The following is a 72,089-nucleotide window of genomic DNA, read 5'->3' on the forward strand; positions in this document are numbered from 1 at the left end:
ACAGCAGAAAAGGGAACCGAATTAAAAGGGAAAAGACTATTTAGACCTCGATGGATCACTATAGAGTCATTAGCGAATGTAAAGGGCATGAGTGTAATTTTACATGGGCTGCGTCCCGTTCCTATAAATAGATGAATAGTGCTCCCGTACTGTTCACGCTGACTTGGTATTTTCTTTTGTGTCACGCTCGTGTCTTTACCTACTCTCAAGTCGAAGGTACATTTGTAATTTGATATCATTTCTATTTTTCTATGATAATAAAATAGAAATGAGCTAATAAAACTATATACTTGTTCATGTTATCTCTTACATTCCATATAGTTCTCCTTTTGTTATTGAATGCTGCCATCATGAAGGTATGTCCTTCATGACCTTCGCATGAAGATCATTGTATCCTATGGGAAATAATGCTTCGAAGGACGAAGGGCATTAACCTTTAACATTCTGTGTTGCCTTGTTCTTAACTCATAGCATTTGAGAACAAGTCCCCAACACCGCCGGACTTCAACCGGCCGCCGTTGCACGTAGACCGCACTGCACGGTAAGCCACTCGTCGATTCCTTGCGCCTACATCATCCCTGACATCTAGTGAAGCTCCCTGTGTGATTTAATTGAACCCTACCGCCATGAGCAGGCTGGAGCACGCGTCGCAGACGAGCCCGAACGCCTACGCACTCGGCCAGCCCTATTCCGGTCATCATCGCCGGCGATCCGCCCCTCGACATGACTGCCATGATTTCCCGGACCTCACCCAGCCCTCCACCGGACCTCTCCTGCCGCCGGTAAGCCGTGCCGCCGTTTTCCCCTCTATGGCTATTGTTCCGGCGAGGAGGGAGCTCGAGTTAAGAGAAGGAAAAGCCAGGGGAGTTATTGGAAATGTCAGTGACTCTGGTGAATAGTTCCCAGGGGCACGGATTTAAGATTTTGGTTAAGGAAAACCTCAGGGTCCCGGCGCAAAGTTGTTTTTCTTAAACCTTTAAGATTTATTCTTTTTAAATAAGTAGAGAACTTGAAAAATTCATAACTTGAGTTTTATGCAACCAAATTTGGTCAAACCAATTTTGCTAAGTCTTAAATATTATGAACTATTCAGCAAAAATAATAAACACCATGATTTCTGTAATACTTTTTAGAGTTTTAATTTAAATAACCATACTGCCCAAAACTAAATAAACAGAAGGAAAATAAAATACTTTAGGTCTAAGGCTGAGAAAAATTGGAGATGTCCTTAGCTAGTAACTACCCTGTTTAAAAATGTTAAACTCCCAGTATACTAGGTTAAGGAGAGATTAACCATTAAAACTTGTATTGGCCCAAACCTTAAGAAAATGAAAAAGGGAACTTAAAATGAGAACCAGAGGGCAACCACATTTTTCCTAGCTTGCTTAGGTGATATAGTTCATAATAAATTTTTGTTGAGCCCTCTGATAGTACAAAGAAAATGCACCACATTTTATTTAATAAAAACAGTAAGAACTTAGAAAAATCCTAGAAAAATAACCCTAAGGACTAATTTGGTGATCAGGGATCTCGAGGGGATCCATGGGGTGGAATCCCCTTGCTATTCAAATTTGAATAACGAGGGGATTACTCCCCCATGGATTCTCTAGGGATCCATGATCACCAAATCAGCCCTAAGGAGGAACCACCCCAACTCTAGGGATACTAATATTATGCTAGTATGCACCTAGGAAAAATACAAGTTCTGTTGTTTGATATTTTTCAAATGACAAGTTAGTTATAAGTGCCTTTTTGACATTAAACTTTAGAAAATCACAACTAAATAACCATTAAGGCACCTTTTGTGATTTTTGGCACATAAGTATGTTATTACCCATAGATGTTAGCAAAAATAAATTTAGTATAGAAACCCCCACCAAAATCTGAGTTGTAGTACAGAGTGACCATCTACCCTCACTTTTGTTATTTTTGCCCAAGGTTTATCTTAATTATTTTTAACCTCAAATTTGTAGAATAGACTACAGAGGCCAATGTTTACCCACTGTAATCTTTGCAACATTTTTGGAAAATTCTAAATCACTATGGTAGTTCAAGATCACTCTATAAAGCATAAATCTCTACTACTTATTAAGGCGGTAAGGGGTAGGCTACCATTCCATGTTCTGCCATTCCTATTCCTGCACTGTCTTTCTCATTCTCCCCTCCCCGCAAAGCCCATTCCCATTCCCGGCTGCCATTCCGTGTTCTGTCATTCCCATTACCCCCTCCCCGCACTGTCTTTCTCATTCCCCCTCCCCGCAAACCCCATTCCCATTCCCACGTGCATCCCACGCCTAGCTAAAATTAAATTAAAAAAACACAAATGTGGCTCAAATGGGATTCGAACCTGCGATCTCTCAAGCAAATGTGCTCATAGCTACCACTACACCACATGTGTGTTTATGTCAATATTTGTTACAGTAAAAATATATACTACATCTCTCCCAAAGCCCACCTGCTACCTTTGCACAATGTGTGGTAGTAGATAATTATCAGCGAGATTCCTGAATTATATTTTTGGATGGAAGGAGTAGTATTTAAAAAAGAGCCTTGCATGCAATTTCTTTTGTTTGAATAATGTTTTCAACTTAAATTCTTTTTTATATATGTGACATTTATTCTCCGTAATATTTTTCCATGGCTCTGACTTGTGAGTCATTTTCATAAACCAACGCCAAAGATGAATCCATGTTTCTTACTTGGAAACCCCGAACAAACACCACTGGCAGGAGGTGCTCATGTTGGCGTCGCTCATCGACGACGAAAAGAAGCTTGGCGACTGCCAGTTCGACCTCTAGAAGCAGTACAACGTGACTGCATGCGTTGTTGTGTTCGGCAAGCTCCGGCGCAGCCGTCGCTTGGACGCGGTCCAGAGCGGCTGCACCGCGCTGTCCATCTTCAAATAGGGGGACCTCATGGTCGTCGCCAACGCCGGTGACTCTCGGGTTGTTCTGGGCACCGCATCCGACAATGGTGTCGTCACACCGTCCAGCTCATCATCCACCTGAAGATCAACCTCCCACGTAAGTCACTACTGACCGGCCATGAATTCTTGTGCGCTGGGACGACGGTCGTTGCTGACGTTGTGTGAGTGTCCTCGAACAAGATTTATGTAGAGGAGTAGCACATCCAGTGGTGCAACGGCTAGGTGTACTACCTCGCTGATGAGCCTGGGGTGCACTTCGTTTGGCAGCCCAGCCAAGAGTCATCGGTACTCGCCATGTCGTGCGCGTTCGATGGCTACTATATCAAGGACTATGGGGTCATCTTGGCACCAGATGTGACGCAGAGGAGGACCAACAACAATGACCACTCGCCATCGTCGGGGTAGCTTTTGTGCCGGCCTGCCTTTAATTCTCTTCGCAAACACATACACTTGCTTTTTTGTTTAAGCAAGCGTGTATGGTGGTGCGTACCTGATGACTGACAATGTACGAGGGAACTTCTACCGACAGGTGTGACACATGCTCTTCAATGATGAGACCATGAAAATCGTGGCATATATCAAAGTCTGCATGATACTGATGGTTGCAATGGAGTAGTGAAACAGCTAAATTAAAATAACAAAATTTATGTATTGCTAAGATTACAAATGGATTATGAAATATTTTTTATAACAATATAAGACACATTTTGTATATCTCTACTACTCTATAAGCGTCTATTGTAGGCGTCCACACCCCTGTGTTCTGCCTCCGCGCCCCCTCCCCCGGTCGCCCGCCGCGCACCGAAAACTTTGCCCGCCGCGTCCCTCGCCCGCAATCTCTGCCGCCACGCCCACGCCCGCGACATCCACCACCCCAACCTCGCCCCCCGCCCGTGAATCTCGCCTACGAGATCCCTCTGCTCTCCGTCGATGGAAGGACGCCATTGATGCCCGTGGATCCCCACCCTCTTCCCCTCTGCTCCACGGCGCCCCCGCTCCCGCACATCGCGCCGCCCTCCCGCGCTCCCTCCGCTCTTCCCACCCTCGAATCCGAGCCCTGGGCAGGCGCCCTCTCCCTCGCGGCCATCTTGGGCCCTCGGCATGCGCCCCCTCCTCCGCGTTAACCTCCCCCGCGCCCTCGGCAAGCGCTCCATGGCAAGTGTCCTCTCCCACATGGCAATCTCCCTCGATCCGCGGCAATCTCGGCGCGTCCTCACCAAGGACGTCGCGGCAAGCTCCCTCCGCGCCCTTGGCAAGCTCCCTCCCCCGTGTCAATCTCCCCCGCGCCCTCGGCAAGCGCGTCCACCTCAGATCCATGTCCCATCCATCTTGCGCCCTAGATCCGCGTTCGCATCCACGCTCTCCATGGAAGTCGTCCGTGATGCTCGCGTCATCCCTAAACCCCGCTCGGTCTCCATAGAAGGGACCTCCACCTCCGCCCCGGATCTGCCTTGCCATCCACAAATCTGGCCTCACCCTGGATTATGCTCGCGTGAAGGGCCAGTACTCGACGCAGGCGGCCCAGAGCGCGGCGCTGGTCACGTATCAGTGCCTCAGCGGCAGCCCCAAGAACCTGCCTCCGCTGCTGAGGCCGACGACCAGGCTACCGAGCCCGACGACAAGATGGGCGAGGAGTGGATTTTTGAGACGTGGTTGACAGCAATGGATAGTAGGTTGCCATTTTCCTTGACTACCGATGAAGGTAAGGGAATAGCAGCTGCTGTTGCAAAAGTATTTCCTCAGTGTTTCCATTGTCTTTGCAGATGGCACATCTTGTCTAGATGCAAGCAGAGACTGACTGATGCCTGCATAAGGTTTCCTGGGTTACATGAGGAGCTCAAGAGATGTGTCAATGGGTGTGATACCACGGTTATTTTTGACATGCTCTAGGGCTCCATTCTTGACAAGTATGGCCTGAGAGACCATAATTGGCTGCAGTCACTGTATGAAATAAGGCACAAATGGGTTCCTGCATACCTAACCAGCTTCTTCTTCGCTGAGCTTTCCTTAACTCACATAGTAGAAACAGTCAGTAAGTTTTATAGGAATAACTTCAGTTCAAGAGTTTCTCTAAATACTTTCATAAGTAGATTTGATCAATATATAGATGGTCTGTATGCAAGTGAAGCCCAGAAAGACATCACTTCTTTTTCTCCTAAACAGCTTCTGAAAATCGACATGGTCTTGGAAAAACAAGCGAGGAGTATCTACACCAGAGCTGCATTCGAAACATTCCAGCTGTAATTGGTTGAAGCAATGCAACATTATGCCGTCAAGGTTCAGGACGGATCATACATGAAATACTACGTTGAAAGAAACGGTGATCCTCCTACTAGGCACACCGTTTTCTACGACGTTGCTGAGAAGAAGGCCTGGTGCGAGTGCTGCAGGTTTGCTTTCTCGGCGATACTGTGCAGGTATGTCCTTAGTGTATTCCTCTTGGCCGGTGTCATCATGCTTCCAGAGCCTTGCATCACAAAACGATGGACAAAGAAGGCTAAGTCAAGGCCTGAACTCATCGGGCTTAACGTTGGAAATGGATGTGGCAGTGCAGATTCTGTGGCATCAAGATATAATGATCTCGTTCGTGATGCGATCAAGTGTGCAGAGAAGGGAGCTGTATCGACCGGCGCCTTTAGAGTTGCAAAGGAACTGCTGCGCAAAGCCTTCATGGATATCAGGGGTCACGGGGAGAAACTGTGCAAGGATGCTCTGCACTCTGCATCAAGCCGATAGCAGCGATCCATTATTTTAGAGGGCATTTGAGAGATTAACCTGCTATCTTTTCTGCTAATTTTGTTGAGCGGACACGAGGAACTTCAAGTGCTTGCGACAGTACCTTAAGCCGCATGCCAGGTTGTCATGAAAAAAATCTAGATTTGCTAATCGAGACATGTTTAGTCCTGACGACAAGATGGGCGAGGAGTGGTCCCTCGTTGCCTTCTCCGGATGGATGCCGCTCGGCAATACGCACGCCATGCTCGGCCACATGGACGACTCCATCGCCTGGTACGACAAGGGGCTCCATGGAACCACAAGGTCATCAGAGCGCTCTGTGTGGTGAGTTATTTTGTTCTAAAAATTGTATTGTAACTTGCAGGAATTAGAGATGGTACAACCAATTTCGAATATTGTATAGTAGAAGAAACATAGTAATCTCAACTACTTGTTGAAAATAGCAACGAAATGTAGTGGATTTCATAGGTAGTAGGATTTACGAAATTACTTCGTGTATACTATTTGTTCACTTGTTTGGGTAGTAGTATCATGGCCAGATCATTGTCACAGAGGCAGGCATGCGCTCAAGACTAGAATCATGACCAAATCTTTGAGCTGGAGATATGAGGCCTTGTTTTAGTCAGTTGTTTAGTGAATGGATGGAAGATGCACGGCGATGACATGACATAACATTATATCACAGCCATTGTTTATGGCAAATCAAAAGAGAATAAAACGACATATATGGCCAGTGTGCATAGTTGTATACATCGCATATCCATGACTGCGTTGTGTGGTATAGTACTCCAACAGTGTGAAAACAAATGTCCAAAGTTATTTAGAATAATTTTGAATTTTCCCGTAGCGAATTTGCCTTAGTTGCATGCCCAATATTTTTTTCAGTGAGCTATATGCACCTTTGAACGCGGTGCTCCTCCTGGAGCTTCATCACAAGGCGGGTGGTGATGTCTGTCTCTGCTACATCTGCTAAGGGCAGCCGATAGGTGAGCTTATTAAGCTTTCACTAAGATCCGTTTACATGTACATTCAACATATTTGTGTGTCCTATTTTATTCCATAATAGATGGAGGCATTTAAATACATTCATAAACTTAGATTCTCTGGTTTGGAAATTGGTGTGAATCTAGAGTAGTGAATGCACGCAGTTTGATAGATTACTAAAAAGTTCTTCAAAATTTCGCCAAACAATGCTCTAATGTTTTGGAAAATCTGGGTCTGATAGATAACTACATACAACCACCAATTTTCCAAAATTTGATGGTGGTATTTTAATTCATTAGACTGATGTCTGTAGGGAGCTTTACAATTAGCTGCATGTAACAAGGTTCTTAGATAACTGTAGGATCCGAGATAGTCAGCTTGGAATTCATGGAGGCGTCGTGGGACGAGTCCGCCGCCTTGCACTTTAGGATTCAGGTGAGAGGAATCAAGGACTGAGGTGAATAGCAACTTAGCAAGTGAAAGATAAGATTTGACTACTTTATAATTTCAGCATTTGTTGCGTTATATCTGAAAGTTGAAATTTGAAGATAGAAAGTTTATTATCTTGTGCTAAATCATTGATGAGTGCTCGCACACTGCAGTTTCACGGAGGGAGACAACCCCTTCCCCACATGGAGAAGCTTACGAAGGCAAGGCAACAACTCAGCGGATGTTGTTGCACAGCAGGCGGATGCCTGTGATGGAGCAGTATAAGTTCTCGGTTCATACGGTCTTTTGTATTGTCATTGTTAGGTATATTTGTGAACTTGCCTATCAATTATATTACCATTTATGAGACATCTTGATCTATATTAGCCAACGTTTGATAATGATTGAACAGTAACATAACTCTTGAAAATGCATACAAATTGTTGGATTTATGGAGCAGCATGATGATGATCTATGGGAAGAACTGATTAGACAATGCCTCTAGAAGCTTGAAATGGTAACTGAAATAAATGGTGCATAATCTTTCTTAGACTGAGTACTTTCACCACTTCTGGTATGGTTCTGTCTTTAATGTGCTAGGGATTATTATATTGTTTTTGGTTTGGATTTGGAATGGTTTGGGGTCCACAACGATGATGCGTCAGAGCTGTTCCAAGGATTGGATGATTTCCATTCCCCCGCTGCCAATTCGACTAGGCTCGCCGTCTCCGCTACGCCCAACAGGCACCAAGCAGCCAATGGAACTTGAGGAGGTTCATCAGCCGTCGAGGCTTGATGCCTAACCGACAGTTGGTTATTCTCCGAACTGCTTCGACGCTTCAACTCAATCGGCATGTACCCAGGTATGCACAGATGCATGGACGATGTATTCGTTTAAAAACTCTCCAAACAACCAATCAAAATCATGCATATCACTTATAAAGATAATCAGTAAAAGGAGTTCAGCAAAGGGAGCAAACCTGGCCCGAATAGTTGTCATTTTAGTTTCTGGGCTGGAGAAGGTATGCTTAATTTTACAAATATTTTTAACTAATCTGTAAGTAAAATCACTGCCCCTCCAAGTACCTAGTTTTAGATTTGATCAGAGGAGTTGCTAGGCCTGTAATTTACAGTGTTTTGGACCAAACACCAAGCTTCCAAATAGGCTCTGAAATTGTTGTAAAACTTGTAAGGGTGTCATGTTCAATCTTCTGTGCACATGGCTAATTTTTACCTTCTGCCCAAATCTAGCCTTATTTGTCTTGGTTCTGCCATTCACTACAATAGCATGCCAGAGTATGTAATGGCATTAACAATGTTTCTCAACTTAAACTATAAAGCTATAATAAAAGATCTCAAATAAAAAAGAAAGATATACGTGAAGTTATGTCTGTATTTCTTTTTAGACCTGTATTGCCTTATTATGAAAACCATATGAAGGCCATAAGTGAGTTTGAATGATCTTCCCTTCAGATATTGTTTGCCTGCTGATTCTGAAAAACTTTTCACTTGCAGTAAATGTTCAATCTGAATTTGGATCATTGCTAGCAGTATTCTTTGCTTGCTCTTCTACTTCTGAAAGTTTGCAAAATGGATAGATAGTTCCAGTTAATCTTAATCCATTACAGGTATGGTGATGCTTGCAAACGCTCTATTTTCATTTGAACTACTATAGACCACTTCAGGATGGGAGTCGTTTCACTGAACCATGAGTTTTTTTATCATCAAAATTTTTTAGGTGTTAGTTCTTACTATAAGTCTAATTACAATATTCCCTTATAGACTGTATAAACTTAAGATCTTTGATTAGATCATTGGTGCTTACATTAACTCAGTGCTTGCATATCTCTTTTAAGATACGTGTACAAACATTGTTTGCCTCATTCGTTAAGGCAACTATTGGTGTATCTATATCACATGTGGTGTTAATTTCTTTTTAGTTAGTTTTCTCTCTACTGACATGCATGCTTATATAGAAAATCAAACAATTCCTTTTTCACTTAGTTTTAACCTTTTCATGAGAGCAGATTTTAATGAACAAAATCATAGTAATTTACCGTGAAATAGAATATTTTTATTGTGAAAGAGAGAAAACTAGCTTTGGTTCTGGTACCAAGTTTGAGAATGGGAACGCTAACCCTAATCAGGGTTAGGAGCATAGTTGTTAAGGCGAGGTAAAGTGGTCGACCCCCTTTTTACCTTTTAAGCGGTAAGGCGTATGGCGAGGTCCCTGTCTGGTTCGATTAAAGAAAGTTTTAGTAATTGTCTTTTTTAGTAACATAGATTCTTCATCTATGTACAATGCATTTTTATTATCTAGATTGTGACAGCTTTTTCAAGGCCTGGTGATCATATAACTTGACCATTGATTGATGATTGTCTGTTGTCGTAAGGATTGGTACACGGTATGTATTCTTTGGTGTTGGTGGCAGTTTGCTGACTTCTCTATTTATCGTATCAAATATATCTATTGAGTGTTGGTGCTTCAGGTGCACTATTTGGACTATTGGGATCAATGCTGTTAGAGCTCATAACAAATTGGACGATATACGAGAACAAGGTAAAATATATGCAGTATTGCAATAGTGGATGGAAACAGAACAAAATAGTTGTTCCTTGCAGGTATTGCAGTATCTCAAACCAGATAAAAGTAAAGCACCTCTCTAAAGAAAGATAAGATTATATCATTTTTACTCAGGTATTTTCACCTATTTCTTTTTTTCCCCTTTCACCTCAAAACACTATTTTCATCTCAAAGCACTAATTACCAGATATGCCAGTGTCATTTAAACTAATTTTCAGCAGTGCTACTATTTTTTCTGCTATTTATTTTGGACCGATTAATATCTTGTGCACTCTTCCTATTTATTCGTGGGACTGTAACTGCAAATCCTGTAACCCAAGCTGTCTGTGTCTTGTGCCTGCTGTTGTAGCTATGGATCAGAAAATTTATGTGAATCATTGAAGATACTAAGCCAAACAAAGTGTATACATATTCAGAATTCTAGCTGAGGAGGATGAGGATGCCCTAGATTTTGAGAGGGAGGAGCCCGCCAAATGCCAGAAGTCTGTGCAAGCTGATGCAAACGCGACAGCTGCCCGTCTGGGACTATTGGTAATTATTTCTATTTATTTCTTTCTTGCTGATTTATTATTAGCTTGTTTAGTGAAGACATTCTATGGGTTGTAGTCATCATCAAATGATTAGGTTCAAACATGTGATAAGGCTTTTAATTCAGTAAACGAGATGGAACATCAGTGATATATTACCTTATAGCTTCCCACCATGTGACATTCAACTAAAATGTCCTTTTCGATGTTCACTGTTGGAGTGCTAAAAACATGTTATCCATTTGTCATGTACTATTTTGTTTCATTCTAACCAACTAATGTGCTTGATTTAAACATAGGGTGTAATCGATATATTTATTTAAATGAATGTTCATTATAATTTTATGACAAAAACTTATTTTTGCAGGCTTCTTCGGGAGGACAATATACACCACATTAATTCCGCTTGTTGCGTGCCATCCAGATGTGTGTGAGCCATGTGATGATTTCTTTGGCCTTGTTGATGCACTTCTATCATACAAAGCACAACTTTTGACACTACAACCGAAGTTATGTATGTAGGTAGGGTCTGGTAGTGGTTACACCATCACCTCTATTGTAACCATGATTTGTACATAATGTATGTTTTTTATATGGTGCACTTGATTCCGTCTCTATTTCACTTTTTCCCTTACCCTCTTCTTTTCATGCTTCTTCGTGAGACGATGACACTATCATGCAAGGCCCACTATCCTCTTTGTTGTCCTCTCATGGATCCTAGCCCGGTGGTGGAGGCTGAGGAATCAGGAAGGCCCCAGATGTCATCGACACAACGGTGGAGCTTACAGCTGGAAGTAGTATGAAGAGTCTATATCTTACAAAAATCATCTAAAATTAAATAGTGAGATAAGCTTTGAATAGCTGATGTAAAATTATGGAGTAACACTGTATTGGTTGTTGACAAAAAATGTGAGAAATTAAGGTCAATAATAATATATGTGTTGTTTGTTTACATGTACTCATTGTGCACTAATATTTTATCATATAATTGTTTTGCCGTCGCAACGCACGGGCGTTTACCTAGTAGAAAGTAAAAAGGGAATTGTGGAAGGAATTAATATTACACAACTAAATCTCTCTAAGTGTCCAATAAAACATAAAGGAGATGATTAAATTCTTAATTTCACTCAAGACCCTAAAATAGGTGAGTATAAAACACTAAGACCACCATCCGATAAAGAAACCCTAGTTTACCCACTGCTTTAATATTGTTTCACCATACATAGTATTTACTAAATTGACATATCATTAACATGCATGTATCTTATTCATTGCATTCGATAGATTGTAACCTCGCTGACAGAGAGTACGTCCTCATTCCGGAGCAAGGAGTTGCTCAGGAGGTAGTCCAGGAGCCAGCACCAGAGCCTGCTACTGAGGATCTGCCTGCCCCAGCTGTTGAAGGCAAGCCCCGGTTTTATGCATAACCATTATATATGCTATTTTACTGCACTTAATGTTTGTAGGCTTGTACTGTGCACTTAAGTGTAGGAGTTGCCTGAAACCCTTGTTGCATGAACTCAGGATTCCTTTTGAGATGGATACTAGTATGCTAGATCGAGAAGCTTCTTTACTAATTAGGGATCTCGGTAGAAGTCGAGTGATTTTTCTAGTACTCGCGCGGGGTCAGGAATTGGTTGTATCCATTTTCATATCGGAATGATGGTGATCTGTGGGCAACGATCCATCGGGATGCGTTGTCTACGAGACAGAAAATTGGAATAAGGATTAAGGTGTGGTACCATGTGTCAAGATTTTGAATGTACTAAACACATGCCGAGAAATATGGTAAATCGGTAAGCCTAGTACCTGATTGAACCTACCCGCAGACTTTACCCATCACTGGACCTGAGACGGAGTCTCCCATGCCGGATTATGGTGGGTACAAGTGCGGCCATTGCACGGCAGCAGCCATGGACAATTGGAGCATTGTACGCCAAGGCCATGAGCCCTGTTTTGTTGACGGGGAATCGATGGGGACGGTTGATGTGTGTAGGGATAGAGTGCCTCGCCACGTCGTGTGTTTAGGTTTACCTTGCAAGGTTGAAACTCGATTCGAATCGTCTGCTTCTCGCAGCTAATGAGTCTGCTTGATCCATGCTGCTGCATTGAGTAATAAGTAGAAATGAGATGACTGGGAAAAGATGTTGATTGATATAATGTTTTATACCATGTATGAATAGCTAGGTACTCATCTAGTTTAAAAGGACCATACTAAAATTTGGAAAGCTACAATTTGATTTTAGACTCAGCTAGTGCTTTTGGCAAACCAAACCCCTTAGCCAAACAGCTGCATGTCTAGAGGTAGAGGAGTAAACTCCTCACACCGGGTAAGTCTAGCTGAGTATTAGTATACTCAGCCTTGCTTGTGACATAAATTTGTACAGGTTCTCTGGAGGATATGGTTGCTGGAGTGACTTGGCTGTCCAACCACCGGGTTGGACAGTCGAGTGGGACCCTACTTCAGCAGGAGAGGAGCATGAGGAGTGATGGGCCAGGCTTCCCCATCCTCCCTTTTCTTTACCATTAGTTACTTTCCGCTGCATTGAGAACACTGGTCACTACTTTTGCAAAACTCTGATGATGATGTAATAATACTAAGTACTCCTTTAAATTATGGTTTTATGCTTTATTGTATTTTCTTTGTGCCTCACCTTCGAGTGAGTATGTGGTACTTGATCCTGTTAGTGGCCTTATCGGACTAGATCCGAGGGACTGACGGTTTATTCCTATTTAAGTGTGGTCTAGCCTTTGAGGCGGGACTTAGGCACTTAAGTTGAAATAATTCAGACGGTTCTGTCACATTAATCATGTGAGTGTCCGAACCGCTCATGACCGTGAGCACGGCTAGTATACAGTTTTACACTCTGTAGAGGTTGCGCATCTTTACCCACAAGTCATGTTACCCATCTGCCAAGGGATCATGACTTCCCATACACCTCTACCAAGGAAGCGACGCAGGGTGACACTACGAGGCCTTTACAAAGTTCCACTAGCTTTAGAAAATCTGCTACAGTTTCTAGGAAGCTCCAATGCAGGGATCCCTCGCGTGACCGCCATCGCAGCAAAATCAACCCAAGGACCTCCCTACACTGACCACTCCCCTACTGCCCTTGCCCCTATCGGGTAAGATAGTCCTCCACTAGCTTTCCTAGTTAGTCAGGCTAGGGCGTCCCATACCACCTTTGTGTTAGCACAGTTTTCCCGGTTGGTTCTCCATGTTCCAATTAACTTAATGACCTTATCATGGACAGTAAGTAACAAACTAATAATAAAAGTGTGATCATTAATGATGTATATATCCATACCCAAAACCACATAAAGCAATAATATGTACTACCCAAATTTTCAGTGGTGAACAAGGTATAAAGATAGCCAAACTAGGGTAACCAATTGGGTCCCATCAAAATTAACCTATGCAGATCATTATGATTAAAAAGACATGATTGGGTAAAAGAAGTGATCAAGGGCACAACTTGCCTTCAACGAGCTCCTACTCAGCAGTCTCCACCTGCTGAACCCCTAGATCCTCTATGGCTTGCTCGTCTACTCGCAACAATACAAACAAACATAGTATAGAAAAAATTAACATCACACCAAACATCATAACATAATGCATGATAATATTCTACGCATCGTAACGGATTGTAGGAACAAGAATCACTAAATTCAGAGTTACGGTTTTCGAGTTATGATTTTCTGAAGTTATTTAGTACTTGGTACGGAATAACCCAAGTGAATAATTTTAATCTAAGTTTCATGGCTAAACAGAGGTACTAGGTGATGAGCTATATTAAAACAAAATTATTGCAACTGAAATAGATCAATTTGGAGTTAAAATGAATTAAATATGAATTATTTAAGTTTCTGGCATTATTTTTGTATTAAAAATCAATTCCTATATATAATTTCCTATTTTCTCGATTCTCTGGATTGCGCGCCAAATACTGGAAAGGCCAAGTGCTAACTCAGAAGATTCCCTAGACTCAGTGTACATCCTCCCTGGACGGCTGGTTCTATTTCCGGAAAGTGCAGGGGCTCATACGCAAAACAGACCCGATGAAGGGGTATGGCGGCCTCACGGACGTCTGATCAAGCACGAACAACCTGGATTAGATTGGTCCTAGACAATTATACTACTTTCACTTACAACCATAGGATCCGAGATCCATGCCCGATATCTAACGCCAGATGTCACACCCGGTTTTGAAAGGTAAACCGAATGCGAACCATGTACGTGCCAGAATCAGAAACTCACGTACACAGCGATTACATAATTGGACATCATCATACAATGCTTGAAATAAATAGCGGAAAGATACTTTATTACATCTAAATGTCCAAGACATCCACAGAGCCTAATACATAACCATTGTTCAACATAAATATCGAAGTGCGGAAATGCGAAACGTAGGTGCTAAGCCTACACAGGTAGCTGATTGGGGGTTTGCCACTAAGAAATAACTAGAACTCATCATATTCCTGGAACTCCTTGAAGTCATCCATGTTGCCAGCATCACCTCCTGAGCACTGAGAGCAATGGGGACAACCTGGGGTGGGGTGGTTTATAAAGCAAGGGTGAGTACACATCAACATACTCAGCAAATGTCCCGTTTGGCTAAAGTGGACTAGCTGTATGTGGAGTTAAGATCAAGCGGTTGCTTTTAGTTGGTCAAATATTTATTATTATTAGTAGAGCCAGGTTTTAGTAATAAACCCAGTTATTACCCAGAAGTACCTCCTCAAACGAGGAAATACCAGAGATAAACTTTTGTAACATCATTATTGATCATCATCATAAAAGTATCCAAAGTTCTTCTAATCAAAGAGGATTCCAAGGCTGCTCTTAACCGTGAGCTCGGCTGATATACCAGTTTTTAAACACTCTGCAGAGGTTGTACACTTTACCCACAAGTCGTGATCCCTTTATGCCTTGGGTCGATCAAACCCTCAAACACTACCAAGGTGAGTCGGCAAGGTTTCAATACGTAGCCTTTACAAAGACTCCCCTGGTGCATAGCTGCTCGTTAGGTTTCGTAAGTCATACAAACGCAGTACACCTCCCCAAGGTGGGTGACTAACAAAAACCAAATAGAATGAACCTCTGCACCCCAACCTTGGTAGAGCGAGCACTACGCCCCGGCCCCCATTGGGGTCTTGTTCTCAAATGCTAAGAGTTAAGAACAAGGCAACACAGAAAATGTTAAACGTTAAAGTCCTTCGTCCTTCGAAGCATTATTTCACTTGGGATATAATGATTTTCGGATGAAGGTTATGAAGGACATACCTTCATAAACATTACATATCATAATGAAGGAGTTACATGAAATATAAAAGATAACATAAATAGTTATGTGTTATTATCAATTCATTTCTATTTTATTGCTATGGAGAAATAGGAATGACATCGGATTACAAATGTACCTCTGACTTGAGAGAAGGTAAAAGTACAAGCATGACGCAAAAGCAAATGCCAAGTCAGCGTGAACAGTACAGGGTTACTGTTCATCTATTTATAGGCACGGGACGTAATCCATGTAAAATTACACCTATGCCCTTTACATCTGCTAATAACTCTATAATAATTCATCAAGGTCTAAATAGCCTTTTCATCTTTAAGTCGGTTTCCCTTTCCGTTATCATGCCGAAGCTTTTCTACACACAGCTTTGGCTCCGCGCCATCCTTCGTACCCCTTCTGTGCTTCTTCACGCTGTGGTTTTAACTCATGTCCGAAGATACCTGTTCACACATTGTACTCCAGAAACATTGTTAAATCATATTTTTGAGGACCTTCGGAAGCCGAAGGCCCCCAACAGTAGCCCCTCGCAATATTAATTTGTTAGGATAATAAATTCAGATTGCGATATGGACGAAGGCCCTAAGCCGAAGGTCCGAAAAAACACCTTCCTTTTGCTATAATAGCAACAGTCAATGACAAGCGGGGCCCTCCTGTTCTCAATGCACCAGGCGTATAAGTAAGAGCGCACTGCAATGTCATTTGGTACGCTTTCTTTGCCATCTGCTCTTTGCTTACTCAGTTTTTAGCTCTTGCGCAACAAGACTTGCTTAATTTGTAAGTTTTTTAAGCTTCAACTTTTAAAGCGGTTTTTAGTATTTCCGAAGATGTCTGAAGATAAGAAAGCTGTTGCTGAAACAAAGCTGAGCCTTCTTGAGGAGTAGAATCTTGGCTTTCTTGAATCAATATCAAAGACAAATACAGAAAAGATTACAAGGGAAATTTTGGAAGGTTTATCCGAAGATACTGGTGATAGTGACAGTTATGATGCAGAAAGTGGGGGGGAAGACTCGGAAGATCGACCCTGGCGGCCAAGCCATGCAGTTTTTGGAAAATCAACCATTAAACAAAGCCATCTTGTCAATATGAGGGGTAGATATTTTTGGGATTTGTCCATTGTGAGGGCTGACGAAGGAGAGAAGACTTGTCCTACTCCCGAGGAAAATGAAGTCGTGATCTTTCGAAGCTTCTTCAAGGTTGGGCTTTGGTTTCCTCTAAGCAGTTTCGTGGTTGAAGTCTTGAAGATATTTGAAATCTGCCTACATCAAATTACCCCCGAAGCAATCATAAGGATGGGAATCTTCGTATGGGCCACAAGGAGCCAAGGCTTGGAGCCAAACGCAAAAAGTTTCTGCAGTATACACGAACTGGTTTATGAGACAAAGCCTTGGGGCAAAGAGCAGTATCATAACAATTTTGGTTGTTATAGCTTCGGTGCCCGCTCTGGGTCAAGCTGTCCGATGGCAACTTTTTGGAAGAGATGGCCAGGGGACTGGATGAAGGAATGGTTCTATGTGAAAAACAATTTGAAGGCACGAGAAGATATTAAAGATATCATCATGCGCCCTATCTGGCAGCGTTTCGGACTCCGGAAACCGAAGGTGGAAATGGATGAAGCAGCCGAAGAATGCTAGGGGGCCTTCAGTTTAGTCTGCTCCTTCATCGGGACTAGGGACTTAGTTCAAGAGCACGTGGCCTATAGGATATGGCCATTGGTAGCTAACTGGGAAATGCCGAAGGAAACCATCAGCAACCCACACGAAGGTGGTCTGGTTCGACTAAAATATACCTTCATGTTCGTAGACCAATTTATCGAGCCAGACGATGATTGGTTGAAATGCGTTGAAGCTACAAGTGATGAATTGCTCGGACCGTACTCAAAGGCAGAAGATACTGCGCTATCAGCGGCCTTCGGAGGCCGAAAAAAGAAAAGGCTGAACAGAGTTTTCGATGCTATCGGATTTGTCTATCCTGACTATCGTTACCCAATACGGGGTCAAAAAAGAAAAGGTACAACTTCTGTGAAGGAAGTTACTTCGGCCGCTCCTAGTGAGCCAACGCCGAAGAAAAAAAAGATGAAGGTTCTTACGCACCGGCCACGCTATATTGAGCGGGCCACAATGCCCGAGTTTGTCGGTGAGGCTTCTTTGGCTTCTAAAGCCACAAACCCTGTACCTGCACAGAAAGCTGAAGAGCTGTCTGCAGCACCGAAGGTTGAAAGAACTGAAGAGTCGAAAGCTGAAGGGACAAAAATATCAGAAGTTTTGAGCCCTTTAGCAGGAGTTGGAGTGCCACAAGCTCAGAAGGGTCCGGCTGTGACCCCCCAAAAGGAAAAGGATGGTTAATGTTTTGGATGTACTGGAGACAATAAAGTCTTCAAGCTCTACGCCAAAAAAGTTGCCGAAGCTCAAAAAGCACAAACTGAAACAACAGCCTCTGGAGGCGAAACTACAAAGCACCAGGCTGAAATCAAAACTGGACCTTCAGAGTTTGCCAAAGAAAAATCCTTGGAAACCGAAGGAGAAAATAGAAAGGAAACTTTAAAGCAAATTATGTCTGTAAAAATTCTTTCTTCAACTCCCGAAGCACCTTCCAAATTGCCTGATTATATTGTGCGACATGCTTCGGGCAAAATACTATCTGAAGAAGAAAAACGGAAAGCTCATCATTATGCCTAGAAATTAAAATATCCGAAAGGGGCATTGATATTCAATGGTAGCGGAGAAGAAGACTTCTTGTATTGTCTCCCAGACAGCAAGGAGATATCTGTCTGCTGGGAGATGGCACGAAGCTTCGGATTCCCAACTCTAGAAGATGTGCTTTCAGTTTTGTCAAAAGATGAGTTGGCAGACAGCTTAGCATATAACAGCTTAAAGGTGAGAAAATACACTTTTTGCATGGTTGGAAATTCGTGTGTTTATTTATTAATATCACATTCCTTTTGCACGGCCTTATTCTCAGCAATGCCCTTAGAGCGCAAAAAAGTGCCGAAGATGAAGGGTGCATCATGGCTTTAAACAACCTTCGTTCCGAAGTAATTGAGCTAAGGAACGAAGGTCTTGAGAAAGATAAAATATTAAATTCATTGGTGAACAAAATAAAAGAAGACGAGGCTGTTTCCAAAGCTCAAGCTGAGGCCCAGAAGCGCGAAATTGAGGATCTTCGGAAACAGCTAGCCGAAGCTAAAGAAAAATGCGCAGTTGCAGAAGCTAAATGAGAAATTAGTGAACAATGGACAAATCATTTAGAGAAAAACATTGAAGAACTTCATGCATCTAAGAAAAGGTGTTATGAAAAGTCTATAGAGTGTGTTAAGAAAATAAAAACTAGCTTCGCCAATGTCGGCGCACTCTCTAACGAAGACAACTTCGTAAGAGGTGATCCTGAAGGCCTAATTGATTGGATCAGCAACGAAGCTGAAGCTTTTGAGGAAGTTTTGAGTGGTCGCGGGGATATCTGCGCTTTCTCAGGTGCCCGAGGAATCGTGGCTATTTTGGAGAAATCAGGCTGCAACCATGTGAAAACTTTGGCTCAAGCCGAAGCTACTTTAAGTATTGAAGATACAAAAGATCCTTCGGCCGAAGCCAGCTTAGTGGGCGGAAAATTCTTTACTGACATCTGGGAGAATGGTGGCCGAAAGATGGCACACGAGATAGTAAAAAAGAGTGAAAAAGATTCTCATGATGCAAAAGAAGCGATGAAGGCAGCTGAAAGAACTGTGGAACTAGAAAAGAGGATATGTATTGCTTAATAACTTCTAGCTTTATGTTTTATTTTTGCAACTTCGAACTTATTTACGTTTTCTATCGCAGCTGAGCTATCTCCTTCCCCAGAGCCCTTCGAGCCAACAACCGTCCCAGAAGCAAAGAGAGAGGAAGAAATTACTAAAATGGCCGAAGCTATTTTAGATGAAGCTGTTTCTCGACTGTTGAACGAAGCTGCAGAAGCAGTTTTGAAAGAAGAATAGTTGTTATTGTAAAAACATTTGGAATGTAATATTTGCTGAACAAAGTGTGTAATATTTTTATAACTTTGAATGTAATATATAAGTTGCTTGTAACTTAATTCTTTACGATGCATGAAACTTTACATACATACCGTTTTTGAGCCTTCGGCGAAAAAACACCTTCCCTTCTTTTTATGCTTCGTGAAGAATATCCATATTTCGTAGAAACATCCAATCTTCGGAAAATCAGTAAACAATAGATCTTTTCATTTTAGAGTTTGACGAAGATATGCTTCTTCAATAATTATTTTGTGCCTTGGCACTGCTTCTTCGAAACAATCTCCGAAAATCAACGTTGAACCCCCTTCTTGCGTTATTGATGCAATATGATGTATGATGTTATGCTATGCAAATGATGTGATGATGTGATGTTATGCAAAATGATATTTGTGCCGAAGATCAGCGCTGACTTTTCGCTGCAAGCCTCCCTTAGGAGCTTCTTCGCCTTTTACTTCGGCGGTATCAGCGTTTATTTTTCGCTGTAAGCCTCTCTTAGGAGCTTCTTCGCCTTTTACTTCAGCGGTATCAGCGTTTATTTTTCGTTGTAAGCTCTGTATTCCCTTTGGAACGACTTTTGAGCAGAAAACTTACGCTGCGCTCCCTTAGGAACGACTTTTGCTATGTCGGAGGTTCTTCTTGTAACCATAAGTTCTTATGCTTCGACAACTCCGTTATTCTGTGGAGAAGGTATATTTTTACTATGGCAAAAACGAAGCTATTACAAGAAATTGAAAACGACAAAAAACACTTAGGCTTTCAATAATTGTTCCTTATTAAAAAGAAAATGATACTGAATGCAAAAACTATTGCCGAGGTAGGATATCTGTTAGTAGATATGCTTCGATTCTGGCACAGTACTATTGACTGTGCGAGCTTCGGACTCCTCTCTGAAGTCTCGTTGATGGTGAGTGTGCTGACTCCCTTCTGGTTGTTGTCCTCGTTGCATTGGTGGTGGAGGTGGAGGCTGTTGCCAGGATGCCTGAGGTTGGCTTGCCGAAGTAACAGAAGCTGCAGGGTGATTACCCACATACTGTGGAATATATGGTGAGTGGTTCGAAGCAGTATGCATAACTTGTTTTGGTTGGTTCTGTTGGGCTGCAGCTTCTGCTATCTCTTTCTGTTTCTGGATGGTGACATGGCACATCCTGGTAGTGTGGCCCTTGTCCTCACCACAGAATAGGCAATAAATTTTTCTGGGCTGATCCCCAAACCTTCCTCCGAAGCCCCTAGCGCCTCTGCCCCTTGGAGCTGGAGGCAGAGGATAGCTCTGTTGCTGCCCCGAAGTCTGGGAGGAATATTGCGGCCTCTGCTGCTGACTTCCCCTGTCGTCATTCTGAGTGGAATGAATTGATCTGACATGCCTAGGATGGATTCTCCCTTCGAATCCCCTGGCCATTTCGGAGAACCTGTAAGCTTCCTCCCTTCTCTGTCGAAAGTCATTGTCTGCGCGAATGTATTCATCCATCTTCTGAAGCAATTTCTCTAGGGTCCGAGGGGGCTTCCTGGCAAAGTATTGGGCTGAAGGTCCTGGCCGAAGCCCCTTAATCATGGCCTCAATGACAATTTCATTGGGCCATGTTGGTGCTTGTGCCCTCAGGCGCAACAACCTTCGGACATACGCTTAGAGGTATTCTTCTTGATCTTGCATGCACTGGAACAAAGCTTGAGCGGTAACTGGCTTCGTCTGAAACCCTTGAAAACTAGTGACCAGCATGTCCTTCAGCTTTTGCCATGATGTGATTGTTCCTGGCCAAAGAGAGGAGTACCATGTTTGTGCAACATTTTTGACTGCCATGATGAAAGATTTGGCCATGACCGCTGTGTTGCCGCCCTAGGAAGATATTGTTGCTTCGTAACTCATCAGAAACCGCTTCGGATCTGAGTGTCCGTCATACATGGGGAGCTGGGGTGGCTTGTAAGACGGAGGCCAAGGTGTAGCCTGCAGTTTTGCTGACAGAGGAGAAGCATTATCAAAAGCAAAATTTCCATGATGGAAATCCTCATACCAGTCATCCTCGTTGAAGAAGCCCTCTCGATGAAGCTCTCTGTGCTGAGGCCTTCGGTTTTGCTCATCTTGAGCAAGATGACAAACTTCTTCAGAGGCTTCGTCTATCTGCCTTTGTAGATCAGCTAGTCGAGCCATCTTTTCCTTCTTCCTTTGTACTTGCTGATGGAGCATCTCCATATTCCTGATCTCTTGGTCCAAGTCGTCCTCCAGGGGCATTGGATTGGTGGCCTTCCTCTTCTGGCTTCAGGCCTCTCGAAGAGAAAGGGTCTCCTGGTTCGGGTCCAGCGGCTGCAGAGCTGCAGCCCCTTTCGCTGAAGGTTTCTTTGGCGGCATGACGAAGGTGGATGCTTGTCGAAGGTGTTCGAAACTCAAAAAGTGGAAGTGAGTTCACCGGAGGTGGGCGCCAATGTTGGTCTTGTTCTCAAATGCTAAGAGTTAAGAATAAGGCAACACAGAAAATGTTAAACGTTAAAGTCCTTCGTCCTTCGAAGCATTATTTCACTTGGGATATAATGATTTTCGGACGAAGGTTATGAAGGACATACCTTCATAAACATTACATATCATAATGAAGAAGAAGTTACATGAAATATAAAAGATAACATAAATAGTTATGTGTTATTATCAATTCATTTCTATTTTATTGCTATGGAGAAATAGGAATGACATCGGATTACAAATGTACCTCTGACTTGAGAGAAGGTAAAAGTACAAGCGTGACGCAAAAGCAAATGCCAAGTTAGCGTGAACAGTACAGGGTTACTGTTCATCTATTTATAGGCACGGGACATAATCCATGTAAAATTACACCTATGCCCTTTACATCTGCTAATAACTCTATAATAATTCATCAAGGTCTAAATAGCCTTTTCATCTTTAAGTCAGTTTCCCTTTCCGTTATCATGCCGAAGCTTTTCTACACACAGCTTCGGCTCCGCGCCATCCTTCGTACCCCTTCTGTGCTTCTTCACGTTGTGGTTTTAACTCATGTCCGAAGATACCTGTTCACACATTGTACTCCAGAAACATTGTTAAATCATGTTTTTGAGGACCTTTTGAAGCCGAAGGCCCCTAACACCGGCAAAGCCAACTACACCCCTAGGTTCATCTAATTAATCAGCTTAGGGCGTCCCATTCCACCCTAATGGTTGTACTGTTATCCCGGGTGGTCACTCCATGAGCAGGTCCTTACGGGGAGGTACTCAGGAAAAAGGCCTGAGTCCCCTAAGGTAACACAAAATCATCCACAAATTCAGGATAACAGTATCGTACCATAAATGTTCACATCATGTTCATTGATTAAGTTAAGGCAATAACAACATGCTAACCATGATAACCCAAAAAGGTAAACAAGGATAAGTGAATACAGACTAGTCAATCCTTAGGTTTCATAAAGTAATGCGGCACGGTGAATCATAAAGTATGTAGGACATAATAGGTCATAGGACACTTGCCTTCACCAGGTTGCTGCTCAGGGAGGTCTCCAACAACACACTCAGGAACCTCGGACTGCTCGTTGTCTAAATAAAGCGAGCATGCATTCAATACATTTGGAAAATACAAATGAACATCACACCAAACATGTACAAACATTGGAACACATCTTAAAAAGACATAATATTACATAAGGGATAATGGATTCAATGTATAACATACACTACAACATAGCCTAACTTCATTTTGGAAATTGATTATTATTTCTCTAAGTGTTACTTACATAAACATAACATAGATCAATTTATTTTATGGTGACCTAAAATTTAGGACAGGGATGAACTTATGTAATTCTTATCATTAATTTCACAAGTTTAAACAAGTTCAAATCTCTAAGGTTCTCTTTTTATTCATTTTGTTAAATAAATAAAACATACATCTACAATAGTTCATATTCAATCCTAAAAATTAGAGTGTGCAGTCAGTAAGTGAACCTATTTTATTTAAACAGAGAATAATTCTATAAACATTTTGCAATTTGAATCACTAAATTTGGAGTTCATATGCAAAAGTTATGAAATAAACAAGTTTGGGAATTCAAAATATGAAATTAGGGCTAATTCTGTGATTAAATAAAAGTCCAGGGGTCTAATTAAAACAAACCAGGGACCTATGCGCTAAAACAGAGGACGGCGGGTTGATTTTTAATAAACCGAGGGTCTCTTAAGCAAAACAGCCACGCGAAGGGGTATCGGGTGAATCTAACCGTTGGATCAGAAACCGAGAGTCGAGATTAGATCTGTGGCCGAAAGCGCGCGCGTGGGCAGGCGAGCACTGACAGGCGGGACAGGGAGTGTCAGTGATAGAGGGGGAGAGTGCGCTGACCGAGCGGGCCCAGCCCCAGAGGGGAAACAGACGGCTACAGGGGTCCGAGGGGGTCCGAACCGTTCGATCAAGATCGGACGGAGGGGGGTCCGAAGGGGGTCCGAACGGGTCCGAGCGGGTCCGAGGGGGGTCTGAATGGGTCCGAGGGGGGTCCGAACGGGTCCGAGCGGGTCTGAGCCGTTTGATCAAGATCGGACGGCGGAAATCAGACCGGTTGTGAATGGCACTGACAGGCGGGTCAGGGCGTGTCAGGCGCGCGTGCGCGAAGCGGTATCCCGCGGTCCGGGCCATTCGATCTGAATCGGATGGAGGGAAATCAGACCGAGGGAAAACAGATGGCTGCGGGCGGCGTCGCTTCTCTCCATGGCGGTGAGGTCGTCGGAGTTGAGACAGGCGCGAGCTAGGGTGGCTCTGGGGTCGCCGGAGATGGGCAGAGGGGAAGAGGGCGCCACGACGAACCCAATGGCGGGGAAGAGGCCATGAATCCATAGGCTGAGAGGGGAGAGCGGCAGTGAGGGGGTCTTGGGCGGGCCGGAGAAACTCCGGTGAGCAATTCCGGCCACGGGAAGGGGGCTTAAGGAGCGCTAAGGCCTGGGCTGGCTTCAGCACATGCAGGGGTGACACAGGGGCCTACTCCGATGAACTAAACGGGGCTGAATCGGCCGGCCACCGCGGTCGAGCACCGGCGAAGGCGAAATTGGACGAACACAGGGTGCAATAAGGGAAATTGGGCACGGGGACGAGTGTCTCACCTCGGGGCGGAGCTCGGGGAGGCTTGGGGTGGTCTCCGGTGAGCTAGATGGCCGGGAACACAGGTGCGGGTCTCCGGCGGCGGTTGGCGATGTGGGCAGAGCGCGAGAGAGGGCGAGGGCGTGCGAAAAGAGGCGAGGGTTGGGTGCGGGGCACTGGTGGGGCTCTAAAAAGGGAGTTGGGCGCGTGGGCGAGCGTTGTGGCCGAGAAGCCCGGCGACGTGCGCGAGTGCGCACGCGCTGGTCAACGGCGGGCGCGAGGAAGGCGGATCTGACAGGGAGGGTCCACACGCGTGGGGGCAACGGCTCGGCGCTGGCGAACCGGGCCCACGAGACAGAAAGAGAGAGGGAGAGCGAGCGAATGAAGTAACTGGCGCCGACAAACCGGCCCCCACTGGGCAGTCAGCGAGAGAGAGAGAGGGCGCGCGTGAGAGACTGGCGCCGACAGACGGGGTCCGCCTGTCAGGGGCGGCAGGTGCGAGCGGGACTGGGCCCGATGGACTGGTTTGGGCCGAAATGGCTTTTTATTTCTCCCTAGATTTTCTAATTCCTTTTCCATTTCTTTTTCTATAGGGTTTTCAAATCCAAATTTAAATTAGGTTTTAAATTCAAATAAATTCAAACATGTGCAACACTCCAAAGAATATTTTAAGCTCAGCATGATGCAACATGTCACGACCCAAAATGTTTTAGCAAAATAAATAATTAAATCTCTCTAAGTTAAGCAATTCTACTAAAAAGGGAGAAAGAATCTAGAGGGAGAGTCCCTAGAGTGAGAAAAGGAAGAGTGACACCTGATTTTGGGTGATAATTAGAAAGAAATTTTATACCCCCAAAATCAGGTTGTTACAGACCTATCCCCCTTAAAAGAATCTCGCCCTCGAGATTCAGGGCTGGCTAGAAAAGAGTTTAGGGTACTTGGCTTTCAGATCATCTTCTCTTTCCCAGGTTGCTTCTTCTTCTAAGTGATGGCCCCATTTGACATTGCACATCGTGATGGTATTCTCCGAGTGACCCGATCTGCTGTCTCTAGAATTTGAGTTGGCTTCTCAATATATAAGTCAGATCCTCTTGAACTTCAAGATCCTCTGCTGGCAACTGATCTTCTGACACTCTCAAGAATTTCTTCAACTAAGACACATGGAACACATCATGCACAGCGGACAAATTCTCCGGTAAGCTGAGTTGATAAGCCACTTCTCCATGTCTGGCTTGAATCTGATACGGACCAATATATCAAGGTGCTAGCTTGCATTTGACTCCAAACCTTTTGGTTCCTCTGATGGGTGACACCTTCAAGTAGACATAGTCTCCCACTTCAAAACTGAGTTCTCTTCTTCTGGTGTCAGCATAGCTTCGTTGTCTGGACTGCCCTACCTTTAAATTCTCTCGGGCCATTCCGATGTTCTCTTCGGCTTCAAGCAGAATATCTGGACTAAACACCTGTCTTTTACTAGGTTGATCCCAATGCAATGGAGTTCTGCAATTCCTCCCATAGAGCGCTTCAAATGGTGACATCTTCAAACTAGCTTGGTAGCTGTTGTTGTAAGAGAATTCTGCATATGGTAATCTCTTGTCCCAACCTATTTTATCTTGCAAAGCACAAGCTCTCAACATATCCTCCAGAATCTGATTGGTTCTCTCAGTTTGACCATCTGTCTGCGGGTGATAAGCTGAGCTGAACTTCAAGTGTGTACTCAAAGCATCATGCAACTGCTGCCAAAAATGAGAGGTGAACTGGGTGCCTCTATCTGATACTATCTTCTTCGGAACACCATGCAAGCACACAATCCGAGCCATGTATAGTTCGGCTAACACCGCACTGTTGTAGGTGGTCTTGACTGGTATGAAATGGGCCGCCTTTGTCAACCGGTCCACTACTACCCAGATGGAGTCATAACCAGCTCGAGTGCGGGGCAGACCCACTATAAAATCCATCCCAATCTCATCACATTTCCACTGTGGAATCTGCAATGGCTGCAACAAACCTGCGGGTCTCTGATGGTCTGCTTTAATCCTCTGACAACTGTCACATACATCCACATACTTTGCTATTTCTCTTTTCATATTGTACCACCAGAATCTTTTCTTTAGGTCTTGATACATCTTCTCACTACCAGGGTGTATAGAGGATGTTGTTTCATGGGCTTCCTTGAGAATCAGTTCCCAGATCGATTTGATATCGGGAACACACAATCTGTCCTTGAACCATACCACTCCTTCTGCATCTTCATGGAAATCCTTGCCTTTTCCATCTATGATCAACTGCCGGATCTCATTGGTCTTCTCATCATCCTTCTGACCTTTTCTGATATCTTGCTCTAGAGTGGGTTCTAACTTAATTGCGACTCCTTGGGTGTTGTTCAGAAATCCAAGACTCAATCTGTCAAACTCCTTCGCTAGCTCATACGACATCGGGTGACCAGCCAACATATTGACTTGACTCTTTCTACTAAGAGCATCTGCAACCACATTTGTTGTGCCGGGGTGATAATGAATCTCTAGTTTGTAATCTTTGATCAATTCTAGCCATCTTCGTTGTCTCAAATTTAACTCTAACTGAGTGAATATATATTTGAGACTCTTGTGATCCGTGTAGATATCACACTTCTGCCCATAAAGATAATGCCTCCAGGTCTTCAATGCATGAACCACGGCTGCTAATTCCCGATCATGAGTAGGATAATTCTTCTCATGAATCTTCAACTGTCGGGACGAGTAGGCCACTACTCTCCCTTCCTGCATTAACACACATCCCAGTCCGGTGTACGAAGCATCGCAATACACTGAGAATGGCTTGTGAACATCTGGCAGAATCAGTACTGGTGCCGTTGTCAACTTCTCTTTTAATGTCTCAAAGGACTTCTGGCATGCTGGGGTCCATTTGAACTCAACCTTCTTTGCCAACAATGATGTCATTGGTCTGGCAATCTTGAAGAAACCTTCAATGAAACGCCGATAATAACCGGCCATTCCGATGAAACTCTTGATTCCTCGAACACCTTTTCGTGCTCTCTAGTCCAAGATAGTTGTTACCTTCTTCGGATCTACGACCAATCCTTCTCGGTTTATAATGTGACCCAAGAATAGGACTTCACTGATCCAGAACTCGCACTTGCTAAGCTTGGCATACAGCTGACAACCTCGTAGCCTCTGAAGTACTTTCCTCAAATGTTCCTCATGCTCTTGCTCATTCTGGGAATATATAAGAATATCATCAATGAACACCACCACGAACTTGTCGAGATAATCCATGAACACACTATTCATCAAGTACATGAAGTAAGCTAGCACATTCGTCAAACCGAATGACATAACCATGCACTCATATAGTCCATACTTGGTGATGAATGATGTCTTCGGTATGTCTGAGAGTCGGATTCTGAGCTGATGGTAGCCTGACCTTAGATCTATCTTTGAAAACACACTGACTCCTCTCAACTGATCAAATAGGTCTTCAATTCTGGGCAGGGTGATAGAGCTGGAGTGCCCGATCTTTCGGTGAGTGGAGATAATTCCGATTTGGTGGAAGTAGACCCTCACGATCCGACTACGACGAGCGAACCCGAAGCGCCAATGCAATCGCTGAACCAACTCCCAATGGTTACCGACCTTGCTGATGCGAGATCGGCCTGATCATGAAGATTGTTTCCTGTGCGCAATCGAAGAACGAACAAGAAAAAGATGCGAGCAATCTTAATATCACTCGAGGTGGAGTTCTGAATCACAGAGAACAACACGTATTTGTGCGTGTTCTGGGGTAGCTAAAGCTAGATGTAAAACAAAACTCGAAGAACAAAGGAGGCGCAGCTCCTGGATAAATAGAGAGAGGGGGCGCAGCCCCTAGGGGCGGCCAACCATAGGTCGTCCACTATGGGTCGCAGTTGGGCTGGTCGTCTATTCTTCTGGGCCCTCATTCTTCAGTAGCATGACGAAGTTAAGATCTCTGGCACGGGCCCGAGTGATTGGCCCAGCTAATGAAGGAAATGGCGCTTGATGTGGAGGTGCTGCTGGAGTAGTCGTACTCATAGTGATGTTCTCATCATCCTCCCCTTCTTGAAGTGAAGTCGTCCTCGACGGCAACTCCTCATCCTCGGCCATATATGGTTTCAAATATGCAACATTAAAACTAGTGGAAACACCAAATTCCGCAGGCAGGTCAAGGATATAAGCATTATCATTAATCTTTGTTAGCACCTTAAAAGGACCAGCAACACGAGGCATTAATTTAGAATGGCGCAAAGTTGGAAACCGATCCTTTCTCAAGTGCAACCAAACCATATCACCTGGCTCAAAAGTAACAAGTTTTCTTCCTTTACTACCAGCAACCTAATTTTTTGCATTAGTAGCAACAATGTTTTGTTGAGTTTGTTCATGGAGGTTAATCATTTGTTCAACATGTGCAACAGCATCTATGTGTGGGGCGTCCGCAACATCAAGCGAAAACAAAGCAATAGGCGCCCTAGGAATGTAACCATAAACAATTTGAAAAGGGCACATCTTTGTAGAAGAATTGGTTGCATGATTATAAGAAAACTCAACATGAGGCAAGCAATCCTCCCAACGTTTCAAATTTTTGTCTAAAACAGACCTAAGCATGGTAGACAAAGTTCGATTAACTACCTCAGTTTGACCATCAGTCTGAGGGTGACAAGCGGTGCTATTAGCAATTTAGTTCCCAAATTATTCCACAGAGATCTCCAAAAATCACTGAGAAACTTAGCATCACGATCCGAGACTATTGTATTGGGAATACCGTGCAAACGAATAATCTCTCTAAAAAACAATTCAGCAACATTGCTAGCATCATCAGTCTTATGACAAGGTATGAAATGAGCCATTTTGGAGAATCGATCAACAACCACAAAAATGCTATCCCTCCCCTTCTTAGTTCTAGGCAATCCCAAAACAAAATCCATCGAAATATCAATCCAAGGGGAAGTAGGAACAGGCAAAGGCATATACAAACCATGGTTGTTCAACCGTGACTTAGCTTTTAGACAAGTAGTGCAGCGTGCAACAAGGCGCTCAACATCAGCGCGCATCCGAGGCCAAAAGAAGTGGGCAGCCAACACCTCATGTGTCTTGTAGACGCCAAAGTGCCCCATGAGACCGCCTCCATGCGCTTCCTGTAACAACAAAAGACGAACCGAGCTAGCTGGAACACATAGCTTGTTAGCGCGAAACGGGAACCCATCCTGTATGTGAAATTTGCCCCATGGTTTCCCATTAATACAATGGCCGAAAGCATCTTTAAAATCAGCATCGTCAACATATTGATCTTTCACAGTGTGCAAACCAAAGATTTTAAAATCTAACTGTGACTGCATGGTATAGCGACGAGACAAAGCATCAGTAATAACATTGTCCTTCCTGTTCTTGTGTTTAATAATGTAAGGAAAAGACTCAATGAATTCTACCCATTTAGCATGATGACGGTTCAGATTTGTTTGGGTACGAATATATTTTAAAGCCTCATGATCAGAATGAATTATGAACTCACGATGCCAAAGATAGTGCTGCCATGTATGCAAAGTGCGCACTAAAGCGTAAAGCTCCTTATCATTAGTAGAATATTTCAGACTAGCACCGCTTAATTTTTCACTAAAATAAGCAACTGGTTTTCCTTCTTGTAACAAAACAGCACCTAGCCCAATACCGCTAGCATCACATTCAAGCTCAAACACTTTATTAAAATCAGGCAATTGCAATAAGGGAGCTTGGGTTAACTTATCTTTCAAAGTGCTGAACGCTACCTCCTACGAATCATGCCAAGCAAACGGCACATCTTTCTTTGTGAGCTCATGTAGAGGCGCTGCAATGGAGCTAAAATCACGAACAAATCTGCGGTAGAAACCGGCAAGTCCAAGAAAGCTCTGAATTTGTGTGACCGTCGTCGGTGTAGGCCACTCCCGAATGGTAGCAATCTTGCTGCTATCCACCTCAATGCCCTATGGAGTAACGACATAACCAAGAAACGAGACACGTCGCGTGCAAAAGATGCATTTTTCCATGTTAGCAAATAACTGGGCAGCACACAATGCATCAAAAACAACACTTAAATGTTCCAAATGCTCTTTCTTAGATTTGCTGTAAATAAGGATATCATCAAAATAAACAACCACAAACAATCCTATGAAGGGCCTCAGAACTTCATTCATCACTCGTATAAAAGTGCTGGGAGCATTAGTCAATCCAAACGGCATAACCAACCATTCATATAAACCAAATTTCGTTTTAAAAGCTGTTTTCCATTCATCACCCAGTTTCAATCTAATCTGGTGGTAACCACTACGCACATCAATCTTAGTGAAAATAATGGCACCACTAAGCTCATCTAGCATATCATCAAGGCGCCGTATAGGATATCGATAACGAATAGTGATGTTATTAATAGCATGACAGTCTACACACATACGCCATGACCCACCTTTCTTGGGAACAAGTAACACAGGAACAGAGCAAGGGCTAAGAGACTCACGGATGTATCCCTTATCAAGCAACGCCTGTACCTGGCGCTGAATCTCCTTCGTCTCATCCGGATTTGTATGGTGCGGTGCGCGGTTCGGAAGCTGTGCGCCGAGGATGAGGTCGATCTGGTGCTCAATGCCACGAAGCGGTGGGAGACCCGGTGGTAAGTCTTTGGGAAAGACATCAGCGTACTCTTGCAAAAGGTTAGCAACCATAGGGGGAATAGCCAAAGATGGTGCATCATCAAGTGAAATGAGGACACTAGAGCATACAAGTGCATAGCATGGCAAATGAGCACCGTGTAGATCATCAAAATCAGCACGTGTAGCAAGTAAAACAGGAGCCATCAACTTGATTTCAGAAGGAACAGAGGGTGATGGATCAAGTTGTTTAGCAGTTATAGTAGCTCGGGCAAGATCATCTTTAACAATTTGTTCAGGTGTCATTGGATGTATAATTATTTTCTGACCCTTAAAAATGAAAGAATAATGATTCGAACGACCATGATGCAAGCTATCAGTATCATATTGCCAAGGTCGACCTAGTAACAAAGAGCATGCTTCCATGGGAATAACATCACAATCAACAAAATCAGAATAAGCACCCATGGAGAAAGGAACACGCACGGAACACGTGATTTTTATTTTACCACCATCATTAAGCCATTGAATGTGATATGGGTTTGGATGCTTACGAGTGGGTACCGACAACGTTTCGACCAACATGGTACTCGCCAAATTGTTGCAACTGCCGCTGTTGATAATGATGCGAATTGACCGCTCCTGCACAACACCCTTTGTATGGAACAGAGTGTGTCGATGATTCTTCTCGAGCAAAGCGACCTGTGTACTAAGAACACGCTGCACAACAAGACTTTCATACCTATCAGCGTCGCCCGGGTTGACATGTACCTCCGCTTGAGCTGCATGGTTAGTGGCAAGTAGTGCATGTTCAATTTCTTCAGAATCACTAGCGGAAGAGTACTCACCATCGTCACGAATGAGCAAAGTGCGCTTGTTTGGGCAGTCTCGAATCACATGGCCAAATCCTCTACAGCGATGACACTGAATATCCCGTGTACGACCTGTGGGTGGGGCAATGCTGGCTGGTTTGGTCGTCTTCTCGCGTGGAGTAGTGGTGGACGTGGATGGCGCAGGGGGAACTGGTGCTGAGGTGGATGTCGAGCTTCATCCTGCAAAAGGGTTAGAATATGGCTTCGAGCGGCGTCCCTGCACTTCACGTTCAGCTTTGCAAGCATATTCAAATAAAGTAGTCATATCATAATATTCCTTATAATCAAGTATATCCTAGATTTTGTGGTTTAAACCACCACGAAAACGTGCCATAGCAGCGTCGTTGTCCTCCAATATCCCACAACGAATCATACCTTTTTGTAACTCCTGGAAATAGTCCTCAACAGATTGAGAACCTTGCTGAAAACGCTGCATTTTATTAAGCAAATCACGAGCATAATACGAAGGCACAAATCGATGTCGCATCGCAGCTTTCAACTGATCCCAAGTGGTTGGAATGGCAGTGGGATGTTTCATTTTATACTCACGCCACCAAATTAAAGCAAAATCAGTAAATTCACTAATAGCAGCTTTAACCTGAGAATGTGCAGCAATACCATGGCATGAAAATTTTTGTTCAACCTCTAACTCCCAATCAAGATATGCAGCAGGATCATATTTGCCATTAAAAGGTGGAATTTTAAATTTAATCTTAGAAAATAAGTCATTAGGGGGATGACGAACCACACGGCGTGCACGACCACGGCGATCTCCATCGCCCTGCTCAGTGTCCCCGCCGTAGTCCTGCTCCATCTTTGTTGTCAACGCATCAAGGCATGCCAGGATGGTGTCGAGTGTGGTGCGAGTCACCGTTTGAGCAAGGTCAAGCTGGTTGAAACGCTCGGTCGTCGAAGTGACCGTTGAATCAAGCCGTTCATGCATCGTCCTAATGTCAGCAGCAAGTCCATCAACTTGTCCCCTTACTTCCAGCAATTGGGCATCCACCGTGTCGTGTGCTCCTGCCATAGTTAGCACAAACACCAAAACACCAAAAGGAGAAAAACCGACGACAACAGGAAAATGGTGGTGACAACTCGCTCAATGGAATGCTGTTATCAAGTTCTTATCCGTTCTTACCAAGCCACAGTGGTGAACTGCAACCAATAGGTGGAACCGGGGAAAGATTGGATGAGTGATTGCCTGGAGAAACAGAAACCTTCTCGTCGTAGAAATATGTAGAGTTTTGGGTAGGCTGCACTCAAGTCAAGGATTAGCACGATCAAACAATAATGCAAAGTTGAATTATAGTGCAAAACACGAAACTATATTGCTGGCCACAAGTGCAAAGGACAGATGGAACTAGCAGAATGGCAGTACCGTAAATATTGTACTAGCAAGGCCAAAAAGGCACTAGTAGGAATCACAAGTGATTTTATTTTTCTTTTTTTGTATGATTTATTTGATATTTTTCTCAGCACAAGGAGCAACAAAATAGGAGCTACACGAAGTTTCACCTAAAACAGAGTTCAGATGTGGTCTACAGAAAATCAGGAAGTTCTCTGAAAAGCGTGTGAGAACTTTGACGAATTTTTTTCTTTATTTTCCTGAATTTTTTTGACAATTTTATCGAAACCCAAACAGACCGTAGGTTAGTTCACAAGTGATTTTGTTTTTCTTTCTCCTTCGTTTTCTTTTTTTTGTTTCTATTTTTTTTGACGTAACCGAAGGAGAAAAAAAGGAAGCGGCGTTGACTCGGTTTTTTTCTGTTTTTTTTACGTAACCGAAGTAGAAAAATAAGGAAGCGGCGTTGACTCGGTTTGTGGCGTGATCAAACGGAATATGGTGGCGGCGCGCTAGGGTTTGAATGGTGGAATAACACAATGCAACCAGCAACAAATGACGTGAAAGCACACAAATTCAACAATGCAGATTATTGAAAGAAAGTGCGAGGCTCAAAAGGGTGCTAGGATAAGGTCTAACCTAAATTTTGATGTGGTTTTGTGGACTGTAGGAGAAACAACACTCGATAAACTCACCGATCAACCTGGAAATCTGATACCACTTGATAGAGCTGGAGTGCCCGATCTTTCGGTGAGTGGAGATAATTCCGATTTGGTGGAAGTAGACCCTCACGATCCAAGTACGACGAGCGAACCCGAAGCGCCAATGCAATCGCTGAACCAACTCCCAATGGTTACTGACCTTGCTAATGCGAGATCGGCCTGATCACGAAGATCGTTTCCTGTGCGCAATCGAAGAGCGAACAAGAAAAAGATGCGAGCAATCTTAATATCACTCGAGGTGGAGTTCTGAATCACAGAGGACAGCACGTATTTGTGCGTGTTCTGGGGTAGCTAAAGCTAGATGTAAAACAAAACTCGAAGAACAAAGGAGGCGCAGCTCCTGGATAAATAGAGAGAGGGGGCGCAGCCCCTAGGGGCGGCCAACCCTAGGTCATCCACTAAGGGCCGCAGTTGGGCTGGTCGTCTATTCTTCTGGGCCCTCATTCTTCAGTAGCATGATGAAGTTAAGATCTCTGGCATGGGCCCGAGTGATTGGCCCATCTAATGAAGGAAATGGCGCTTGATGTGGAGGTGCTGCTAGTGTAGTCATACTCATAGTGATGTCCTCATCACAGGGGGTACTTGTTCTTGATAGTAACTTCATTCAAGGATTTGTAGTCAATGCACATCCTCTTCGTGCCATCCTTCTTCTCCACAAATAACACTGATGCTGCCCACGGCGAGGTACTTGGTCTAGTGTAATCTTTCTCCGACAACTCATCATCTGCTTCTTAAGTTCCACCAATTCTGGTCCGGACACTCGATAGGCTCTCTTGGAAATAGGGGCGGTGCCTGGAATAAGCTCTATGGCAAATTCAACCTTCCTTTCAGGTGGAATACCTGGTAACTCCTCGAGAAACACATCTGGGAAATCCGATACTACACTGATAGCCTTTGATGGTTTAATCTCCTCAATACGGGCGGTGACTTGGTGATAACTCCCTTTCCTTGGTCCTGACAAGACCAATTCTACTAACACTTCTTCTCCTGATAGGGACACTAACTTCATTGTTCTCTTATCATAGCTAAGACTGGCTTGATACTTGGTTAACCAATTCATCCCTAGGATGACATCTATAGTTGTATCCTGGTTACCCATAACTATCAAATCGGCGGGGAACTCTATCCCTCTTATTTGAACCTTTGCACTAGGGCAAAATCTATTAGTTTGGGTCCTTCCACCAACTGAACTAACTCTCATAGGTGGATACATGGGTGCTACCGATATATTATGTGATTCTACCCATGATGCAGTCACAAAAGAATGCATGGCTCCAGTATCAAATAAGACATTTGTAGAATGGTAGTCGACTAAAAATGTACCTAGTGCCACTCCTGGAGTCTCCTGGACTGTGTCGGCCTCCAAGTGGTTCACCTTTCCATACTGGGCACGAGGTTGCCCACGGTTGTTGCCTCCTTGCTGCATTGCATTCTGCCTGGCTGGGGCGTTGGAAGCTGGCTGCTGCTGAGCTGCTTTCTTTGGGCAATGATTCTCCCAATGGCCTTGCTCACCACAGTGGAAACATGCACGACTTCCTCCTTGAGCTGGCGCTGCTTGATTGTTCTGGTTGGTTGCTGGGACAGGAAGGCGGGCTGCCTGGTTGCTCTGACGCTGGTATTGATTTCCTCCTTGCTGGTTATTCTGACGGTACTGCTGCTGCTGAGGAAACTGCCTCTAGTACTGCTGGTGGTTCTAACACTGATGCTGGTGCTGGTGCTGGTGACCTTGCTTGAATTGCTGAGGTGGGTTGCCTGAATAGCGAGGACGGCTGCTACTCCCAACCTGAGGTCCACCAATCTTGCGTTTCCTGTCCTCCATCTCCCGACGCTTCCTTTCAGTCACGATTGCTCTGTCAATCAGATGCTGGAAGGTGGGGAAAGTGTGGTTCATCAACTGATAATGGAGGGGATCAACCAATCCTCTTAGAAAGCGGTACTATCTCTTGGCATCCGTGTTGACATCTTCTGGGGCGTAACACGACAGCTGCAGAAACTTATCCCTGTACTCACTGACAGACAGGGGACCTTGCTTCAGGGCGAGAAACTCCTCCTTCCTCACTATCATCAGTCCCTCGGGCACATGGTAGCGACGGAAGTTATCCCTGAACTCCTCCCAAGTGATAGCTTCAGGGTTGGCATGGGTGGCGAGGTAAGACTCCCACCAAGACTGTGCTGCTCCCCTCAGCTGTCGGGGACCATACAACGCCTTCTCACGATCGTTGCACTGGGCACTTTGCAACTCTATCTCCACGGTACGCAACCAATCTTCCGGGTCCATGGGATCTACAGAGTGGGAAAAGACAAGGGGATGTCCCCTCATGAATTCTGCCCGCTTGTCCCTGGGCACTTGAGGCATCTAGATTTGCACTAGAGGCTGAGGTGGCGGTGGCTGCTACTAAGCATGCGGCGTCGCTGCTAATGTCTGACCAATTGAATGGACTACTTGGGTCTGCATGAAGAACATCTGCTCAATGGTCATCTGGGGTGGCGGTGGCAACTGCTGCTGTTAGGCTGCTTCCTCTTGGGGTGCCTGCTGCTCAGGCTGAGCACGCCTCGCACCTCTGCGCCTGTTCTCAGACATCTGTAGAAATCATACACATATATCAAATCTGACTCTGCAGTCTTTCAGCATAAGAAAAGATGTATAGAAGATCTTCATAGAACTGAACAATTGACCAACTTCACTGACAGCTTCTCAGATAAAGAGGAAAGTGGAAACAAATGGATTACCCAACTAAATAACTGACTTTATTAATAACTACACCAAGTTGCAGGGGATACCCACAGCTTGGTGACAATCATTACAAAGATCCAACTTCAGTACATGTCCATCATAACAAGCATCCAACAAGAGATAACCAAACTAAATCTAACTAAGACTGACTAGACTAAGACACTGAATTAAGCATTATTACAGACTCCGACTCTGTCGATCTAGGGATCCAAATCTATCCGGGTCCTATAGTCTGGGGTATCATAGTCGAAGCGACCATGGGGCGGTGAACGGTAAGGGTGCTGAATCCCGACAGGGGCGGGAGAACCACCATCAAGATAGTGGCATGCTGCGCACTCAGCACGCAATTCTGCAACCTCTGCCCAAACCTTTCCCAACTCGTCAAGGGCGTGGTCCAACTCTGTGTTGAGCATGGCGACCAGTTTGACCATGATGTTCAGCCTGGGATTGCCCTCACCAACTAGCGAGACAATCACACCTCCAGCATTGACGGTCGAACGGCGAGGGTAGTACTTCAGGTCAAGGCCATCAGCTACCCCGCTGAACAACGAGCAATACTGAGAAAGTGCTCGTCATGCTGCATCCTGCATGGCTGCCTCGGTAGTATCCCTCTCAGTAATAGAATAGTGCTCTGAGAAGGCCTCTGCACCCCGGATATCATCGTCCGAACGGCGCACTAAGAAAGTAGCCTCCCACTGGTCCAGGTATAGCTCGTGACGATGCTGGTAGACTACACAATGGTACTCAATGGACCATGTGTGTCGGTCGAAGGCCCGACGCAATATGGTATCGAGAGCGTCGTGGAAGTGACACCCGCGAGCAGCGTCACAAGTGATGGGTCTAGCGATCCATTCATCCGGCTTTGGCTCCTCCGAAAGCTCCGTGCCGTGGCTCGAACTGCCACCGGTGTCGGCGTCGTCTCCGTCTCCATCAGGGTCTCCTCCAGCAGCCGGGATGACCTGAGGTGGTGCAGGAGGCATCTTTGGCAGAGGTGCAAGGGAAGGCGACCTCTCTAACTCCACCTCCTGCTGAGGCGAGGGGGAAGAGTCCTGCTGCTCCTGCTCCTGCTCCTAGCGTTGACACTCCTGCTCCTCGTGCAGGCGACGATGCAGTCTCTCTAGCTGGCTAAACTGACCTGGCACCGTGCGACGCATGGGACGCTCCGCCAGGTGATAAGGCAAAAAGGGGATCACAGACTTACGTGTAGTGCACCTAAGACGAGCCATCTACAAAAGACATCGTAAGCACAAGAGTAAGAGTAGAACTATGAGACCAGAAAGTAAACAGATAGAAAAGTGAGACAAAACTTTTTGAGATGATTGAATAACATAGAGTTGGTCAAGATGACCAACTTTTGAAAAGACACTAAGGTCAAGGTAAGAATAAGGGTCTATAGTCCTTAGGTCGACCATTCTAGTCTAGGTTAGCGGTCCTACAGTCAGCATGGCTCTGATACCACTTATGTCACACCCGGTTTTGGAAAGTAAACCGAATGCGAACCATGTACGTGCCAGGATCAGAAACTCACGTACACAACGATTACATAATTGGACATCATCACACAATGCTCGAAATAAACAGCGGAAAGATACTTTATTACATCAAGATGTCCAAGACATCCACAGAGTCTAATACATAACCATTGTTCAACATAAATATCAAAGTGCGGAAATGCAAAACGTAGATGCTAAGCCTACACAGGCAGATGACTGGGGGTTTGCAACTAAGAAAGAACTAGAACTCATCATATTCCTGGAACTCCTCGAAGTCATCCATGTTGCCAGCATCACCTCCTGAGAACTTAGAGCAATGGGGACAACCTGGGGTGTGGTGGTTTGTAAATCAAGGGTGAGTACACATCAACGTACTCAGCAAATGTCACGTTTGGCTAAAGTGGACTAGGTGTATGTGGAGTTAAGGTCAAGCGGTTGCTTTTCGTTGGTCAAATATTTATTATTATTAGTAGAGCCAGGTTTTAGTAATAAACCCAGTTATTACCCAGAAGTACTGATAGAAGACGCGGCCCGATCTTCCATGAGATACGATAACTTGATTGAGTGGAGATCTCGACGTTGATGATCCAAGGCTCCAAGTGAATGGTTCCTCGCAATCACTACACCATGGCTCCATTGGTTATCACCCGTGACACACGAATGACCTCGCCACAAAGGCTTATCCCTGCAAGCGCAATCAAGAACACAAGCAAGAACAGGAAAGAAACACAACCAAAATTGTATTGATTACGGGATGGGGTCTCACAAACCGATGATGGCGACACTGTTCAATGACAGAATTGATCTAAGCAAAACCCAAAACCTAATGTGGTGGAGGCTGCTGAATAAATATAGTATTAGGGCGTGCGTGACCCCTGGACTCGCCCCTAATGGGCTTCAACGCAATACACGGCCCAACGGCCCAACAGACGGTGTCGCAGCACCAAAACAGAATCTGAACGCTGAATTGTTTCAACGGTTCTCGTTGACTCCGGATGAATTTTAAGATGGAACTAGTTGGGTTGGTTAGATAACCTCCTTATCTTTCCAACCATATAAAGTCCGTCGCAATCGGAGTCCGGATGCATCCTGGGCATCCATTTTAGAGCAGACTGGTCCTAGAACCCGAGATGGAGTCGCAACCGAGTCGGACTTGATCTCCTTCCTATTGTGGCCGCCCTTGCTGCTCCTCCTCGACACCTTGGCCTTTCTCAAGTCCTTGCTGGTCCTGTCCAAGGTACCTAATCATCAAAACATCCATGGCCTCAAGCGTAAGCTCTGAAACACAATTGACTAGGGTAGAACGTACCTAGAGATTTAGCTGTCGTGCACGAGATCGTGTTCTCGGTCCATTCATTGTATGTATAGAAGTGATGTCCTCATCATCCTCCTCCTCTTGAATTAGAGTCATCCTTCACTTGATCTCATCTTCGTCACCCATATATGGCTTCAAATCTGAAATGTTAAAGGTGGAACTAACCCTAAAATCTGGAGGAAACTCAGGTGGTAATCCAGGGGGTATCTCAGAGGGAAACACATCCATATAGTCTTGCAAAAGGTTAACAATAGCCGGTGGCAAAGCAATAGACGTATCATCAATGGAATAGAAAACATTTTTGCACACTAAGGCATAGCAAAGTCCAACAAAGGCATGTAACTCATCAAGATCAGATTTAGTGGCTAGCAAAGTAGGAGTTTTTAACTTAATATGTTGTTGATTTTCAGAGTTCAAAACACCTTTTTGCTTAGCATTAGTCTTTTTCTCATGTTCAAAGTGGACCATTTCAGTGGGAGTCATAGGAAGCAACACAATTTTTTTCCCTTATGCATGAAAGTATATTTATTAGATCTACCATGGTGAATAGCATCAGTATCAAACTCCCAAGGACGTCCTAGTAAAAGAGAGCAAGCATCCATACTCACCAAATCGAAATCAGCAAAGTCATGGTAAGAGCCAATAGAAAATGCACCCTTGCTATTTTTGTTACCTTGAACTTACCGTTGTTGTTAAACCATTGAATGTGATAAGGGTGGGGATGCTGTTGTGTGGTCAAGCCAAGCTTCTTGACCACCTCAACGTTCACCAAGTTGTTGCAGCTACCACCGTCAATGATGGTATGTACACGGCAGTCCTTGACGATGAGGAACATGTTGAAGAGGTTGTGGCGCTGTCTGTTGTCGTCGTCACGAGCCGTGGTACTCAAAGCTCGTTGCACAATCAAGGCCTTATAGGTCTCGGTCGCTGTTGTACCAAGAACCTCTTCATCACCATCATAAGTCTCTGCAATGTTAGCTCCAACAGTATCTTCATCTTCCACATCAGAAGCACTAACATACCCACCATCACCAGTAGCAATGTATGCCCGTTTGCTAGGGCAATCTCGCTGAATATGGCCAAGTCCCTGGCAGCGGTGGCACTTGATTTTGGAGGAGCGGCCTGTGGAAGAGGTGGTCGTAGCAGGTTTTGCTGCAACACCCGAAGGCACCAAGGACTTCCTGTTGTCGTGTCCCTGTGATGCCGAAGGTGCGGTGCTGCATGTGCCTCTGGTGGAGGAAGATGTCGACGTCCATACGCCCGAAGAGGATGATGCCTTGGCTGGCGCGGGTGGCTGGTGTAGCGCGAAAGTGCTGCTCTTCCGCTGTAGACGACCCTGCAATTCTTTTTCTGCCAACATAGAAAGATGGAACAAGCGTTGTATAGAATGATATTCTTTTTAATCAACAATATCCTGAATCTCCCGCCTCAATCCCCCATAAAACCTAACCATTTGATCCTCCGGATCCTCAACTACCCCACATCGTAGCATACCTTTCTGATGCTCTTGGTAGTATTCCTATACCGACATGTTTCCCTGATCTAAGCATTGCAATTTTTTCGAAGATCACGTCTATAAGAAGGGGGAACAAAGCAAGCTCGCATCTCCTCTTTTAATACATTCCATGTTTGTGGTGCAACACGTGTGTTAACAAATTCATTCCACCAAATGATAGCAAAATCTCTAAATTCACTAGTGGCTTGTCTAACCCTATGCTGCTCAGGAACAAGATGGGAATTAAATTTTTGTTCTACCGTCATCTCCCAGTCTAAGTAAGCTTCAGCATCATAAGAACCCATGAACGGTGGAATAGAGAACTTAAACTTAGCAAATGGATCATGGTCTGGTTCAGGATTATGACGACGTCTACCATTACCTCCCATACCTTGTCGATTACGTGCGAGGCGTTGTCGCAGCGGTGCATAAACATCGTCGTCATCGTCGTCGTCGTCCACAGGAGAGTGAGCTGGGGCTGAAGTTGGTGGTGGGGGATGAGCCTCCAGTACGTCGATGCGTGTAACAAGTTCAGCAACTCGTCGATCAAGCTGCTCATAGGATGTCGCCGTAGAGTCCTGGTATTTTTTAAAAGCTTCAGTCATCGCGCGCATCATCTCCTTCAATTCCATCTGAGAGACACACTCATCATCGTTAAGCTTAGGCCACTTGTCCTTATTCATTTGATTCTTTGGTCCTGTCATTGTTAGCACAAAACAGAGACAAAAAGGCAACAAACAATGTGAACCCTACAACTATCTCTCAGGGTGGTGGTGGAGGTGGTGGAATATAAATTATGAAGCATCTTACCCCGCTCTTACAAGGTTCTTACCAGCACTGCAGGTGGCAAACGGTGACCGATGTGACTATCCAACGAGCGTGGGTGTGGTTGCAAAGGAGTACTTGTTCTGCTCGAGAGAAAGCTGGAGTTCTAGGAAGGCTGACTAAATATATATATGTGGTACACAAGTCAGTAATAGATAGCAATGCTGAATAAGTGTTCCAAGTACTAGTCCTAGTTGCTAGCCTAGAAAATGTAATAGAACAGTTGGACCAAAGCATAAGAAAGGAGGTACAAGTATCTAGTAGAAACGACAGTTCTGTAAATAGAGCAGATTTTTCAGCACTAGTAGAAATCAAAGGCGCGTTTGCAAAAGAGTACCAGCAAAAGAGCTCGAAATATTCTGAATTTTTTTACCATTGATCCAAAAACACAAAGAATGGAAGCACACAAAATTTCACTTGAAACAGAGTTATATTGTGACCTAGAGAAAATCACAAAGAATCTCTAAAATTCCTAAAACACTTAAACAATTTTTTTAATTATCTTCCCGATTTTTTTAATTTTTTGACCGAACCAAACAGGCCAAAGCGAATCTGCTGTAAAAAATGAGCTCAAACGGAGCACCGAGCGAAAAGTTATTGTGACAGAACCTCCCAAGTCATTAGGCCCACCTACAGTTATTCTTGTCCAACGGACCTTAGACAACCCTGCAGGTGGCCTTGATCACTTGACAAGTTCGGTATCTATATTCCTTACCTTTCCCAAGAGCGTTTCACCTGTCATGCAGGCATTACAATACATCGGAGGTACGAAAATGCAGAAGCAGTTACAATAACTTAATTTATTTAAAAGTAAGGAAGAGTAGTATTTATTATAGACCAGAACAAATATAAGAGTGCTGAGTAATATTATTACATAACCTGGGAGGCAAAAACCCCTCCCGATAAATAGTAAAAAGTTTTTCTTAACAGAGGACCCTTCCTCCCGCAGCTTCAGTCTTGATTTTCTTCTTTAGGTACCACCTTGGAACAGAAGCAACAAAAGTTCGCTGCTTCTTCACCTAAAACAACATGGGACGAAGCCCTGAGTACGAAATGTACTTTCACATGTCTTACCCGTCAAAATAAAAGACTCTGAAGGATATGCTGGCCTTTGGGGATCAAGGTATGGCTTTTCAATAATCAATGACTCTGTTTGCAGAAATGCTTACTAATAGTGGATCCTTAAAAGTCTAGATTTATTAGCAAGTTAAGTCATTACCTGTGTTCTAGAATTCTTTCTACCCTAGTTCAAGCACTTGACCTATATTAGCCAATTTCTTAACAACCCTTCTTATTTACTGGAGTGCTACGTGTAGGGCAGTGACCAAGTCTTCATGTGCGCGAAGTTACGGCGATCTGAATCGATTATAGTCAGTTGAGGATCTCCAATCACACGACATATGTAGCACTTAACCCTTGCATATGTCAACTCACCACCGGGGTTCTTAAGACCAGATCAGGTTCACGCCAACTGAGAGCACAGATACACCACCGTCCAGCCTCTTGCCACGAAGGGTACATGCTACTCTCGCCATCTCTCCACTCCCATTGCGTGTTATCTTATTCTGGTATTAGTATGCCCGAGGCAAAGCTTTCCCATGATGAGCCATGTGACCGGTTAAAGGGTCCTCGATCATCAAGCCTACATCGATAAGGTCCTTAATCGACTCAGACGGAGACACTACACCAAGACTCTCTTCTTGTGCAAGTCACCCGCCCGGTCTAAGCTTTATCATTTCAAACCCAAAGTTTGGTACCTGGCAGAGGTACATCTTTTCTGATGTTGAACCCATCATGGCCATGATGGATCCACCATCAAGTTTTATTTTCGAAAACATTCCACCCACTTGAAGCATCATCTTTGTCAAAACAAAACTTTTTTGTTTTTCTAGAACAAAGCTAAGCATAAGAAAAACCTTTTTGTAAATCAGGGATTAAGGAGAAGTAATCAAATCCAAGGAAGGAAATGCAGCAACTGGTTTAGCACACAACTCCTATCACCTAATGCATCAAGTAAGTGAGAAAGATTTCAAAATAACAAGGGGGTGGCAAATGCACCGGGGCTTGCCTTGTGTGATAGGTGAATTAGGCTCTGTTCTGCAGATATCAAAGTAAAAGCAGTTTCCTGCCTGAGGTTCTTCAGGTGGTGGTGGTGAAGTCCTCGCTTCTTCAACTTCTATTTCCTCCTCATTTTCTAGATATAATCATGAATGCTCATGTAATGCTCATGAAAATGCAAAGATAATAAAAGTTTATTATCTAATGTCTTGAATATAACTTTCCTTCACGGATCTCCTAGAAACTAGGGTTTTCAGAGTCTATAGTGAAGTTCATAGGGCATGGGGTTAGGGTTTTGGGTTCTAAGTATCAAACATGGTCCAAAGCATGCCAAATTTTACCCAAGGCATCTAAATAATACTTAAAGCTTTTTAAAAAGTTTTATGAATTTTGGGATTATAAATTATTTTCTAAAATTCCAGAAGTATGGATTTTGGCTATTTTAAATGTCCCAAAATTCCCTATTGGAACTAAAAATCATGAAACTATTTTTATTAAATACTATAGAAAATTAGGAGTCTAGCAAAATTGGTCTGGTATTTTTAGCATTTTTCTACAGTTTTCTAGAAATTCTTTAACCCTGGCAGAAAAAGAAAAGAAAAAGCAATGAATAGTGTTGGGCTGAATTCAGCCCAACCGTTCTACAGCAGGGGAGAATCCACGCGTGCCCGCGCCCGCGGGGCAGTTTTACCCCGAAGCCCTTCGGGGTTTGAATATCTAAAGAAGAATCCTGCGCACTATTTAACTGGGTCACTGACATTTGTCAATAAGCCCTTGCACTTCTATCTCTTCACAGCTCGCCTTGCATGATGGCGAACGGCGCTGGGCCGAGCTCTAGCGAGCCTACACTGGCCGATTCACGCAACGATCGGTGCTCTACTTTGGCGCAGACCTAATTCAAGCCCTAACAAGTGTTTCCCCTCAACTAATTTCACTATCGGAGCTCGAAAACGCTCTGTCCACGGTGACAGCGGGAACGACGGACATTCAAACGCGTTCCCGGTGATCTAGGACCGCCTAGCTAAATTGAATGGGTCAGCGAGTATCAGGAGCAAGTAAGGGTGCTGAAACAAGAGCACAGTGGGCATGAACGGACCTGAAACTCATTGGCCACGGCGAGGTCACACCGCTCGGTGTTTTTGGTTGATTTGGGGAAAATCCCAAATTGGGGAGCTCTAGTGATGATTCGAGGCGAGGGTTGGTTTACTGGGTACACAACTACTTAGCGGAGCAGGCGGGGGCGGCAATTTATAGGCTCCATCAGCGGTGGCGTCCAATTTCACGAAGTCGCGCTGGCGGCCAGAGAGGAAGAAGGTTACTAGCGCTCGGGATTAGTGGCTTTTACCGTGGCGGCTCTCCAGCGATCACCGGGCATGCACGATGTGATTCACTGCGACGTGGTCTAGCGCTTTAGCACATGGCGCACAGCGGTAAGCGGCCAACGGCGGCGAGTTCTATCCCGATTAATCGACGAGCAAGTGGGTACGGTGAGCTTAGCCGTAACCGAGCCCGAGTCGATCTGGTGCCAAGATCTTTACTCGCCCACGGTTATCCGCAAGTCACGGCACATGAATCGTAGCAGCCGGCGTGAATCGCGGCGCGACGGTCACCAACAACGAAGGGGGATGAACTTGGGATCTTGTTCAGTCACTATACAATGGAGTCTCTATTCAGTGCGCCTGACAGCCCAACTTGCAAGGCTTGGATCTCAATTTTCTTTGTGGCGACTTACTAATCCACCAGTAGCGAAGTTGTTGCCTGATGATCCAGCTACAATCTGGCTATAGCAACCATAGCCAAACCTTCACTAGATCATGGTTGAATTCCAGTCCAAAGAGTGCTCAATCACACTATCAGTCTGAATTCAGGCTTAAGACAGTCTGACAGTCCATCTTTGGGCCTAATTATCTCAAAAAATTTCATGGCACCAAGGCATAATCTCTATAGCAAAGTTGTCCTCCTTTTATAGCTCTACAAACTTGATGTGTTGACCTAGGGCAAAATCTTCATAATTTGGAAGATATAGGGCTTCAAAGTTGACCCTATGCCACTGAAATTCAGACTTAACTCAATAGAGTTTAAGTGGGGCTTTTTGCAAATAAGTCCAAATCTCAAGGTTTAATTTGCAAATCCACATACATGTGCATCAGATGAGTTAAGGTACCCTAATTTCATGGTTTTTGCACTTAGGTCCAAAATGTGCACACTTTTACAGATAACCCCCTAGGGTTTCATTCCAGGGTTTCCCAAGGGTCTATTTAGGGTTTTTGGTGCTTCTAGGGTATGGATGCTACTTAAGTCCATTCATGGTGATATTTTATGACTATTACAACTAAGTTTTGATGTTTTCTCTTATTAGGCTTTGTTTACTCCCTTAAGCCCAGTCTAGGGTTAAGCATTGTGTCCTAGGGTTTCACCCATGAAATGTCACATCAATACAACTTTGTTTAAAATTTTTGCCTAGTGAATGCATTCTAGGTGTGACAAACACATAATATGCCAATGATTATGATGTCATGCTCAAGTTTTAGTGGCAGTAACACCAGGGGTGTTACATCCTCCCCCCCATAAAAGAATCTCGTCCGAAGATTAAAAGTCTAGGGCAAGTAATGGAAAAGGAAACGTGTCATATTTTTATTTCTTTATTTTTGGTACAAGGCAAGGTGGTATGGGGTTCATTCCTCTATTACAGCTAATGTACATATCTTACAATTTACACGAATCTAAAAAGCCTGGGAAATTCTTATCTAAAAAGTCTTGAGTTTCCCAAGTAGCTTCATCTTCCATGTGTTGGTTCCACTGTATCTTGTAAAACATGAGAGTTTTCCTTTGGGTTGTTCTGTCCTTTTGATCCAAGACTCGAATAGGGTGCTCTGAATATGTCAAGTCTGGTTCTAAGGCAACATCTGTTACTTCAATGGTTCGATCTGGAACCTGAAGACACTTCTTCAATTGAGACACGTGGAACACATTATGCACAACAGACATTGTTTCAGGTAACTTGAGTCGGTATGCCACTGGTCCACATTGTTCAAGAACAGGGAAAGGACCAATGTACTGGGGTGCAAGCTTCCCTTTTACCCCGAAATGTGATATACCCTTCATTGGTGAGACTTTGAGGTAGACATAATCCCCAACTAGAAAGTACAAGGGTTTTCATCGCTTGTCTGCATAACTCTTCTGACGAGCTTGAGCTTCTTTCAAATTATGAATTATTCGTTGAACTTTCTCTTCTGTCTCCTTTACCATATCAGGCCTAAAGAAACTTCTTTCACCTCGTTCAAACCAGTTTAACAGAGTATGACACCAACGTCCATACAAGGCTTCAAAGGGTGCCACTTTGATACTCTCTTGATAGTTATTATTGTACGAGAACTCCGCTAATGGTAAACAGTCATCCCATTTTGCGGAAACTCCAGAACACATGCTCGCAACATGTCTTCAAGTATCTGATTTACCCTTTCAGTCTGACCACTAGTTTGGGGATGATAGGCCGAACTGTGGAGCAATTTAGTACCCAAGGATTTGTGAAGTTCTTCCCAGAACTTGGATACAAATTGAGGTCCACGATCCGACACTATTGTCTTTGGAACACCGTGCAAACTGAGGATGCGAGCAATGTACAGTTCCGCATATGCGATTACTGGATACTTTACTTTGACTGGGAGGAAGTGGGCAATCTTTGTAAGTCGATCAATGATAACCCAGATGGAATCATACCCTTTTGCTGTCCTGGGCAATCCCACAATAAAGTCCATGCTTATATCCTCCCGTTTCCATGTTGGGTTAGGCAACGATTGCAATGGGCCAGCAACTTTCATGTGCATGGCCTTGACACGTCTATAAGTGTCACATCTTGCCACATAGCGTGCGATTTCAATCTTCATCTTTGTCCACCAATAATGCTATTTTAGATCATGATACATCTTAGTGCTTCTGGGATGAATAGAATAGTGACTAAGATGTGCTTCATCTAGAATTTGCTGGCGAATCTCATAATTTTTAGGCACAACTATGTTGTTGTTAAACCATACAACACCTTGATTATCTCTTCTGAAGCAGTTGGCTTTACCGGCCTCCATTTTCTCATGAATGTGTTTCATACCCACATCATTTCTTTGGGCATCAATTATTCTTTGCAGGAGAACTGACTCAAGCTTCAAGTGATTTGATGTTCCATGTTGAACCATTCCTAGGTTCAACTTCTCCATTTCTTGGCATAACGTAATGTCAGAAGTCTTCATCGTCAGACAATGGTAGGAAGCCTTGCGACTTAACGCATCTGCCACTACATTAGCCTTGCCTGGGTGATAGTGAATCTCCAGTTCATAATCCTTAATAAGCTCAAACCATCTCCTGTCTCATATTTAGTTCTGACTGGGTAAAGATGTACTTCAAACTTTTATGATCTGTATAAATATGACAGATATTCTGCAGCAGATAATGACGCCATATTTTTAGGGCATGAACCACAACAGCTAACTCCAGGTCATGAGTTGGATAATGTTCCTCATGCCGGCGCAACTGCCTTGAAGTGTAGGCTATCACTCAGCCCTCTTGCATTAGAACACAGCCGAGACCACTGCATGATGTGTCACAATACACATCAAAGGGCTTTTCAATGTCCGGATGAGCTAATACCCGAGCAGTGGTCAATAATACTTTCAGCTGCTCAAAAGCTTCACTACATCTTGAAGACCAATTAAATTTAGTATAATTTTTCAATAAACTTGTGATTGGTTTCACAAGCTTGGAAAAATCTGGAATAAATCGGCGGTAATAACCAGCCAGTCCAAGGAAACTTCGGACTTGATGTACAGTGGTTGGGGGTTTCCACTCCAAAATATCCTTGACTTTGCTGGGATCCACCGCAATCCCCTGGGCAGATAATACATGTCCCAGAAATTGGATCTCCTCCAGCCAGAACGTGCATTTACTGAACTTAGCATATAACTGGTGCTCCCTTAAGCGCGTTAATACGATCCACAAATGTCGAGCATGCTCCTCTTCATTTTTGGAATATATCAAGATATCATCAATGAATACCACCACGAATTTATCCAACTCGAGCATGAATACTGAGTTCATAAGATATGTGAAGTGGGCAGGAGCATTTGTTAATTCGAAAGACATAACCAGATATTCAAATAATCCATACCGCATAGTGAATGCGGTCTTGGGTATATCTTCGGGTCGGATACGGATCTGATGGTAACCCGACCTAAAGTCAATTTTGGAAAATACCCGAGCTCCAGTAAGTTGATCAAATAGGATGTCAATCCAGGGAAGAGGGTACTTATTCTTGATGGTGACCTCATTAAGGGGTCTATAATCCACGCACATCCGAAGTGTTTGGTCCTTCATCTTGACAAAGATGGCTGGACAACCCCAAGGTGATGAGCTTGGTCGGATGAATCCCTTATCTAGTAGATCTTGTAATTGGGTCTTGAGTTCTGCCAATTCATTCGGAGGCATTCGATATGACCTTCTAGAAACAGGAGTCGTACTGGGCTTCAACTCAATCACAAATTCTACATCTCTTTCTAGAGGCAACCGAGGCAGATCTTCCGGAAAGACATCCGGGAATACACATACTACCAGAATATCTTGGATCTCCGGTATGATGGCTTCATATACTCTACCAAATGGTTTAGCTGGGATAGCTACAGGAATGGACAAGAGAACCTCTTCTTGGCCATAACTCAACCTGATGGTTCTCAGATCAGTGTTGAGGATAGCTTTATGTTGGGCTAACCAATTCATGCCCAGAATTACATCTATATCTTGGCCTTTTAGAACAATCATGTTTGTGGGAAAGTCCCGTTCAGCCAATGTTACGGGCACATGGAAAGACACTTCTTTAGTGAATATTTGTCCCCCTGGCGAATGAATTGCAAACCCTTCCCTTGATTCATTGTATGGAATGCAATGTTGCTCCACAAACTTCTTGCTTATAAATGTATGTGAAGCACCAGAATCAAAAAGAATAACTGCAGGGTGATTGGCCACGAGAAACGTACCCATCATAACCGGTTCTCCTTCCGGTGTCGTGGCCACTTGCGTATAATAAATCTGCCCAGTTTTCTTCATATTTTTGCCCGCTATATTATTCGCCGCATTTCCCTTGTCTTGAGCGGAACTCCCTGAACCCTGTTGATTATTTGATCTGTTATGCTTCGGGTATGGACAGTCCTTGATAAAATGTTCGGACTTTCCACAATTAAAGCAGCCTATTGAAGAGCTTGGGAGGGCAGGGAAACGAGTACCAGGGGCACTCGGCTGATTTGTTGATGTGGGGGCAGCAGCAGGACGAATAAAAACAGGTTGTTTGAAAGGGTAGGAGGGTGGACGTGGTGAAGAACGATTCTGATTAAAAGGTCGGATCACCAACCTTTGTCTCTTCTCAGGCCCCTGATTGGGCGTGTCGCCTCCATAGCCCTTTGATTTTCCTGGGCCTGCATATTTGGCTTCAACTGCCAGCGCTGTGCTGACAGCCCTGCTGTTAGTGAGGTCGAGACATGTGGCCATTTTCCGCTGCAACCGGTCATTGAGGCCTCTCATAAAACAAATTTTCTTCTTCAGATCAATGTTGACCTGATCGATGGCATACTAGGACAAGTGGTTGAATTTGTTAAGATACTGAGTGACAGTATCCCCACATTGTTTGACCTTCATAAATTCTTCCTGTTTCATATGGAGCACTCCTTCAGGAATATAGTGCACCCGAAAAGCCAGTTTGAATTCGTCCTAGGTAATTTGATGACCAGCAGGCTGGATAGCCACATAATTTCCCAACCAGGTACTGGCAGGGCCTCGCAATTGTTGCACCGCAAATAAGGGCTTTTGAGTCTCCGTGCATCGGAGAAGCCCAAACTTTTGTTCGATAACCCGGATCCACTCATCTGCTTCAAGAGGATCTTCAGCCTTGACAAATAGCGGGGGACGCGTCTCTGAGAAATCCAGATATGAAGTTTCACGGGGTCCTTGCGGATACGCTCGCCCACCTTGCTGTTGCATTTGCTGTCCCGCCATTTCCCGCAGAAAGCGGGTGTTATCGGCTGTTGCATTGACTAAGACAGCGATAGCCTCAGCCAATGTTAGGGGTATTGGTGGTGGGTTAGGAGTAGCTTCCCTCCCACGGGAGGTTCTCGCACCATCCTGTCCACGAGTCCTAGACAGCATCTGAGGCAAAGAACATTTGGAAAATATAATATGCCAAAGCAAACCATCCATTTTACATTACTTAAAAGGGTAATGATACATACTCAAATTTACAACAGGATCACATTACCTATTACACATTATCATTATTTCTATACTACACTACTCTAGCTTCTTATCACTTTTGGTAGCTTCACTATCAGGTGTAGGAGACCATTCATCCACTAGATTCATTGAAGGAGGGGGCCTAAAAAGGTCCAGTTCCCCTCCAAGGGCTTCACCCGCTGCACAGAAGGTCCGACTTCCATCCCGACAGGATCCGTAGGTACGTTAGGGTGCAGTTGTGAATATAATACATGAACTTCCTCATGTAGTGTATTACAATAAACCTGCAAGTTGTCCACGGCTATGCTAAGCTCCTCCACGTGGGCTCGAGCTTTGGCTACCTTGGCCCAAGCAAGTGAACGTGAGTTAACATCCCAATCGAGCGCTAAATCTCGTTCAGCAAGTTGGTCTTGCAGGTGGCGGATGTCAGTTCTTAACTCGTTTATTCGCTGACCATCCTCGACCCATACATCGTTCCTATGACGGAGCTCCGTTCGAAACTGTTCTACTTGAGCTTCAAGATCTCCGATAGGATCATTGATACCACTACTACTGTCCTCATGCCTTGGAGCTAGTTGATGGCGAGGTACGCCAATTGGCCCGGTAGACTTGCGCGCGATTTTTCTTGTGCGTGGCGGCATATCTCCATGAGGGGGAAAATCTTATTAGTATAGTTTTTATCATGATGCATGCATAATTACAGAATCAACCTTAATTGATTCACAACCTTCTATACATTGCACTCTGCTACCTAGTCTTTAAAGTAGGTATTCCAGAAGGTAGTTAGAGAAGAAAGAAAGAAATTTTCTAGATAAGTCTTGGAAAATTCTCTTTGAAGATGTCTCATAATATCTGCAGAGATGGGCTTCGCTCCGATACCAGCTGTGACAGAACCTCCAAGTCATTAGGCCCACCTACAGTTGTCCTTGTCCAACAGACCTTAGACAACCCTGTAGGTGCCCCTGATCACTTGACAAGTTCGATATTTGTATTCCTTACCTTTCCCAAGAGCGTTTCACCCGTCACACAGACATTACAATACATCGGAGGTACGAAAATGCGGAAGCATTTACAATAACTTAATTTATTTAAAAGTAAGGAAGAGTAGTATTTATTACAGACCAGAACAAATATAAGAGTGCTGAGTAATATTATTACATAACCTAGGAGGCAAAAACCCCTCCCGATAAATAGTAAAAAAATTTCTTAACGGAGGACCCTTCCTCCCGCAGCTTCAGTCTTGATTTTCTTCTTTAGGTACCACCTTGGAACAGAAGCAACAAAAGTTCGCTGCTTCTTCACCTAAAACAACATGGGACAAAGCCCTGAGTACGAAATGTACTTTCTCAAGTCTTAACCGTCAAAATTAAAGACTCTCAAGGATATGCTGGCCTTTGGGGATCAAGGTATGGCTTTTCAATAATCAATGACTGTTTGCAGAAATGCTTACTAATAGTGGATCCTTAAAAGTCCAGTTTTATTAGCAAGTTAAGTCATTACCTATGTTCTAGAGTTCTTTCTACCCTAGTTCAAGCACTTGACCTATACTAGCCAATTTCTTAACAACCCTTCTTATTTACTGGAGTGCTACGTGTAGGGCAGTGACCAAGTCTTCATGTCTGCGAAGTTACGGCGATCCAAATCGATTATACTCAGCTGAGGATCTCCAATCACACGACATATGTAGCACTTAACCCTTGCATATGTCAACTCGCCACTGGGGTTCTTAAGACCAGATAAGGTTCACGCCAACCGAGAGCACAGATACACCACCGTCTAGCCTCTTGCCACGGAGGGTACACGCTACTCTCGCCATCTCTCCACTCCCATTGTGTGTTATCTTATTCTAGTATTAGTCTGCCCAAGGCAAAGCTTACCCATGATGAGGCATGTGACCAGTTAAAGGGTCCTCGATCATCAAGCCTACATCGACAAGGTCCTTAATCGACTCAGACGGAGACACTACACCGAGACTCTCTTCTCGTGCAAGACACCTGCCCAGTCTCAGCTTTATCATTTCAAACCCAAAGTTTGGTACCTGGTAGAGGTATATCTTTTCCGATGTTGAACCCATCATGGCCATGATGGATCCACCATCAAGTTTTATTTTCGAAAACATCCCACCCACTTGAAGCATCATCTTTGTCAAAAACAAAACATTTTTGTCTTTCTAGACCAAAACTAAGCATAAGAAAAACCTTTTTGTAAATCAGGGATTAAGGAGAAGTAATCAAATCCAAGGAAGTGAATGCAGCAACTGGTTTAGCACACAACTCCTATCACCTAATGCATCAAGTAAGTGAGAAAGATTTCAAAATAACAAGGGGGTGGCAAAAGCACCGGGGCTTGCCTTGTGTGATAGGTGAACCAGGTCTATTCCACAGATATCAAAGTAAAAGCAATTTCCTGCCTGAGGTTTTTCAGGTGGTGGTGGTGAAGTCCTCGTTTTCTAGATATAATCATGAATGCTCATGAAAATGCAAAGATAATAAAAGTTTATTATCTAATGTCTTGAATATAACTTTCCTTCACGGATCTCCGGGAAACTAGGGTTTTCGGAGTCTATAGTGAAGTTCATAGGGCAGGGGGTTAGGGTTTTGGGTTCTAAGTATCAAACATGGTCCAAAGCATGCCAAATTTTACCCAAGGCTTCTAAATAATACTTAAAGCTTGTTTAAAAGGTTTGGTGAATTTTGGGATTATAACTTATTTTCTAAAATTCCAGAAGTATGGATTTTGGCTATTTTAAATGTCCCAAAATTCCCTTTTGGAACTAAAAATCATGAAACTATTTTTATTAAATACTATAGAAAATTAGGAGTCTAGCAAAATTGGTCTGGTATTTTTAGCATTTTTCTATAGTTTTCTAGAAATTCTTTAACCCTGGCAGAAAAAGAAAAGGAAAAGCAATGAATAGCGTTGGACTGAATTCAGCCCAACCGGTCTACAGCAGGGGAGAATCCACGCGCGCCCGCTCCCGCGGGGCAGTTTTACACCGAAGCCCTCCGGGGTTTGAATATCTAAAGAGGAATCTTGCGCACTATTTAACTGGGTCACTGACATTTGCGAATAAGCCCTTCCACTTCTATCTCTTCACAGCTCGCCGTCCACGACGGTGAACGGCGCTGGGCCGAGCTCCGGCGAGCCTACACTGGCCGATTCACGCAATGACCGGTGCTCTACTTCGGCGCAGACCTAATTCAAGCCCTAACAAGCGTTTACCCTCAACTAATTTCACTATCGGAGCTCGAAAACGCTCTGTCCATGGTGACAGCGGGCACGACGGACATTCAATCGTGTTCCCGGTGATCTAGGACTGCCTAGCTAAATTGAATGGGTCAGCGAGTATTAGGAGCAAGTAAGGGTGCTGAAATAAGAGGACAGTGGGCATGAACGGACCTGAAACTCGTTGGCCATGGCGAGGTCACACCGCTCGGTGTTTTTGGTTGATTTGGGGGAAATCCCAAATTGGGGAGCTCTAGTGGATGATTCGAGGCGAGGGTTGGTTTACTGGGTACACAGCTACTTAATGGAGCAGGCGGGGGCGGCAATTTATAGGCTCCATCAGCGGTGGCATCCAATTTCACGAAGTCACGCTGGCGGCCGGAGAGGAAGAAGGTTACTGGCGCTCGAGATTAGTGGCTTTCACCGTGGCGGCTCTCTGGCGATCACCGGGCATGCACGATGTGATTCACTGCGACGTGGTCTAGCGCTTTAGCACGTGGCACACAGTGGTAAGCGGCCAACGGTGGCGAGGTCTATCCTGATCGATCGACGAGCAAGTGGGTACGGTGAGCTTAGCCATAACCGAGCGCTAGTCGATCTGGTCCCAAGATCTTTACTCGCCCACAGCTATCCACAAGTCACGGCGCACGAATCGCAGCGGCCGGCGTGAATCACGACGCGATGGTCACCGGCGGCGAAGGGGGATGAACATGGGATCTTGTTCAGTCACTGTACAATGGAGTCTCTATTCAGTGCGCCTGACAGCCCAACTTGCAAGGCCTGGATCTCAATTTTCCCTGTGGTGACTTACTAATCCACTAGTAGCAAAGTTGTTGCCTGGTGATCCAGCTACAATCTTGCTATAGCAACCATAGCCAAACTCTCACTAGATCATGGTTGAATTCCAGTCCAAATATTGCTCAATCACACTGTGAGTCTGATATCAGACTTAAGGCAGTCTGACAGTCCATCTTTGGGCCTAATTATCTCAAAACATTTCATGGCACCAAGGCATAATCTCTATAGCAAAGTTGTCCTCCTTTTATAGCTCTACAAACTTGATGTGTTGACCTAGGGCAAAATCTTCATAATTTGGAAGATATAGGGCTTCAAAGTTGACCCTATACCACTGAAATTCAGACTTAACTCAATAGAGTTTAAGTGGGGCTTTTTGCAAATAAGTCCAAATCTCAAGGTTTAATTTGCAAATCCACATACATGTGCATCAGATGAGTTAAGGTACCCTAATTTCATGGTTTTTGCACTTAGGTCCAAAATGTGCACACTTTTACAGATAACCCCCTAGGGTTTCATTCCAGGGTTTCCCAAGGGTCTATTTAGGTTTTTTGGTGCTTCTAGGGTATGGATGCTACTTAAGTCCATTCATGGTGATATTTTATGACTATTACAACTAAGTTTTGATGTTTTCTCTTATTAGGCTTTGTTTACTCCCTTAACCTCAGTCTAGGGTTAAGCACTGTATCCTAGGGTTTCACCCATGAAATGTCACATCAATACAACTTTGTTTGAAATTTTTGCCTAGTGAATGCATTCTAGGTGCGACAAACACATAATATGCCAATGATTATGATGTCATGCTCAAGTTTTAGTGGCAGTAACATCAGGGGTGTTACAGTTATGCCCGTTTTTTGGAAGGTACCTCAAGTTATGGTTTTCAAAGGCTCAAATCGGCAGGAACCGTAGCGGTGGCTATGGAGCACAAGGTCAGTTTTAGAGATAGGATTTGTTTTGTGGATATGGTTGGTTTAGATACAGGATCTATTTTGTGGATAGGGTCGGTTTTAGAGATAGGATCTATGTTGTGGATAGGGTCGGTTGTAGAGATATGATCTGTTTTGTGGATAGGGTCGGTTTTAAAGATAGAATCTATTTTGTAGATAGGGTCGGTTTTGTAGGATGGAAGCGGATGGACAGAATCAAACTGAACCAAAACAAATCTAAACTAGCAACCAAACTCAACCTAGAACACGAACTTAGAACTGCGGACTCTAAAACTGAATTGTGCAAAGGCTAAGGCGATGGTTTTAGGTCGGAATAAACTGATCGTAATTATATATTTTTTTGGCTTTTTGTGGACTATGGGACGAAACAAAACTAATCTAAAGGTACGATAGAAGACGCGGCCTGATCTTCCGTGAGATACGATAACTTGATTGAGTGGAGATCTCGACGTTGATGATCCAAGGCTCCGAGCGAATGGTTCCTCGCAATCACTACACCATGGCTCCGTTGGTTATCACCCGTGACACACAAATGACCTCGCCACGAAGGCTTATCCCTACAAGCGCAATCAAGAACACAAGCAAGAACATGAAAGAAATGCAACCAAAATTGTATTGATTACGGGATGGGTTCTCACAAATCGATGACGGCGACACTGTTCGATGACAAAATTGATCTAAGCAAAACCCAAAATCTAATGTGGTGGCGGCTGCTGAATAAATAGAGTATTATGGCGTGCGTGACCCCTGGACTCGCCCCTAATGGGCTTCGACGCGATACATGGCCCAACAGACGGTGTCGTAGCACCAAAACAGAATCTGAATGCTGAATTGTTTCGACGATTCCCGTTGACTCCGGATGAATTTTAAGATGGCACCAGTTGGGTTTGTTAGATAATCTCCTTATCTTTCCAACCATATCAAGTCCGTCGCAATCGGAGTCCGGATGAATCCAGGGCGTCCATTTTAGTGCAGACTGGTCCTGAAACCCGAGATGGAGTCGTAGACGAGTCAGACTTGATCTCCTTCCTGTTGTGGCCGCCCTTGCTGCTCCTCCTCAACATGTTGGCCTTTCCCAAGTCCTTGTTGGTCCTCTCCAAGGTACCTAATCATCAAAACATCCATGGCCCCAAGCGTAAGCTCTGAAACACAATTGACTAGGGTAGAACGTACCTAGAGATTTAGCTGTCGTGCACAAGATCGTGTTATCGGTCCATTCATTGTATGTATAGAAGTGATGTCCTCATCAAGTACCTCCTCAAATGAGGAAATACCATAGATCAGCTTTTATAACATCATTATTGATCATCATCATAATAGTATCCAAAGTTCTTCAAATCAAAGAGGATCACAAGGCTGCTCTTAACCGTGAGCTCGGCTGATATACTAGTTTTTAAACACTCTGCAGAGGTTGTACACTTTACCCACAAGTCGTGATCCCTTTATGCCTCAGGTCGATCAAACCCTCAAACACTACCAAGGTGAGTCAGCAAGGTTTCACTACGTAGCCTTTACAAAGACTCCCCTGGTGCATAGCTGCTCGTTAGGTTTCGCCAGTCGTACAAACGCAGTACACCTCCCCGAGGTGGGTGACTAACAAAAACCAAATCGAATGAACCTCTGCACCCCAACCTTGGCAGAGCGAGCACTACGCCCCGACCCCCATTGACGGCCCTCCGGCAAAGCCAACTACACCCCAGGTTCATCTAATTAATCAGCTAAGGGCGTCTCATTCCACCCTCATGGTTGTACTGTTATCCCAGGTGGTCACTCCATGAACAGGTCCTTACGGAGAGGTACTCAGGAAAAAGGCCTGAGTCCCCTAAGGTAACACAAAATCATCCACAAATTTAGGATAACAGTATCGTATCATAAATGTTCACATCCTGTTCATTGATTAAGTTAAGGCAATAGCAACATGCTAACCATGATAACCCAAAAAGGTAAACAAGGATAAGTGAATACAAACTAGTCAAACCTTAGGTTTCATAAAGTAATGCGGGACGGTGAATCATAAAGTATGTAGGACATAATAGGTCAGAGGACACTTGCCTTCCCCAGGTTGCTGCTCAGGGAGGCTTCCAACAACACACTCAGGAACCTCAATCTGCTCGTTGTCTAAATAAAGCGAGCATGCATTCAATACATTTGGAAAGTACAAATGAACATCACACCAAACATGTACAAACATTGGAACACATCTTAAAAAGACATAATACTACATAAGGGATAATGGATTCAATGTATAACATAAACTACAACATAGCCTAACTTCATTTTGGAAATTGATTATTATTTATCTAAGCGTTACTTACATAAACATAATATAGATCAATTTATTTTATGGTGACCTAAAATTTAGGATAGGGATGAACTTATGTAATTCTTATCATTAATTTCACAAGTTTAAACAAGTTCAAATCTCTAAGGTTCTCTTTTTGTTTATTTTATGAAATAAATAAAACATACATCTACATTAGTTCATATTCAATCCTAAAAATTAGAGTGTGCAGTGAGTAAGTGAACCTATTTCATTTAAATAGAGAATAATTCTATAAACACTTTGCAATTTGAATCACTAATTTGGAGTTCATATGCAAAAGTTATGAAATAAACAAATTTGGGAATTCAAAATATGAAATTAGGGCTAATTCTGTGATTAAATAAAAGTCCAGGGGTCTAATTAAAACAAACCAGGGACCTATGCGCTAAAACAGAGGACAGTGGGTTGATTTCCAATAAAACGAGGGTCTCTTAAGCAAAACAGCCACGCGAAGGGGTATCGGGTGAATCTACCCGTTGGATCAGAAACCGACAGCCAAGATTAGATCTGCGGCCAAGGGCGCGCGCGCATGGGCGGGCGAGCGCTGACAGGCGGGACAGGGAGTGTCAGCGACAGAGGGGAGAGTGCGCTGACCGAGCGGGCCCAGCGCCAGAGGGGAAACAGACGGCTACAGGGGTCCGAGGGTGTTCGAACCGTTCGATCAAGATCGGACGGAGGGGGGTCCGAACGGGTCTGAGCAAGTCTGAGGGGGGTCCGAACGGTTCCGAGTGGGTCTGAGGGGGGGCCGAACGGGTCCGAGCCGTTCGATCAAGATCGGACGGGGGAAATCAGACCGGCTGTGAATGGCACTGACATGCGGGTCAGGGCGTGTCAGGCGCGTGTGCACGAAGCGGTATCCCACGGTCTGGACCGTTCGATCTGAATCGGACGGAGGGAAATCAGACCGAGGGAAAACAGATGGCTGTGGGTGGCGTCGCTCCTCTCCACGACAGTGAGGTCGCCGGAGTTGAGACAGGCGCGAGCTAGGGTGGCTCCGGGGTCGCCGGAGTTGGGCATAGGGGAAGAGGGCACCACGACGAACTCAATGGCGGGGAAGAGGCCATGAATCCATGGGAAGAGAGGGTAGAGCGGCGGTGAGGGGGTCTCGGGCGGGCCGGAGAAACTCCGGTGAGCAATTCCCGCCACGGGGAGGGGGCTTATGGCGCGCTAAGGCCTGGGCTGGCTTCAGCAGAGGCAGGGTTGACACAGGGGCCTACTCCGATGAACTAAATGGGGCTGAATCGACCGGCCACCGCGCGAGAATGGCAGACCGCTGCGGTCGAGCACCGGTGAAGGCGAAATTGGACGAACACAGGGCGCAATAAGGGAAATTGGGCACGGGGACGAGTGTCTCACCTCGGGGCAAAGCTCGGGGAGGCTTGGGGCGGTCTCCGGCGAGCTGGATGGCCAGGAACACAGGCGCGGGTTTCCGGCGGCGGCTAGCAGCGTGGGCAGAGCACGAGAGAGGGCGAGGTCATGCGAAATGAGGCGAGGGGTGAGTGCGGGGCACTGGCGGGGCTCTAAAAAGGTAGTTGGGCAAGTGGGGGGGCGTCGTGGTCGAGAAACCCGACGACGTGCGCGAGTGCGCATGCGCTGGTCCACGGCGGGCGCGAGGAAGGTGGATCTGACAGGGAGGGTCCATGGCGCAGAGAGAATAAAGGGGACGCACGGGGGCAACGGCTCGGCGCTGGCGAACCGGGCCCGCGAGACAGAAAGAGAGAGGGAGAGCGAGCGAGCAAAGTAACTGGCGCCGACAGATCGGCCCCTACTGGGCAGTGAGCGAGAGAGAGGGCACGCGCGAGAGACTGGCGCCGACAGACGGGGTCCGCCTGTTAGGGGCGGCAGGCGCGCGCGGGACTGGGCCTGATGGGCTGGTTTGGGCCGAAATGGCTTTTTCTTTTTCCTTGGATTTTCTAATTCCTTTTCCATTTCTGTTTCTATAGGGTTTTCAAATCCAAATTTAAATTAGGTTTCAAATTCAAATAAATTCAAACATGTGCAACACTCCAAAGAATATTTTAAGCTCAACATGATGCAACATGTCATGACCCAAAATGTTTTAGCAAAATAATTAATTAAATCTGTTGGGGGCCTTCGGCTTCCGAAGGTCCTCAAAAACATGATTTGACAATGTTTTCCAAGAGAATTATGTAAACAGGTACCTTCGAAGTTAGATTGCGAGTATACAAAAGCACGGTTAAAGACGAAGCTTGACCGGGGCGAAAGGCGATCACGACGAAGGAAAAGACGATCACGAAGCTATGTGCAGAAAAGCTTCGGCATAACGGCAGAAAAGGGGAACCGACTTTGTTGGGGACTTGTTCTCAAATGCTATGAATTAAGAATAAGGCAACATAAAATGTTAAATGTTAACGTCCTTCGTCCACGAAGCATTATTCCCTTGAGGATAATGAACCTTGGACGAAGGTTGACGAGAATACGATTACGAAGGTTAAGTCTTCGTAATCGAATTTCAATAGATTGTATAAGATAACATAAAATAAAGGGTACCAAAGGTAAATGAATCATAAATGAATCATATTATATTTACTTAATATATTGAATCATCGAATACAGTTATACCTCTGCCTTGGCAAAGATTGGTTCCCGAATGATGCGATTGCAATTACAAGAATGCGTGAACAGTAAAGGAATACTGTTCACTATTTATAGGCACAGGACACAGCCTGTGAGGAATTACAATTATGCCCCTCATAAAAGTTTACAACATTGACTTAGACCTTTATGGACTAAAAGGTCATTCTATCTTTAAGTCGGTTTGTAATACCGAAGCTTCATGAAGAGGAACCTTCAGCCATCTCATACAAACAGCTTCAGCCGAAAGCTGCTTCTTCCTACAAGACCTTCGGCGACGAAGCATAGTCCCAACAGTAGCCCCTTTCGCGGTGCTAGATCGTTTTTCGTAACGAGCTTGATCCGTGAAAAAAGTCTCTTAAGCTTCGGGGAGCCGAAGGTCCAAAAAACACCTTCCCTGAGCTCGTTGTCGAGAAACGATTCAGTTTTCCAGCGCGTAGCGGTCCCACCTTGCAGAGTTACTGTTTGGTCTCTGCGGTCCACCACGCAGCGAGTGGAAGCGGGTGTCCGCCTGGTGTAAAAATCCTGGCGCTTCGCCTTCTTACCTGCAGTACTATATAAACAGACGAGTAGGTGTGAAGTTACCACAGCATTCATTGCTATTTGCACTGTTTTGCTGCCAAAATTTTTAACCATCGCTGAAGCTTGACTCTCAGAATCGAACGAAGCTCCAGCTTGAAGCCTGCTTCGTCAGAAGAAAAAACTTCAGAAGAAAAAAGTATTTAATTTCCACAAATTCAGAATTAAATGGCCAGAGTGCGTTCTACCGCTAGGGTTGAACGTGAGGGGGGCGAAGCTGAAGGTTCGGAGACTGTTCCCATCTCCGAAGCGATGCAACGATCTGGGCTGGTAACTTCGGAAAAGATCCCCCGTGCCGATGTAGAACAAGCAGAACAAACAACTGCCGAAGCAGAAGAAGAAAACATTGAGGAAACTGATCCTGAAGATGATTATCGTATTGCCATGCCAAGCAAGCCCAGCCACTTGGACTTCGGAAAGTCTACTGTTTCGAAGGCTGATCTCTCCAAGATGGTGAAATCGGGCTTTTTCAGTGAAAATCAGAAGAAGCTATTACACTTCGGGGGAGAAGAAACTACCCCAAAGCCGGAGAAGGATGAAATAGTCATTTTCAAGAGCTTTCTAAAGGCTGGATTAAGATTCCCCCTACATGGGATTATTGCAGAGGTACTGAAGAGATTTGGTATCTACTTTCATCAGTTGACTCCTAACGCTATCGTTAGGCTTAGTGTTTATATCTGGGCACTCCGAAGCCAAGCGGTGGAGCCGTTTGCGGACAGCTTTTGTCGAGTTCACGAGCTGCACTATCAGACGAAGGCTAGAAATGATGGATTGCATGACAATTTTGGTTGCTATAATTTTGCTTATCGGAAAACCACAAAGTTTCCTGTAATCAGCTACCGAAGCAAATGGGCAGCAGGCTGGAAGTCGGAGTGGTTCTATGTCAAGGTTGATGACGACAAGGAGAAGCTTGTGCAAAGTCCACTTGAACTAATCTTCGGAGAAACCCGACCTCATTGCAACATGACACCAGAAGGTCCAACTCAAAAAGCGATGAATGAATTCAGAATTATTGCAGAGCATATTAGTACAAGAGACCTGGTTCAGGAGTTTTTGGCTTTCAAGGTTTTTCCTAGTTTAAAAGAATGGGAAATGCCGAAGCTAAAGGGGGAGAAGAAAGAAGGTGAACTTGTACGGTTACCTTACTATTTCAAGTTTAAGAAATACTTTAAAACACCTTGCCAAGAGTGGCTGGATACAATTGAAGTAATGTGCAATGAAATACTCGGCAATTATTCCAAAAAAGAAGATCAGTTGATGATCGCGGCCTTCGGCACCCGTCCGAAGCGAAGACTAAATCGTGTGCTGGACGCCTTGGGTTTTGAATACCCTGACTACGAAAATCTGAATAAAGGTCCCGGAGGTCAGAAAAGGAAAAGGATAACCGAAGCCTTAAATGAAGATGAGAAAAACTATCAAAGAAGAAAATTCCGAAGAAAAGGAAAACGTCTTCTCCGAAGCAAAAAGTGTCCGACGAAGAAGAAACCCCCGCATCACCCTCTGCCACTGACGTGGAGGAAATTTTGAAGGTAATGACTGAATCCCTGCCTGCGAAGCTAAGTCCATTGGGGCCTCAACTGACAAAGTTTTTTCAGAAGGAAATGGAGCCCGAAAAAACGAAGAAAACGACTAAAGCAAAAAGACAAAGAATCATCGGTGTGACAGAGGTCATTGATAAGACACCACCGAGAGCTTCAGCTCAGAAGATACCAGCGGCTGAGGGAATGACAAATATTGAAATCACACCTTCGGAGGTCACGGCTGCCGAAGCTACCTCAATTGAAGATTTAAACTTGGAAAGCACAATTGAACACATCGATAAAATGCTGCTAGACATGGCCGCAGAAGAAGCTACTACCGCCGCCGAAGAGGCCGTGGCCGCAGAATCGGGGAAAGAAAAGGAAATTGCTGCCGAAGCTTCAGAGGACGAGGCCTTCATATTTCAAAATTTAGTTGGGGAAAAATTGTCAAAAACCGAAATAGAAGAGCTTAAAGAGTATGCCAAATCTTGCGGGTATAAACCAGGAGCACTCCTCTTCGGAGGTATTGATGATGAAAAGTTGGACTGTATCCGGAATCAAACTGGAGCTAAGGTTATCGGTACTCTGTCAAAGAGTATCGGTTTTCCGAAGCTAGAAACGGACATTAGCCGCTACCGACGACAACATATCGTTGGTAGTTTATTTTATTCCAATTTCAAGGTGAACTACTTTTCCCTTAACTTTTATTGTTTTTAATAATGAAAACATGTCTAACGAAGGTTGTTTTCGTGCAGAGTATGCTGTTGAGCAAAGCTTTAAAAATGCAGCAAGATTTGGAAGACAAGAAACACGAAGTTATAATTGAAAATTTAGAAAGCAAAATAAAGGAGCAATCAGCTGCTATTGAGAAGAAGAACTTCGAGCTTCAAGCAACTGAAGGTTTATTGGCGGAAGCCGAAGCTAAAATAACAGAACTGAACATGAAGCTTCTCTGCCAATCTGGGCAGTTTGAACAAGAAAAACAAGAACTCAATGCAAAACTTGAAGCCGAAGTTCAACAAAATTCAGATTTGAAAAAACTATTGGCGGGCCTTCAAGAAAAATGTTTGGAATTTAGCAACAAATGTATTCAACGACTAAGAAAAATTTTCCACTCAGTTGGAGCCAGCAGTGAGAAATTCACCCCGTCAGTTGAAGATTTACCAAAGACCTTCGAACATATTGAAGGTGAAATTGATGAGCTTGACGAAGTTATAGCTGGGCACGGTGACTTCTGCGCCTGGGTAGCTTCTCGGGGCACTGCTGCAGCTTTCCTAAAAGCTGGCTGCGATCATGGAAAGATTGTCAATAGGCCCAATTTCACTTTATCACCATCAATTCTAGATGACATTCCTGATCTCGCCCGAAGTATTTCCAATAGATTTGTAAAGATGATATGGACAAAAGGCGGGCGAGAAAAGGCTGGAGACGAAGCTCGGAGTCATCTTGAACCAGTAAGAAATCATACCTTGTGCTTACCTTTTCCTTCAAGCTCGATTTTGACTTACAACAACTTAATTCATGCAGGATGACGAAGTCGAAGCCGATGATTAAAAAGAATAACGCCGAAGCTGAAGTCCCTTGAAGATTAAATAGGAGTAGACTGTAGACAGACTCAAGAAACTTTTGAGATAACTTTTGTAAATGTAACTAAACTTATCTTTAATGAATTTTGTTCATACCTTGTAATATGCTCTTATCGTTCCATTAATGTATGAGAGGTGCTTTGATGTGGACGAAATTATCTTTTTGAGCCGAAGGCGAAAAAACACCTTCCCTTCTTTTCATACACAGCGAAGCATAGAAAACAACATTTCCCTTTCTTTCGAAGCTCTCCTTTTTGTACACGAAGAAGCTCTTCTCTTTTTTTTCTTTTTGCCGAAGCAACTACTCATGTCATGATGATGATTACCGTACATATGCCTGGATGAATGTTTATGAATGCAAATGCTATGATGTAATGCGATGTGCAAATGAATGTCCAAACACATATCCGAAGCCATAATCACAACCATTATTTCCTTAGAAACAATCACACATCAGCTCTGCATTCCCTTACGAACGACTTTGGAGCTTCTTCGCCTTTTACTTTCGGCGGAATCAGCGTTGACTTTTCGCTGTAAGCTCTGCATTCCCTTAGGAACGACTTTGGAGCTTCTTCGCCTTTTACTTTCGGCGGAATCAGCGTTGACTTTTCGCTGTAAGCTCTGCATTCCCTTAGGAACGACTTTGGAGCTTCTTCGCTTTTTACTTTTCGGCACTCGATGGTGCGTTCTCTACTTTTACATTTACATTCCTTGGGGGATTTTGCTCTTATAGAACTAAAAAAGGAAATTACATATGATGGCCCCATTAAAAACCTTTCTCCCCCTTCAGAAAGGAAAAGGGTGCCATGAAAGAAAAAGTGAAGAAATATAAAAAATTACATCAAGTTATACATAATATCGCCGAAGCTCATCCGCATTCCAAGATCTAGGAATGTCGTTACCGTCCATATCCTTCAATCTGTACGAACCGGGTCTTGACGAAGATACTACCAAAAAAGGTCCTTCCCATTTCAACTGCAACTTGCCTACTGTATCTGGGTTGGCCACTCTTCGAAGCACCAAATGTCTTGGCTCAATATTCTTTAGCCGAACCTTTCTATCACGCCATTTGATTGTTTCGGCTTGATATTTATTGATGTTCTCCACAACTTGAAGCCTGATCCCTTCTAAAGCATCTTTTTCCACAGAATGAGCAGCTTCGGAACCTGATTCTGCCGAAGCTACTACTCTTATTGATCCGGTTTTAGCTTCCTCCGGAGTTATTGCTTCGTCACCGAATAATAACTTGAATGGAGTAAAGCCTGTTGACCTTGATGTTGTTGTGTTGTGGCTCCACACCACTTTGATTAATTGATCTGGCCACTTTCCCCTGGGTTGATTGAAGATTAACTTCATTATTCCTGTCATTATAATGCCATTGGCTCTTTCAACGAGTCCGTTTGACTCCGGATGCCTGACTGATGCAAAATGGATCTTCGTACCAATTTGATCACAGAAATCTCTAAAAGCTTCAGAGTCGAACTGTGTTCCATTATCCACAGTAATGGCCTTTGGTACCCCGAAACGACAAACAATATTCTGCCAGAAGAACTTTTGAATGGTGGCCGAAGTTATTGTGGCTAAAGGCTTTGCCTCAATCCATTTGGAGAAATATTCCACAGCCACTACAACATATCTTAAGTTTCCTTGGGCCGGTGGTAACGGACCTAACAAGTCAAGGCCCCACCTTTGCAACGGCTAGATGGGTTGTATGAGCTGAGTTAAGGACGAAGGTTGTTTTTGATCTCTTGCACATTTCTGACAACCTTCGCACTTTTGAACTAATTCCGCTGCATCCGAAGCTGCCATCGGCCAATAAAACCCTTGACGGAAAACTTTTCCAAGTAACGGCCTAGATCCAATGTGAGATCCGCACAGGCCTGCATGTATTTCTTTCATCAATTCTATGCCTTCGGTTCTAGATAAACACTTGAGTAGTGGAGCACAAACTCCATGCTTATACAATTCCCCTTCTATCGTGACATATGGACGAGCTCTTGCCTCTATCCTCCTGTTATAAGTTTCGTCATCTGAAAGGAATTTACCCTGATGGTAAGAGATGATCTCAGTTCTCCAATCTTCGCTATAAACAGGAGATATATTGAGGACTGCTCTTTCAAGAAGTTCCACTGAAGGTGCTTTTATCGTTTCGAAGAACACATCCGAAGGTAAGGGCAGCCCCTGTGCTGCTGACTTAGCTAGCAAATCAGCATGCTCATTTTGTCCTCGAGGGATATTTTTGACAGAAAATCCTTCGAAGGAAGCTTCAACTCTTCGGACCATGTCTAGATATTTTTCAAGCTTCGGATCTTTAGCCTTGCAACTCTTGTCGATATGACCCGAAACAACCTGGGAATCAGTTTTAAGAATGGCCCTTCTGATTCCCATTGCTTTTAGCTTCCGAAGACCCAAAAGCAGGGCTTCGTACTCAGTAATATTATTTGTACAACTGAAATCGAGTCTTGCCGCATAACAAGTTTTAACTTTGGATGGTGAAACCAACACAACAGCTGCTCCTGCCCCGAAGGTTCCCCAAGATCCATCGCAAAACACTGTCCATACTTCGGCATCTTTACTTGTTTCTTCATCCTGAGCCCCTGGCGTCTAGTCAGCAATTAAATCTGCTAACGCCTGGGACTGGATCGAAGATCTATGCACATAATCAATGCAAAATTCATTGAGCTCTGCAACCCATTTTCCAATCCGCCCAGTAGCTTCTCTATTTCTCATAATATCCTTCAACGGCTACGAAGAAGGAACAACAATATTGTATGCTTGAAAGTAATGCCGAAGCTTCCTGGATGCCATCAAAACAGCATATAACACCTTCTCTAATTCTGTATAGTTTTTCTTTGATATACTAAGAACTTCAGATACAAAATACACTGGGACCTGCTTCTTGACTTGGCCATCAAGCTTCTCCTGGACAAGTGCTGCACTTACCGCTGAGTGCGAAGCTGCCACATATAATAACAAAGGAGCCCCTGGCGTTGGTGGAGTTAATGTTGTTAAATCTATCAGATATTGCTTCAGTTCCTCGAAGGCTTTTTGTTGGCTTGGTCCCCATTGAAAGACTTCGACTGATTTCAGCACTTTGAAGAATGGCAAATTTCTTTCTGCTGATCTGGATATAAATCTATTAAGAGATGCCAACCTCCCTGTTAATCTTTGGGCCCCCTTTTTTGTAGTTGGTGGCTCCATTCGAAGTATAGCTTCAATTTTACTTGGATTAGCTTCAATTCCCTTTGTTGAAACCAAGCACCCAAGAAATTTCCCCTTCTTTACTCCGAAGACACATTTTTCTGGATTCAACTTTAAACCGGCTTGTCTGAAACTGGCGAAGGTCTCCTGCAAATCAGCAATGTGATTTTCCTGTTTCGTGCTTTTTACAATGATGTCATCAACATAAGTTAGCACATTTCTGCCTATCTGAGACTGGAGAACCTTCGCAGTCATTCTGCTGAAACTTCCTCCAGCGTTTTTGAGCCCCTCAGGCATCCGAAGATAGCAATATGTGCCACTTGGGGTTATGAAGCTAGTCTTCGGCTCATCTTCCTTCTTCATCTAGATTTGATGGTAGCCTGAGTAACAGTCTAGTAGACTCATGAGCTCTGAAGAAGCTGCTGCATCAACTAAAGAGTCTATCCTTGGCAATGGGAATTCGTCCTTTGGACAAGCCTTGTTGAGATCTGTAAAATCGATACACATTCGCCATTTGCCATTGGCCTTTTTTACCATAACAGTGTTAGCTAGCCATTCTGGGTACTTTACTTCTCTGATAACTCCTGCACTGAGGAGTCTTTTGACTTCATTACGAGCACCTTCGGCCTTATCATCAGACATTTTCTGAAGCCTCTGCTTTCTGGGTCTGAAGGATGGGTCAACATTGAGCGAGTGTTCAATAACATCCCTGTTAACTCCGCAAAGATCATTGGCTGACCATGCAAAAACATCTTTGTTGTTGAACAAAAACCTTATCAAGGTTTTCTCCTGTTCTTCGGATAATTGAGAGCCCAACAGCACCTTCTGCTCTGCTATGTCCTCACATAAAAGCATGGGCTTCGGCTGATCTGCTGAAGCTGCTTTCTCCCTTCTGAATTTGTACTGTTCACAAGCTTCAGCTCCATCTATGTTATGGATTGCTTTTGAGTCAGTCCAGTTTCCTTCGGCCCTTCTGGCAGCTTCCTGACTTCCATGAATAGCGACGGGTCCTTGATCCGAAGGTATCTTCATGCAAAGGTAAGCAGGATGAAGAATTGCTTCGAAAGTATTGAGGGTGCCACGACCAATAATTGCATTATAAGGGTATTCCATGTCAACAATGTCAAACACAACTTGCTCAGTTCTAGTGTTGTTGATGAATCCGAAGGTCACTGGCATGGTGATCTTGCCGAGTGCTACAATCTGTCTTCCTCCGAAGCCACAGAGAGGGTGTGTAGCATCATGAATCTTATCTTCTGGTTCTTGCATTTGTCTGAAGGCCTTAGCAAATATGATATCAGCTGCACTGCCTGTATCAACCAAGACATTGTGGACCAGAAACCCTTTGATAACGCAAGAAATAACCATAGCATCATTATGAGGAAAATCCTTGAGCTGAAGGTCCTCCTGGGAGAAGGTGATTGGAATGTGGGACCACCTTGACTTGATAAAGGGTCCCTGCACTCCAACATGTTGTACCCTTCTCTGCGCCTCTTTCTTCTGCTTTTTGTTGGCTGGTTCTGAGCACGAACCACCTGTTATCGGGAGCACCAGCTTCGGGTCCGAAGCAGCTCCAGCTTGAACGTTGAACGAAGCCATCAGCTCAAAAAAGTGGAAGTGAGTTCACCGGAGGTGGGCGCCAATGTTGGGGACTTGTTCTCAAATGCTATGAATTAAGAACAAGGCAACATAAAATGTTAAATGTTAACGTCCTTCATCCACGAAGCATTATTCCCTTGAGGATAATGAACCTTGGACGAAGGTTGACGAGAATACGATTACGAAGGTTAAGTCTTCGTAATCGAATTTCAATAGATTGTATAAGATAACATAAAATAAAGGGTACCAAAGGTAAATGAATCATAAACGAATCATATTATATTTACTTAATATATTGAATCATCGAATACAGTTATACCTCTGCCTTGGCAAAGATTGGTTCCCGAATGATGCGATTGCAATTACAAGAATGTGTGAACAGTAAAGGAATACTCTTCACTATTTATAGGCACAGGACACAGCCTGTGAGGAATTACAATTATGCCCCTCATAAAAGTTTACAACATTGACTTAGACCTTTATGGACTAAAAGGTCATTCTATCTTTAAGTCGGTTTGTAATACCGAAGCTTCATGAAGAGGAACCTTCAGCCATCTCATACAAACAGCTTCAGCCGAAAGCCGCTTCTTCCTACAAGACCTTCGGCGACGAAGCATAGTCCCAACAGACTTAAAGATAAAAAGCCAAATTAGACCTCGAAAAATTACTATAGAGTTATTGTTAAATGTAATGGGTATTAATGTAATTTTGCATGGGCTGCGACCCGTGTTTATAAATATGTGAACAGTATTCCCGTACTGTTCACGCTGACTTGGCACTTTGCTTTTGCATCACACCTGTATTCACATCCCTTCAAGCCGAAGGTATATTTGTAATTTACCATTATTTACATGAGTAATATAAGTAGAAAATAAATTAATAATAATGTTTACATAGATTATGTTATTTCTTATATTCTGTGTTTAAATACTCTTTATCTTTTGTTATGTTCATGAAGGTTTGTCCTTCATGACCTTCATTCGAAGTCCATTATATCCGAAGGGAAATAATGATTCAAAGGACAAAGGATTTTGATATTTAACATCTTGTGTTGCCTTGTTCTTGATTCATAGCATTTGAGAACGAGTCCCCAACATTGGCGCCCACCTCCGGTGAACTCACTTCCATTTCTTGAGCTTTTGAACATCTTCGACAAACATCACCTTCGTCATGCCGCCGAAGAAGGCTTCGGCGACAGGGGCTGCCACTCTACAGCCGCTGGACCCCAATCAGGATGACCTTTCTCTTAGGGAGGCCCGAAGCCAGAAGAGGAAGTCTACCAGTCCAACGCCTCCGGAGGATGACTTGGATCAGGAAATCCAAAACCTGGAGATGCTGCAACAACAGGTGCAACAAAAGAAGGAGAAGATGGCTCGTCTAGCTGACCTTCAGAGGCAGATAGATGAAGCTTCGGAAGAGGTTCGTCATCTTGTTTTGGATGACCAGAACCGAAGGCCTCCGCGCAGAGAGCTCCATCAGGAGGGTTTCTACAATGAGGATGATTGGTATGAAGATTTCCATCATGGAAATTTTGCTTTTGATGATGCTTCTCCTCTATCAACAGAATTGCAGGCTACACCATGGCCCCAGTCTTACAAGCCACCTCAGCTCCCCATGTATGATGGTCATTCAGACCCGAAGCAATTTCTGATGAGTTACGAGGCAACCATATCTTCGTATGGTGGCAATACGGCAGTCATGGCAAAATCTTTTGTCATGGCCGTCAAGAGTGTTGGTCAAACTTGGTACTCCTCTCTTCGACCAGGGACAATTACTTCATGGCAAAAGCTGAAGGATATGTTGATAACCAGCTTTCAAGGATTTCAGACAAAGCCAGTCACCGCTCAGGCTCTATTCCAGTGTATCCAGGACCACGAAGAATATCTTCAGGCGTATGTCAGAAGGTTTCTGTGTCTGAGGGCACAGGCGCCAACAGTGCCCAATGAAATTGTCATTGAGGCCATGATTAAGGGACTTCGACCGGGACCTTCAGCGCAATACTTTGCCAGGAAGCCGCCACAGACTTTGGAGAAGCTTCTCCAGAAGATGGACGAGTATATTCGAGCTGACAATGACTTCCGTCAAAGAAGGGAAGAAGCATTCAGGTTTTCTGAAATGACCAGGGGCTTCGGAGGAAGATTTCACCCGAGGCACGTCAGGTCAATTCATAATTCTACTCAAAATGATGATAGAGGGAGTCAGCAGCAAAAGCCACAATATTCTTCACAAGCTTCTGGGCAACAGCAAAGCTCTTTTCGGCCGCCAGTGCCAAGGGGCAAAGGCGCCAGGGGCTTCGGGGGAAGATTTGGAGATCAGCCAAGAAATATTTACTGCCTATTCTGTGGTGAAGACAAGGGCCACACTACCAGGATGTGTCATGTTACCATCCAGAAGCAAAAGGAGATAGCAGAAGCTACAACA

This window comes from Zea mays, chromosome 4 (assembly GCF_902167145.1).
Source record: "Zea mays cultivar B73 chromosome 4, Zm-B73-REFERENCE-NAM-5.0, whole genome shotgun sequence".
NCBI lineage: Eukaryota > Viridiplantae > Streptophyta > Magnoliopsida > Poales > Poaceae > Zea > Zea mays.